At 32.1% G+C, this 72,089-nt stretch overlaps 1 protein-coding gene across 1 annotated transcript; it reads left to right on the forward strand.

The window, feature by feature from the left end:
* Nucleotides 1-39,452: 39,452 nt before the first annotated feature.
* Nucleotides 39,453-54,605, forward strand: LOC111617942 (toll-like receptor Tollo). The gene is made up of 2 exons (XM_023359336.1): nucleotides 39,453-39,762; nucleotides 50,294-54,605. The coding sequence occupies exon 2, from the start codon at nucleotides 50,337-50,339 to the stop codon at nucleotides 53,832-53,834; it is 3,498 nt and encodes a 1,165-aa protein (XP_023215104.1). The 5' UTR covers nucleotides 39,453-39,762; nucleotides 50,294-50,336; the 3' UTR covers nucleotides 53,835-54,605.
* The last annotated feature ends 17,484 nt before the right edge of the window (nucleotides 54,606-72,089 follow it).

The raw sequence follows: 72,089 nt of genomic DNA on the forward strand, positions 1-72,089 counted from the left end.
TAAGCTTTTACAACTCTATTAATTAAAGATTCATTTAAAATAACAGCAGTTAAATATTTTAAATTACGAAAATTTATTAATAAATTCTAAAAGTTATAGTAGTTTTTTATTCTAAAAATTGGGATGAAAATCATCAAAAATCTAAATTTTTTAGTACTTGGACTTTAGTTTCGAAAGGTTAAATTCTAGACAAATTAGGGCCTCAAAACTTAGGAAACTCGTTAAATTATTAAAATAAAAAAGTGTTTTGCAGTCCTATTTTTAAGCAGTATAAATCTATATATTTTGTTTGCAAATATAACAATTTTAGCTCAAAATTAGAGTCTGTAAAATTAAATTTTTTATAGATTAACTGCAAGGATTCTCATTCCTAATCTATAAAATTAGAATGACAAAAATCTATAATAATATGTAAATTTCTGGAGTTCTTGCTTCTTGTACATCATTACAAAATATTAGCTTCTACATTTGTTTGAAAACCAATGAAAATAGTTGTTTTAACGTTATTTCGAGCATTAATTGTACAGTACAATAAGAATGTAAGAGTTAATAAATATCACGTCCGAAAGATAGGGCTTGAAATTCTATATAAGTTAACTTCTAAATAACTTTAAAGATTTATTCTAGGCCATTACATGTTAAAAAACTAAAACAAAACATATATTTCACTAGGTCACGTATGCAATATTTTAAAATAAATGATATGATATTCTTCAAAATTTTCAAATTATTATTCATTTTATAGCTGACAAAAGCTCATTATTTATCTGTCTGCCTGTGCCTGGGCTTGTATTCAAACTCTGCTAAAACTTATACCGTAACACTTTCAGTTCAGCACAAAGCAATTCGTTGTCTATTAGATTCAATCCGAGCCTTCCTGTAGAAGAATCCCAAAAAGTATCACTTAGTCACTAGTGGGCCAAGATGATGGATGATAGAGATCCACGTCGACAGGATAAATCCAGTAAAAACATCGATAACGTGATCGATTTTCTTCATTAAAAAAAGGTCTTTCGGTGAGTTTAGAAGCCCGCATGCAACTACTTTGCTTTTATCATGAGGTCACCCATAACAAAAGAAAGTATTATCCGACTGTCGCGATTGTCTGTGCTCTTAATGAAGGATTTTCTTTAGCTTTTACGATCTTTTCCTCTTATTTTTCAAACCGCATTAAAGCCGAAAACAGACACGATTATTAATTTCGCATCATTATTTTTATTACTAAAGCAAAACGAAACAATTGTTATTTTTAACAATAATTTATATCGCGTGATGAGCGTTCAATCTGATGTGTCTTGCTTACGTCAGACTATTTTCGCTTTCAATAAGTCTATTTTCCCCTCACCCTCTCGCCAATAGATTTATATCTTTATAATTTTAAACACGTAACTTACTTTTCATTTTAATAATATTTTATTTTTGATTCCATATGCTTCTCGCTTATTTATAATTCTTTTTATTATTTTCTAGATTTCTCTCAAGGTTTTTTCATATTTTAATTGATAATTGAATCCATTTCAATATGTTACACAATAAATTAATGTACTTTAATTTTCCTATAATATTTTAAACACATTGTCCTTCATTTAGGCCTACATTATCAAAGAGTGAAGAGACCTTTCCATTTTTTATAAACACATAAAGTTCCGTAAGGGGTGTTTTTGTTAAATGGGATATATTGCGCTANTTTTCTACTTTTTTTTTAAACATTTTTCGAGTAAAAATTTCATTTTGTTGTTGTAAAAATGTAAACTTTGTTAATTTCGAAATATATTTTTATCTCGTTAATTAAAAATTTATCTCTTCTTGAAAATGTTTTATCACATTTTTCGTTTAACTTTTTCTTTCCGGATATAAACGTATGTTTACTATAAAACTCGCTTTTAATTTATTTTTATCGCAGTTTTCTAAAGATAATTTTAAGCTATTTTTCTAATTTATATACTGAATTATATTTTTACGCTTAAAAAATAAGCATTAAACACTATGCTGGAATTATATAAATTTTTAGATATTTTGCATATTTCGTCTGTCGTTAACGCTTTATTTTTTCAAGAAACATTTAATTTCTATCTGTAAGTAATGCACCTAGTGAAGTTTATTCTCGTATTATTTTTTTGGTTTAAAATAATGTTACAGATGCTAAATGGATACGCGACGCGTCGTCGCGTCGCGCGTTTATCTGAAATATAGGCTACTATTGATTTTTTTAGTTTTCTTTCCTTCTTTTTTGAATTGAAACAAGCAAAATGTGTATTTAAATTACGAAATTTAAATAAGTTTTTAGTGATTTTTTAAAAAATGGCACTACGTATAAGTTACAAACAGAATTTAATCATTTAAAAACTATGCGCTCACTCAGACGCGACGTCGCATGCGAATCGCTTTAATGAGCTTCGGATGCGGCCCATGAAAGCCTAATTTTCTGCATAATATCTCAATTATAAATGCGAAAGACTTTATTATTATTCTAAAACAAGAATTTAATGAAAAAAACGATGAAAATTAGCATTAAAAACATTAAAATACTATTCATATTTAAATACTTATGCAGTAAACTCTAAATAATTTACATTGTTAAGTTCCTTTTATGATATAAAAATTAATTATAATTAAAACTTAGAAATTAATCTGTTACGTAACAAAATTTCAACTTGGTAGTTTAATTTTAAGGCATTGCATGTCACTCTTCCCAACTGTTTTGTTACAGTCGAACATGATATATTGAGTTGGACTTTAGAAGGCTTGTACATCATTTATCTTCGAATTTTTACTTCTATTTTTTATGTAGCTCATCTATATGGAATTTATTTAAATATTTTCCCCTACTCCTATGTCTTGCATTACAATAATCAATCGTACAAAGTACAAAACTTTGTTCTTTGAATGTTCTTTATCGCGTTAGTCAAGCTGAATTTATAAGGTTACTAATACGTTTTTTGGACTTTTAGGCCTTCTAAATAAATATTTTCGTGTAAGACCATGTGTAGAAGACATGAAGTCACGCCTCTTTAACACTCGTTACGCTAAAATAATGTTTGTTCGCTTGTAAATTATTAATATAAGCTTACTTAATGTTAGTTCTTTAGTGATTTTATCCCGTTATGAATTCGAAATATTGTTAAATTATAGGTAGTAATTTAACAATAAATTGACAGAGATAGAATATTAAAAATTACATTTTATATGTCCTCTCCAATTAGGACAAATTTGATGCTAGAGGAAGCTTACTTAATTCTTTTGTAAAGGATTTAGAATTCAGATCAATAGACTCTTCTGAAATGTATAAAAATATTCTTCGATATATAACAATATTTTCCAAATAGAGATAAAAATTTGCTTGAATTTTGTACTAATATAAAATGTAAATGTAAGAAATTCCTTTTTATATGTGGAGAAAGTTGCTTTCATTTATGAATCCTTGGATGAAGAAAAGCCCCATTTTCTTCTACAGAAAGTACACAATATAAAAAAAAATTAAGAATAAATAATTTTAATAACTTAAGATTAAGCTAAAGCATTAAAAAGCTTTTATAATGATAGAAAATTACGTATAAGACATAAAATTATACGTAAGAAAGATAAAGAGACTCGAGGATAATGACGTTAATAAGTCAATTTGGGCCAACACAATAAGAATTTGTTGGTTTTTGAAATATTAACGGTGTAATTTTAACCGAATTGTGGTAGAGACTCGACATTCGGATCAATCACGTGATTAATAATAACGAACGATCACATGCACGGATACTATTTTACGATGATGGATCATGTGATCAATTGTAGCATAATAGAGACATCTATAATGGATTATTTCCTTTGTACTTAACAATAAATCAAGTGCAAATTACAGAATAAATGGATCAGCTTCTATTATAGATCATGTGTTTAGTTACAGAATAGTGATTCATTATGTGTATACAACTTTTCCAAAATAAAAAAATAAGAAAAAACAGAATTAATTTACTATCAAACTGGTTTTCGGATAATTTATTACATTTCATAATTTATTATTATCCGGTAAAAATCATTAATTTCGGCAGGTGTAGAGCTCATGAAGCACAAGTTTGTTTGCTAATGCGGTCCGTCCCCTAGATAATTCGCATGTCATGGATGATACTTCGAGTGGGATCACGTGACTGGCTTGGAAGAGGATAGTCCGAAGTACATTTTTTATTTTCCCAACGAGCGAACTTAACATAGATTTTAATCATTACTCGAAGGTCTTTTCTACATCCAATTAGATTTTTCCCCTATCACTTACCATAGGGGTCCTTTAACAAACGGTCGATCCCGTTTGAATTTCTATAAAGCCCTTTGTTTGCAAAACCTCATATTGCTCCCTCCTATAATGCCATCTCATTAGGGGTATAAGTTTATATCCTTGGGCAGAATAACTAATTGCATGGCGCTCAGAAGTATCTTACGTATGAGATCACTGGCGAAGATAATATTCTATAGTGAATGCAAATTATCAATTTTATTCGTAATTATTTAAAAGCTTATTTAATTTAATTGCCGAATGGATTACGTTTAAAACGAAGGTGATTAAGATGTAAACATTTTAATTCAATTAAATGTAAATAAAACTGCTAAATAGTTGCTGCTCCAACAATTCGTTTGAATAAGGCTTTGTAGTTTAATTAACGATTGTTTATCAGTTACAACTAAATATAACCTATCCTTGCTAATTACGGCTTACGAGCTATTTGCTAGTAAGGTGTAATTAACAACTTCATAAGCTGTTATTAAAGAAAGTTTTTAAATTTACTTTCTACGCTCTTTAACAATTACAGATTGATAAAGCAGTTCCTTCCATATTATTAATCTGAAGCGGCTGTGATATAATTTTTAGCAAAGAACTGCATAAAAAAAGCTTATTAAACTCTATTTTCATCACAGCTTTTTGAAGTAAAATTGAATTCAATTACAATTAAACCTCGATACAGCGCTCTCGTAACGTTATCGGGTGATTTCCACTCGAACTTACGCTTGTGTGTGGACATCGTTATTATATATAATTCTCATTATTTGAGTGGCTACTTCAGTTTAGTGCCACACTCGATTTAACGCTAGTTTCAAAGGCACTAAATCGAAGTTTAATTAGCTGAGAAAAAGCAGTCACGAAACTCGAGCTACTTATGCTATAATACATACTTTTGTAGCAATGAAGTGATTCAGTTACGATTTAATTACTGTTGATGCTAAGATATTTGTATGCAATTTTATTTCCTCGGTGCAATAAAATGATAAGTAACAAAACCATAGAGAAATTTAGATGTGGTTAGATTCATTTCCAGTTATAAGTTAGAGGAAATATTGCACAGTTGTCATTTGTGTGACATATGCTTGATAGTGTCAGATATAATTAACTTCTTGGAAACGTTTCGATGGCATTTACGACTTTGTCCCTTCAGTAGAGTCATAGATAATTCCAACTTTCAGTTGAAAATTTTCCAAAATCTGCAGGCCACTCACCCAACCACTTAATCGTGATGAATCAGTGAAGCTGTCTCTTCTTTTATCATCCTTCATCATATCTAGTTACGTGAATCTGTGCTTTCACGGCCGGACTCAAAGCTTACAATCGCATCTCGGGGGTGATAAATTGTGACAAAAACCATCTGCTCTAAGGGTTAAGTCAGTCATTACACCATATTGTCAGCTTTACTTTAATTCTCCGACGTCGTAAATCTAAAACCAAAAGTGAAGATTATTCTTACGTTAAGGGAAAAATCCTGCTTCAGCTTATCTAACTTAAGTAACTGAAAGATGGCAATCTTGTATTGTTTGGGGTGCCCTTTTTTTATTACGATTTCTAGTCATGGTATAATCTATGCCATGGAGAACGAGTGAATAAACTTATTTTCGTGCTCACCTGTTCTTATACAGGTTTTGTCTGGATCACGTGATAGCATCTAAAAAGTAAATAATGGTAAAATGTGGTCTACACGTCTCTAGAATATGCATACAAAATTAAGAAACACTCGGTTTCTAAGAAAGATAAAAACTAGAATGACAAGGATGGACTCTTTATAACGATTTACTTTTAAGATTTAAGTTTGATCTAAGAGAAAACTCGTTGACAACATCATTTAAAATCTGATTAAGTTCATAAATGCGATTAAAAAAATTGCTGTTTGCACTATTAAAAAAAGCTTGAAAATAAAGTTTTCGTGACTTTCCAGTACGTAAACAGGTGCAAAGTCTAGGAAGAATCAATTAAAGAGCAGTAGATTCGGTTTTAAAGGGAGAGCGAAACACGGAGAACAAGTCAGAAACAACGTTCAGTCGAGAAACACGCCAAACATCAGCAAACCTCACGAGAAAACAAACCCCAAACTTTATTAAAATCAAGCTTGGAACATAAAGTGGATAAAACAACTCTTGATAAGAGCAGGGAAATAAAAATTCCTTCCATAAACTCGGTTGAAGATGATGGATTAGATTCTCGGCTCCAAAGGGAGAATCTTCTACTTGTCAATGGCCACCTTGGGACCATCTGCTTTAAGATGATAAAAGTAAAGGAATACAACAGTTTCCTTAGCTATCAATACGAATTTATCGACAGTTTGTGATTTATACGTCTACCTCAGGGACTAGTGATCTTCTTTCTGCACCCTATACTAACCTATACTTATTTCTCAATTTTTTTACAGCAAAATCGATTTTTTTAAAGAAACTATATATCGATATTTTTATATTTACATAATTCTACCAATAAAAAATGGGAAAATCGTAAAAATCTTATTAGTGCAGAAGAGGTAGAGTCCTCCATTTGTAGATAGTTTGAACAAGAAGAAGGGGGAAAAAAATGAAACTAGGGCACTTTTATATATCTAAAGTGAAATTTGCATATTCAATTTTGTTATAATCGCAACTTTTAAGTTGAAATATAACTTAGTTTCGGTCCAATCCTTTCATATTACACGTGGCTTGATGGATTCTTTTAGATGTATAAAATGCAGTATGATGTTTTTTATGTTCTTACTTTTACTAAATCTTTTTTTGATAAATTAAAAAAGTATTTTGTTTCTTTTATTATTGCTTTCCTTTAAACTATAAAAACATTTAGCGATAGAACTAGAACAGAGCTAGAAATCTGCTGGCCTTCAGGCCACACGCAACCTTTTGTAGCTTCTAGTGTAGTCTGATAAAAATATAAATTAGGCCTATAATTCTATTTTGCTGTCATGAATTTTAAGTTTTAAAAGCATATTTTCTTTCCTTTATTATTATATATATAGTACATATATATAAGTATATATATAGGCCTACTTGTGTACAATACTTATGCAACANCTTTTCTACATCCAATTAGATTTTTCCCCTATCACTTACTTCATTTAGGCCTACATTATCAAAGAGTGAAGAGACCTTTCCATTTTTTATAAACACATAAAGTTCCGTAAGGGGTGTTTTTGTTAAATGGGATATATTGCGGTACTTAGTGGTCATCTTGAAATGCAGTTTATGCCTTTACACGGTGCATAGATGCGCTAGCTCGTGTTGCACTTGTGGAGTAACAAAGCTTTCCAGCTTCTAACATATGGACGGCTTTATAACAGTTGAAGCATTGCTCCTGGTTGGAAATAAGTTTAAATCCACAGTATAACGAACTTCCTTCACAGCTTTAATAAGCAAATTACGCTCTACGTATTTCTATAATACAAACGCTTTAGTGTTTCCGCTGTAACCGGGCGTAGAGGTTGAACGACCCTAAAAATAGTCGAACTTTGCAAAAGATATAGAAAAGCAAATAGTTGAACGACCTTTTATAAGACAAGAACCAATATTTAAAAATAAAATCTAGTTTTCCCAGGATCTTTATATACTTCTTAACATACAATGTATAGTTTTTCAAAGTTGCACGAAGTAGCCACGAGGTTCGATTTCCCAAATCGATAAAACTTGTTTCTTATATATATATATTATATAATGATATAATGTATATAAATTTTTTTAATATCAATATTTATAGATTTTTATATTGGCGCAGAGTTAGATTGATTTTCCTCTCTCCGTTTACAAGAGACCATAATCAATTTTCGGTTTGTTGGATGTTTACGATTGATTTAATCGTGTTTTTTTTTTATTCTTCTTGTTCATTTTTTTTTAATCTTTGGTAAATAGTTTTAAGTGGGTTGGGGAGGAAAGTGCGTTTATATAGGTGTAATAATTGAAGAGTATGTTAACGTGTTGCTATCTCGAGTTTGTAGCGTGTAATCGTATGTTTGCTTATGTTAGCGAATGATCGATGGCTATTGTTCATTCTTGTTGTGTAATGAAGTGGTATAGTCAACCGATGGCGTTGATGCATAATGAGTTAACAGAATAAGGTCGATAATGCACGCTGTATAATAATGTCACATAGTTGTAATAGTTTGATAACCATTAAAAAAAACCACATTTCATAATAATAGATGAATTGCATCACTTTAAATCTACGTTGTATCTCTGCTACTGCTCCTGATAATGCTCCATATTAATGAGAAATAAGTAAAATTAAGAAAGGATAACTTCACGTTATCGTTAAAATTATAGGATAGGGAAGAGGAAGATAAGTTGAACCAGGGATAGTGAATAAACAAACAACAGAGATGCATGGAAAATTTAAAGATAGGCTGGAAATAATGATCGTATTTATGAAGTTGCCAGGATAAATTCATAATGCCCAGTTGTAGGTCAGGTTAATTAAACTATATAAAACACAATAGGATTGATGTGAATGGTATATAATAGATTAGAGTTCAAATTTAGAGTGATTCAGTCAATCTAGTGAATAAGTTAACGCGAAGATAATCAACAAGTATAATTGAGTGAATGACGTAACAGTAAATAAACGTAGCTAGTTGCACAATGATAAATTTTAATTAACTTTCCTATCCTATTAAATTTATAGCAATTTTGATGATATTAGTATAAAATTATATTAAAAATTTCATGTTTTTGCTGATTTAATATATGTAAAAAAAAAGGTTCATTTTCTTTTATTCTATACTTTTCGGTCTTTAAGTCAATTTTTTAAAACAAATACTGATATCAAATAAGGATAATAGGCTTCATTACGTAACAATAAATTAATCTAAGGCATCTTTTGAGTATAATGATATAAAAAAAGTTGTAAAAATCTAGTATTTCCCATAATGCTCATTATGGGAATATTAAATGTTTAATAAAATAATAAATACATTATTTTATTCAAATTCACAAATAAATATATTTTTAAATTACGCTCAAATAAACCATTTAAAATAGTTTCGAACATCGATAATGCGTTTAAAATACTTAAAAAATAAAGAATTTGGATGCAACAGACAGAGAAGAAAGATAAAAATGCTAATAACTTTCGTATCCAGAATTGAACCGTTCCAAAAATCGACAGGTCATGCAAATATAAAAAAGATTTTTTGGCACCAAACATCGTTTCTGTTCGCTGATTTTTAGTTACGGAATATACATTTTCAGGTCACGGTCGGTCAGACATACAAACAGATCTCGAAACACGTTTCTGAGGTTCCAAACACCTCAAAAAACGTGTATATCAATCACGACAAACATATATGAATATATAATATTGTATATATGGCGTTATATACACATACAATCAAGTTTGTCCAGAGGGGTGTTAGGGATTTTTTCCGTGAATTCGGGGGAAAATCCCTATCTCTATAAAATTAATGTTACTTTTACTTATAGAAAATAAAATCTTTTATAAGATAATGTTCTAGATATTTCATTTGTTCAGAAAAAGGGAGAAAATGGTCCACTAAGAGCAAATAGGGCCCGCTCTATCCTGGGTCCTATCTACAAGCTCTCAATCTGATGCCTCGTATACTGTATATATACTGCTCACTGTGTCTTATAAAGATATATTACAGTCCAGAACAGGATTAAGGAAATTTCAAGCTCTAGACCAGGGGTGTCCAACCCGCGGCCCGCGGGCCGCATGCGGCCCAAGACAAGTTCCAATGCGGCCCAATAAACGTGTAAACAAAACCGACAGATTTTTTTTATTTAANCTCGATAAATTAATAAAAATTACTTCATTATTTGTTTCAAAATCAATATTCGTTGAAAAGCATACGCTACATACAAAGATATATAATACAGCTCCAGATGTTCTGTAAATAATTTAAAATATTTAATTATTATTAAGCATTTCCGATAACCTATACTAATTATAACAATTTTCATTTGTTATTATTTAAGTTAATTAAAAACATATTTTAAAAATAAGAATTGAAATTTCTTAAAGAGTCAATCATTGTTGCTGCAGCTTTAAGATTTCTACAATTGTTTTTCCTGTATATCGAATTTTGTTGTTGTAGCAGTATTATTAAACCTTACATAGAAGCCTGACAAATTTCCGTGTCAACTTTCGACAGATGATAAATATATATACTGTATATTTTTTTTTAAAAAATGCCATATTGTTACCTGTGTAGTATATGTGACGTGAACGAGGAGGAGTTGTTTTTCAATTTGTCGGATGATTATGAGTTATTTAAGGGGGTGCCTATAGAAAATTGATCTTCTGTACTGGGTGGCTTTGTCAGATGGAAAGAAAAGCTGCAAACGGGGAGAGAACCTCTCCCACAGGGGGCATCAATCAGCTGGAACAACATCCCGGAGAGATACATTATGAGGCAGAAAAAGCTCTGGCAACAAGTTGTTGTTGACAAAGGAGCGCAACACACCTTCTGCCCTTCTTCCTATTCACAATGTTTACTGATCCGTTAAAACAGTCTTCCTTTACTTTTTGTTGCAACGACGGTTTTTGACAAAATGAATGAAATCCTACCTGAAAAGGGAGTTTATGTTGATGCGTGACGATCGATGAGAGGAGAAATAAACTAAAAAGAAAAAAAAAATCCCATTTAAAATAATTGATGTTGCACTCTTAATAGAAAGCAAAGCGGATTTTATTTCCTTATTTCCAATGTTATAAAATAGAGTTTTGCTTTACTTAATAAGATTGATAAGTTAAACAGGATCCTTTTAGTTTGTTTCATGTTTGCGATCGTTAGACAGACAGACGGGTTTTGTAATGATATTAATTCTTTTTTTCTGTTTTAGTCGTATAATTAGTGGTCTCTTAAACGTATTTTTAATTCTAATGTTTAGGGGAATTGATGCAGTTAAAAGGAAATGAATCGAGCACGATAGAAAGTAATTATAGTTTTCTGTTAGCAGAAACAGTAAAAATAACTATAGCTATATTTGCTGGGATAGAAATGATGTAATATAATTATAGTTGAAGGAAATGATTAATAAAAATAAAATTAAGAGACTGTTTCCCAATTAAATCTCTTTAGTTAAAAAATTAAAATGAGCAGTGAATAACTGTAATGTATCGGTTACTTTTTAGTTTAAACATAACATAGTCTTTAGATTTACCGCAAACAGTAGCGTAACCAAAGAGAGATCCAAGGGCCCGGGATCCTTACCGGGCCCTCTGTAAATAAATAAATTTAAAAAATCCATAATGGTACAGGGGTAAATGTATGTTTGCACGTTCTAGTTTGAGCTCCCTAATATCAGTTCTAGTTACACTATTGACCATAAATGAAATTATATCTGTTTAATACACAGGTAATAAGAATTAGGCAGAATATAAATGAATATTCATAGATTAATTTCAGTGTATAAATTAGAATACAAACGATACCTTTGCTGAATTACAGGCAATCCAGGATCTGAATGGCAGAGCCGAGGTTTAAGCTGATTAACAATATTCACAATAGGTCTACACTATATTATAAATATAAACTCAATTTTCCCTACAGATTTTTTCCCTGAAAAAATAAATTTTTGGATCGAAAAATAAGAAAATATAAAGCTAAATTCAAATTCAAAATACAAAATGGTATTCTAAAATAATTTGTTTTATCATACAAATTAATTTTTTGTTATTCAGTTGCTACAGAAAATTATGTTATTTTTATGTCTAGATTTCAATTTTTCAAAAATTATGTCAATCGATCGAACTACGGCTCGAATTTATTGTAATTTAATTCAAAATACAAGCTCTAAGAATCACTATTTGATTTAAACTCCAATTATAAAATAGTTGGAACATGATACATGTCGATTATTACTATTGAAATTGCATTTTAGCCTAAATTCTATTATCGAAAAGATGATCTATTAATTATCACACACGATGCAGAAAATATGCTCTTAAAATGTATAGTTTTATTTATAAAAATGTACAGATGAACTCTTATGCAAATAACAATATTCATATAAATTATTAGGTTTATCTACCAATAAAAGTATACGCATATACATATATGACGTTTTTAATTATAATTATTCATCTATTTGATTATCCATATGTGATGTATTACCGTGTATGATTTTGCTCAGAATTTGCCGAATGATACATGGAGATTACCTTTATATAGTTATAATATATATGAGATAATAATGTTAAAGAAATATAATAAAATATACGATTAAAGTAAAGAAGAATATGCTGCAATAACCGTAGCAAAACCGCATTCCACCCTCCTATAATTCGGTGCATCGATCAAGGGGTGCTGTGTGTGTCGCCATCTGTTAAGATTGATACGCGGCTCTGCTTGACAAGTGAAGCCTTCATGAAAACATCTAAGACTTTCACTTTCTTCAACCTTAGATCTTTCATCTGACAAATACTTTCTTGTTCCCGAATAAACAACAATAAGCTCGTTAAATGTTTATTAATCAAACTTTACCATCTCCATTTGCAAATATTTGAAGAGTTCTTATCCATCTTCATTACATTTCTTTAAGCTCACAATGGTAATCTGTTGTATGTCTTTAAATCTCAAGACTTCTCTACAGAATAAGGACACTTTTTTCTGTTAAATAAAGCTGATTTGTGACATATAACGTTCAAATTTTACTCAGAAATGTGTTATTTCCCCCTTTCTCTTTTTTACAAATATACGTTTTAATGTCAGCTTCTCTACGATAACTTTATATATATTTGATTTCCCTCCCCTTACAAATAGATATATAGAGAAAGAATTTATAGATCCATATATCTATATACAGTTTTTTTCTCTCGGGGAGCAAATATAGCCTATATATTGCTTTTTTCTTCCATCAGAAAAATAACGAATGGATAAATTCAATATATATATTCTCCCTTCTTATGTAGAACAATATATATAAATTATACATCAATATGTTGTAAAAAGTTTATATAAATATATTCCAAACTCTATTTTAATGTAGAATATGAGGCATATTTCTATATAAAATATTAATATTATAACTCTTATATAAGATGATATTATTATTGTATAAAAACGATAGAAGAAAAATTCAATTAAAGTTCTAATTGAATTTTCCCCCCCTCAATTTAAAGTCCAAATTTAATTGAATTTTTCTTTTAATCGTTTTGTAAGTTAAGTCTGTAGTAATAGTGTAATTTTATCATTAAATTAAAGCTGTTACTTAGCAGATTCAGCGAAAAAAATGAGCCTCATTATTATTATACTTTCATCTTTATAGAAACAAAAAAAAAATTCCCATGTAATCTTCTAGATTCGAGATAATAAAGTGAATTTTTATTTTTAGAAACCGGTAAAAAAATAAATAGAGAAAAAGTAAGAAGTTATAAGGCCCCACTGTAATAACATTTTCGAAGTAGCTTACGGGCGAACTTACGAACACTCCCAAGATATATTAAAATACGTCGAGTCCGTTAGACCCGTGTGATTAGTAAAAGTGTCAAAGGCCCTAAACCAACAATTTCCTCCCAGAAGTTCGGAAGCCAATTAAGACCAATTTACTTATATTTTTTCGATGGTTGAAGCCTTCTGCACACAAGTCTCCAAAAGATCCGGATATATGGCCGAGTCTTCTATTATTTAATTTCCTGTGCAGCTATTCTTTTGAAATATTCGCGAATTAACTACGATATCGCGTGTTGCAACCTCCCAGTTTTACTCGGCACAAAAGTGTAAGCAGGAAACTCACATAAGTTGACTCATTGGAAAGGTAGAAGCCGAAGCCAGTATAAAAATTTTAAAAATCGATTCCTTCCTTTCCCCCAGTCGTCCTCCTCTCCTCCTCCTCCTCCTCCTCTTTAACCTCCTCTTTTCTTTCTTTTCTAGCAAAAATAGGAAATTTCGTTAGAGTAAAAGTGGTTGTTTGTCATCCAAAAAGTTGGACAAAACCGAAAAGTAAAATGATTGATGAGCTTCGTCAGAATTTCCTGAGTCCGAGATTGTCGACTTCCGAGTCTGGACCCAAGAGAGGGTCACACCCTGTAGCGATTATGAGGCTTCAACGAGACAGGTGCTTCGATCTGACCAATTTTTGCTTTTATTCTAATCTTTTATTAATTCTAGATTTCGTTTCATTCAATTTGACTCGTTTCAATCCTTTCTTCGCTTTTTGCTTCCATCCTCTTTCTCTTTATGATGTTAATTTTCATTTTATAAAAAGTCACGATTTATGTTCTCTTAATTCTCTTTTTTTATATTATTATTATTAAGCCTATAGACTACGAGATGGATTTTTATTTCATCTATATAATCCGTAGATCCTGATGTATATAGTGAGCGCTTTCGCCTTCATACATGCAATATAAACTTGTTGACGTGATGGAAACTCTGCTATGTCCACGTACGGAGACGTTATAAATTTCTTAAAATATACATTTTAAGTCTTAATTTCCAATTAATATTTAGTATAGATGAATAATATTCTAAAAATTGTTAGATTATTATGAGATTTTTTATAATTTTATATTAATTAACTATAGATTTTTATACAATAGATCTAAAGTTCATTCGCTAATTTAAAGTGTAAATTTAATGGATATTACATTATTTCCTCATAGATAATCTATATATATATATATATTATTGTATATAAATATTATATGCTGCACAACATTATTGATTCATTGTATAATAGTATAATATAATATTAATGGGTACTTGTTAATATAAGTCTATATTAACTTTACATCCAGGGCTGAATTTAGATTTGTTGTCCTAAGCTAGATGACCTTAGAGGACAAAGGCCTCTTCTGTGTTACAAAAGGCCTTCACCTTCTAATTTTCTCTAATGTCTTCATTCAATAAAGTCCTTAGAGGAACCACAAAATTCACCGAGTCTCCAAAATACAGTAGTCTGTTTGTATCGAACCGCACTACAATATAAACGCAAATACCCAATGCAGCATCTAGAATGCTATAGGCTATTGAATATTACAGATAAAAATTAAATTTTTATAGTTGTAGTATGAACTATTTCATTAATAAAACATATCTATGAAGATTTAGAGATTATTTTTTAATATAAAAACCCCTGAATATAATAATTAATTTGAAAAGTAGATGTGTATCTTCTTAATTATAAAAGTAAATACACTACAATAGAATCTCGCATATACAATTTTAATTTCATCTTTATTCATTACAAGTTTAACTCATTTCAACATTGTTTATGTAATTAAAAGAATTTTAATAACCGTAGAATTTAATCTTATTTTATAAATTGTTTTATTATAACACGGAAATAAATTTAGAGACTGTATCTATGAAAATTTATATCGTATCGAAGCTCATATATAAACAATATAAGGTGTTTTTGAGGAAAGTATGTTCGAAATATTCCGGATTTATCCGTAGAATATCAATAAATCCGCACCACATCTATGAAAATCTATGGATTTATATATGATTCTTCTGAAGAGGTTTTAGATACTAAAGACTAGAAAAAACTTAAGATTTTATTAAATAAAGACACCTTCGAAGTCTTAAATATAGGACAAAATAATTATCATACTTCACTAACTAAAAAAAAAAGCGAATAACTCAACCTATCATTTTAATTAATTAATCCTAAAGAATTTTTTTCAGCACCGGTTCTACTTACACAACAATTACATCAGATAATGGCAAATCGTGACAAATTAAGACTTCTAATAGCATTTAACAATTAGTAAAAGTGGAAAAGGAACTCCAAAATATTTTAATGATTTAAGAATAAAGCGATTCGAATGAAAATATATTTGACATTTACCTCCACGTCTTTTAAAATCACGTCATTCAACCGATGGATCGCGGGCACAAGGATTGCAACTCGAATCCTCCAGTAATGTTACGCTCTCCCAATGCACTAAAGGGTTCGATAATAGAGAGAAAAAAAGTCGAGAAACACTTTTAGGATGATAGAGAGTCACGTTTACGAATGACACACCAGTGCAGCTTTTTTTTTTTCTTTTCATTTAGTATGGAAGTGACGAGAGAGAGAACAGGTAGGAGTTATTGCTAGCAAATCCATCCATCATTCGTCATTAATCAATTTTATTTTAATGAGTGCCACTTCAGTAAATTGCTTTACCGTACTCTATATAACATCTGACGGTTTTTTCCTTACTTTTTTTAACAGCTTCGTATTTATCTATTTCGTATATCTCTTCCAACATTACATTTATTATTTATTTTTTTCTACATATTTGTTTAGTATCATTTTTTTGTGTGATATGATAGGCGTAGTGTGACTTCTGTCGTTCTTTGACCTTATTTCTTTGGCTGGATATCGTTCCACTTCCTTATTCTTTTGTTTTCCTTTTTCCTCGTGGTTTACTTTAACATTGTTTTACTTTTAGATTATTTTTCGCGCAAACTCTCCATTTTATACAAACACTTTATTGTTTTTTTCTTTTAGATTCTGCTGTCTTCCTTTTTACATTTTCATTTTTTTTTCTCTCCATCAATTTACGATATTTCTTTCACATTCTGCTTCTTTCATTTCTAACAATTTTTTAATTCTTAACAGCATTTCTTTGTTTTGTCTTTATTGAAATTTAAATGTGAGAAGTTTTCAAAGGTTTTTCTTCATTTGTACAGTACGTGGCATATTTTTAACTTTATTTTTATATTATTTTCTTTTTTTTCTTTATAATTTTTTATTTATTATACAAATAGTTAAAGACTATTTTCACATTATAATTTCCCTTAATAATTATTACGCTATTCTAGCATATTTTTTCACTTTATATTTTTCTTTTTCCCTTTCTTTTTGTTACTGTATGACTGTACTGTTCCATTTTCCAGTTATTCTCTCTCGTGTTCCATTTTTCCAGCTTTTCTTCGCATTATTTTTGTTTTCCTCCATCATCAGGACCGTCGAGAAGAGAGAACTAGGGGTTTTTCCCCGAATTCGGAGAAAACTTAGTGGTTCCTACCTCTATAAATTAACGTTATTTTTACTAATAAAAAGACATTCTACGCATTTCATTTGCTCAAATAGTAAAAGAGGCCCATTAATGGGTAAAAGGGGCCTGCTCTATCCCTGACCTACTACAAATCTTGTTCATCCTATTATGTATTTTTTCTCATATTACCATTCTTCACATATATTGTGAATCAAATAATTTATAAATTTTTCTTAAGTAATAGCTTATTGTTTGATTTAAAACGTTCCATACAAAATTTAATGAGAGTAGAGACGATGAGAAGTGTTGTTTTCATGAGAAATTCAATATTTAGATGACTTTGAAATGTTTTTTAACGTTATGTTGGCATCGATATTCTTCTACTCGAATGTTTATAGCCATTCAATATTAATGAAAAACGATTTAATGCGAATTAATGCACCAAAAAAACATTATTTTTCTCATGAACGATTTAAAATCGGAAATGAAAGTTATTACTTTTTAAAAATAGTAAAGAAAGTTTACGTTATTGATAGACATTACTACAAAAATCGTATAGAGAGAACATTATATATTTTAAATTATTATTTTATACATTTTACTTTTATCCTTTTCATCATATTCTAACTGCATTTTGATAATTATATCTCTACGTTTTCTACTTCATAATTTACTATCGTTTCTTCATCAAATACTTCCATATACACACACACATATATATTTTCTTTCATTAAACTTCTCATTTTTTATAATATTTTTTCATTTTTTTCTCCTTTTTTTATTCATTCTTTCACTCGTTTTTTATATATTTTTTATTTCATATTTTTTAGACCATTTTTTATATTTCCACATCACTTTCGCTCTCAATTTTTTCCGTCTCTTTATATCACATTCTTTACTTTTTTATTGCTCTAACCCCTTTTTACAGAACTAGCAATTCCATCAATTCAATTTAATTAACTGTATCCATTAAAAATTGCCCACTTTTAAAATTCCTAGCATCTTCTACATATTGTTTTCCAATTTTTTTCTCTCGATGATCCCTTTTATCATAGTGAAAGATCAAAAATATGTTCTCGATCCCTGGAGGGGATCCGACCCAATAGTTAGGAGACACAAATCATTAATTAAGAGAGAGAGAGAGCAGGAAACGAAAAATAAGTGTAGTGTACAAGGGGAGAGAAAATCTTCTGAAATTTCATAAATGCAGATGGGACCAAATCTGTAACAAAACATCCATTAACCGACCATCCCCTTTCTCTTTCGTATTCTTTCATTTATCTACCTTTAAGCAAAGCGGGGAAGTAATTAGTAAAAGCAGAGCCAATACAGTAATGAACGTTAATGATGTAACGACCTTTATTCGGCTTAATAGGCTTGTAATGACTTAAGCAACTGCACTTCTACTTGCACACAACTTTTTACACGATAATTATCTGAAAATAAAGGGCCACCTACTAAGAAACTATAGAAGTTTTATATATATATATATATAAATACGATTTTCCGTTTCCCTGCCGTTCTTTTATACGAATCTAAAATGGGGAAGTAAGGGTAACTAAGCGGAAACAAACCCCCTTAAGCTTGTTACTCTGATAAAATTTCTCGATAAATTAATAAAAATTACTTCATTATTTGTTTCAAAATCAATATTCGTTGAAAAGCATACGCTACATACAAAGATATATAATACAGCTCCAGATGTTCTGTAAATAATTTAAAATATTTAATTATTATTAAGCATTTCCGATAACCTATACTAATTATAACAATTTTCATTTGTTATTATTTAAGTTAATTAAAAACATATTTTAAAAATAAGAATTGAAATTTCTTAAAGAGTCAATCATTGTTGCTGCAGCTTTAAGATTTCTACAATTGTTTTTCCTGTATATCGAATTTTGTTGTTGTAGCAGTATTATTAAACCTTACATAGAAGCCTGACAAATTTCCGTGTCAACTTTCGACAGATGATAAATATATATACTGTATATTTTTTTTTAAAAAATGCCATATTGTTACCTGTGTAGTATATGTGACGTGAACGAGGAGGAGTTGTTTTTCAATTTGTCGGATGATTATGAGTTATTTAAGGGGGTGCCTATAGAAAATTGATCTTCTGTACTGGGTGGCTTTGTCAGATGGAAAGAAAAGCTGCAAACGGGGAGAGAACCTCTCCCACAGGGGGCATCAATCAGCTGGAACAACATCCCGGAGAGATACATTATGAGGCAGAAAAAGCTCTGGCAACAAGTTGTTGTTGACAAAGGAGCGCAACACACCTTCTGCCCTTCTTCCTATTCACAATGTTTACTGATCCGTTAAAACAGTCTTCCTTTACTTTTTGTTGCAACGACGGTTTTTGACAAAATGAATGAAATCCTACCTGAAAAGGGAGTTTATGTTGATGCGTGACGATCGATGAGAGGAGAAATAAACTAAAAAGAAAAAAAAAATCCCATTTAAAATAATTGATGTTGCACTCTTAATAGAAAGCAAAGCGGATTTTATTTCCTTATTTCCAATGTTATAAAATAGAGTTTTGCTTTACTTAATAAGATTGATAAGTTAAACAGGATCCTTTTAGTTTGTTTCATGTTTGCGATCGTTAGACAGACAGACGGGTTTTGTAATGATATTAATTCTTTTTTTCTGTTTTAGTCGTATAATTAGTGGTCTCTTAAACGTATTTTTAATTCTAATGTTTAGGGGAATTGATGCAGTTAAAAGGAAATGAATCGAGCACGATAGAAAGTAATTATAGTTTTCTGTTAGCAGAAACAGTAAAAATAACTATAGCTATATTTGCTGGGATAGAAATGATGTAATATAATTATAGTTGAAGGAAATGATTAATAAAAATAAAATTAAGAGACTGTTTCCCAATTAAATCTCTTTAGTTAAAAAATTAAAATGAGCAGTGAATAACTGTAATGTATCGGTTACTTTTTAGTTTAAACATAACATAGTCTTTAGATTTACCGCAAACAGTAGCGTAACCAAAGAGAGATCCAAGGGCCCGGGATCCTTACCGGGCCCTCTGTAAATAAATAAATTTAAAAAATCCATAATGGTACAGGGGTAAATGTATGTTTGCACGTTCTAGTTTGAGCTCCCTAATATCAGTTCTAGTTACACTATTGACCATAAATGAAATTATATCTGTTTAATACACAGGTAATAAGAATTAGGCAGAATATAAATGAATATTCATAGATTAATTTCAGTGTATAAATTAGAATACAAACGATACCTTTGCTGAATTACAGGCAATCCAGGATCTGAATGGCAGAGCCGAGGTTTAAGCTGATTAACAATATTCACAATAGGTCTACACTATATTATAAATATAAACTCAATTTTCCCTACAGATTTTTTCCCTGAAAAAATAAATTTTTGGATCGAAAAATAAGAAAATATAAAGCTAAATTCAAATTCAAAATACAAAATGGTATTCTAAAATAATTTGTTTTATCATACAAATTAATTTTTTGTTATTCAGTTGCTACAGAAAATTATGTTATTTTTATGTCTAGATTTCAATTTTTCAAAAATTATGTCAATCGATCGAACTACGGCTCGAATTTATTGTAATTTAATTCAAAATACAAGCTCTAAGAATCACTATTTGATTTAAACTCCAATTATAAAATAGTTGGAACATGATACATGTCGATTATTACTATTGAAATTGCATTTTAGCCTAAATTCTATTATCGAAAAGATGATCTATTAATTATCACACACGATGCAGAAAATATGCTCTTAAAATGTATAGTTTTATTTATAAAAATGTACAGATGAACTCTTATGCAAATAACAATATTCATATAAATTATTAGGTTTATCTACCAATAAAAGTATACGCATATACATATATGACGTTTTTAATTATAATTATTCATCTATTTGATTATCCATCATGACCTTGATCGCTAACTCTGATGGATAATTAAGATCCCACTATAATTTGTTAAAATAATCAATCAATTTGAATCATTTATTCTCTTTAGCTGTATGCCATAGCTGTCACATAAATAAGCATAGTCTATATGTGCGGGGAACTGTCTAACCAGACTAAGATTTGAACTTAAAGTTTACTTATTTCTAGATAATATACAAGATATTTTAACTAAAAATCTCTTAGATGAGTTTTTAAGATTGTTTCCAGTGAATTGGACACGGAATTTAGCATAGATAATGCTCTATACTTTTGCAACAGTCGTATTAATTAAGTATATTAAGTAATTGGATCACTTTTATAACTTTCTAATGAAGTGTATCGATTTTATTTTAAATGGACTTTGAATCCATTAATTTCAGCAGTAGAGAACAGTAGAAAACTATGCCTTTGGGCTTTACCAGTCATCAAACCCGAGTAAGGGAGTACACGGATGAGACTACATCGAGAATGCAGAAAATTAGACACGCTGACATTATCAAAGCGCACTAACTAAAAGAACTAACCGAAACGGGAGAAGCTGCGAATAAAAGGAATTTGAGAATATAAAAGATACAATTAATTAACCACAAGAGACAATGTGACCTTTGTTTAGCAACAACGAACAGACGAAGGGAATTTACGGGGAAGATATCCGGATAACCAAGAGGAGTAGTGACAGAGAGATGGATAAACAGCAAACTGCTCCATCATTCATCTCATCAAGTGAATTACTTTTCTTCTTCATCAGCATTTTCTCCCATGTTGCAAATTGTTTGCAAACCGACGAGCGTGTCAAAAATGTTTCGACGTTTTCATTCACACCGCATTAAATTTTAAGAGTTAAATTCTCCGAAATATACTTTCCGCTCAAATCTAGTTAACATGGCGTAATAAAATTTGTCTACCAAAAAATTTATTCGGACGAATGAGAAAATTGATGGAAAGAACAATTTCGATTCGTCTAGACTTTGCTATCGAGTTAAAGAAAGCTCAAATCGATCCCTATTAAAAAATCACGAATTTGTGTTTGCCCCCCTCTAATTTTCTTTTGTATTCATTTATACACAAAAGAAATTTAATTTGTTTCCGATTTTGATAATTTTTAATAACAAAAGAATGAGATTTAATTGCTATAATCATTGGTTGTTAACTGAGATTTCGCGGTCGGGAGTCACGAAAGTCATGAAGATGATCACAGTCGAAGACGAAAATATCGATCAGTTTCGATTAGAGGCGAGATAAAAGACAAACATAATCTAGTCTACTAATCTATTGATCCAGTAAGCCTACTAATATACTATAAGTTAAATTATAGTCTAATAGTAGGCCTGTAACAGAATGAATATTGAGAGACTTAATATGATCTTACTATTTAAATAGTTTGCAGTTCTGGTAGATTATACAAATTCTTATAAGAATAATTGGTTTATGTTATAGTTCTAATTGTCTTTAATAATTTACAATTGTAGGCTACAAAGTATAAAACTGTAGTAGGTCTATAACAATTGTATAGTTTTATACTCGGTAGTCTAGTATGGTAAAATATGTAAAAATACACGGGTAGACTAAATTTTCTCTATTAACCAATGTCATTTCATAAATTAAAATAGAGCAGTATCCATTTAAAAACGTTAGATTGTGCTTAAGTTAAATAGAAGAAAAACAGAGTTGTTGATCATAGCTACTTTAAGGTTTATAAATTTATGAAATTTATGGATAGATTTACACTTCATACAAAAATATTAATTAAAACTTCTATACATTTACATATATATATATACAGAAGATATAGCCTACGTATATAAGACAATAGATTTTAAATACAGCTTTGCTCTAAATTAGGTTATCTTAATAGTAGGGCCGTCGAAAGCTTGGTATAAGCCTGGGGATAGAGTGGGTCCCTTTTGCCTCTTATTATTATTATTTTTTTATAACAAATGAAATACGTAAAATATTTTTTTATTAATAAATAGCAATTTTAAAGATTTTATTTGTTATTATTATTTTTTTGTTAGTAATTCGCTTGGAAAACGAATTACTCACAAATTACTCAGCTCCCCTGCTTAATAGACAAGATATGATTTGTCGATGGTGTTAAAGCTTGTATTTAGCTTTAGCAGTGCAGACTTCGATATTGATTTAGCATGTATCAATAAAAGGATTTTCTACTACACTTGTTTACTAATTTGTATCGTAAATACTCATCTTAAAATAGTGATCCAATTATATTACGATAAACAGAGAGATAAGAAGAGATAATTGGTTATTATATTGACTGTTAAAATGATTTAATGGAAACCATTTAAGAAATTTATGTAAAATGCAAAAGTTCTTCATTTGTCAATATTTCGATAAAAACCGAGTAATTATTGGAAGGAGAAACTTGTAATTTTGTTGTATCTGGTTAATGATTAAATAAAAAACAATTTAAAGAAAAAATATTATAATTATATTTTATTATTGAGATTAAAATGGTTAATAAGTAAGTTATATATATAATTTATGAAGAAAATACTATTAAAAATGAAAGCGAAATTTAGAAGTAATTAATGTAACAGATTATTATTACACCTCCGAGAGCAAGCTGTTACAATATAACAAATTATTCTAACAAAATGATTAATGACTTACTTATTCCTTAAGTATTTATTCCGAAATATGTGCCGTAGATAATTTGTATATTTTAATGTATTTATATATTAAATAACCGATCTATTAACATACTGTTGACGATAATATATACATGAATTCTATTTAAATCATACATTTTTAATATTTAATAAGTAAAATACATATACGGAAAAAGAAATTATGTTTTGATCTCAGTTTACTATAGACCCAGGTGTGAACCAAACACATTTTGTATTTAGTATGTGATGCATATTTCGAAAGGTTTCATACATACATATGGTACTCCCATTTCCCAGACGGGTTGGACAGCAGGCAAGCGGGATCACACACATATACTCATTCATTTATCAAATTCTTCCAGACAATCCTGTCTCTGCATACCTTTTTCGCTTATGTTACCTTTATCACTTTCCTAGCACACTTTCTCACATCTCTCATGCTCGTAATCTTTTGCTCTTTCAAATGCTCATCCACTTGCTCCAACCAGGATTCCCTTGGTCTCCCTTGTTTTGCTTCTACTCTTCAGTAATTCCTTCTCATTCGTTCTCTCAAATTGTCCAAACTACCGTAAAGCAGACTTTCTTACCTTTTGTATGACATTCTCTTTCACAACACATTCTCCCATGATATCCTCATTCCTCACGCAGTCCCTTTACGTCACTCCACAGTCCTCTCAAATATCTCATTTCACAAGCAGTGATGCGACTCCTGTGCCTCTTCTGACATACCTACGTCTCATTATCATACATCAGAACAGGAACTAGATATTTTAGATTCAGATATTAGATATTTCATTTGTTTATCTTTACAGTGGTCTCTTAACACCTGGAAAAAGTTTTGTTTTTCCACATTGTTTTTATTAACTCGTTTACGTTTATCGCATTATTCCAATTTCTGACTGATTCTTTATGAGTGTGTAGACTTCTTCCGAGAAAAGAAGCCAGTCATTAAAGTTTAAAGTAATTTCTAACAACATGTTTAAAAGCTATTACAATGAGAGATCTTGGGGAATAAATGATCTTTTTAATCCTTCAAGCCCAAAAAAGAGAAATGGGTCATAACAGCTCAGGAAGTAGATGAAAGCACACGTCTATATATCTTAGTTTCAGGTCTGCACTGTAAATTATATTCTTACATTCTTGTATAACATATCTTCGGCAAACTCTTTCTTTTGTATCGTTAAATATACATTTATTATTATACCAAGTAATCTGTGTGCTCTTTTGTTGTGAAGGTGACCCAAAACGTTCCAATATTTCCAATAGGAACCACAATACTTCTGTACATTGTCATTCTAGACTTTCTCGACATAAATTTGTTCCTTACAAATTTACTTAGAACACCTAAAAGCGGAGGCGGATTTTCCATTAGGACCACTAGACCCGGGGCTAGGGTCGCAAAAGTTTGAGAGCACAAAATTCAAAATAATAATAACATAAAATAATGAAAAAATAATATTATGTAGAAACAATTCATAAAGGAATCAATGCAAATTGAAAGCTTAATTAAAGACAAAATAGACATATTAGTTGAATGGTATTAATATACTCGTATGAATATATTTTGCAGGAACAGATGGTACTAATGACAGGTTTTCAGTAGCAGTATCCTTTGCCCTTTCGATTCTCAAATTGTAAAAATCTGTAAAAATTATTATAGAATTAAAATTATAAAATAGAATTAATCATGTGTAAAGTGGCACTATTAGTTTCGGGGCGCCTGCTTATTCGGAAGCCATATTTATAAATGCGCCGCTGCCTACTTACTGTGCTCCAGCATTTGCTCTTCTTCCTATCTTGCCATCCATTCTGACATTCCTCTGAAACATGTTTTCCAGATACACAAACTGATTCACTTTTTTCAACCCTCTTCATTCAGCTAAATTGCTCTCCCTCATATGCTCAAATACAATCACCCTTTGTCTTACTGACATTCACATACAACTTAAATTCTTCACATGCTTCAGCCATCTTCGACACAAGGATCTGCAATTCTTCACTCCCTTTTAACAGTGCTGCATCGTCGGCAAACCACAATCGACACACTCTCTCATTTTCAATTCTCACCCTATTCTCAGATACGCTAGCTCTTTTCATGCATACTTTCCTGTACACATTAAACACCCATGACATCATACATTCCTGCCTTACACCCTCCTCAATACTAATCCATTCACACATTTTGACATCTATCTATACACATGCATGTATTGCTTTCAATAGCTTCATACACATACACACACCATAATGTTTTAAAGCTTGTCACAGATTCTTTTTACTCATTTGATAATAGCAGTACGAATGCAACAAACAGTTTTTTTCGCATATCCAAACACTTCTCCATAAGTATTATTAAAGTAAAAACCTAGTTCACACAGCCGTTTCCTTTTATAAATCCAAACTGCCATACTTTCTCGTCTGTATTTCTCTGCATCCTTTCAACCAGGACTGTTGCAAATACTCTCTCTGCAACACTCAACGAACTTAGATCACGAAAATTTTTGCACTCATTCTTATCTTCCTTTTAGATAGACACCACTATAGCCTTATTCCAGTCTTTTGGAATTTTGCCATTCTTTCAACATAATTTACGTAAATGAATCATCCAATCGTCCCTCTACATTCCAGCCTCAGCCATTATTCTATCCATATCTGCAAATTTGTCATTTTTCAGTGTTTTAATAGCCTCAATAGGCGAGAATATGCGCACCATCCTCAACCACATCATCTTTCACCCGCTCCCTCATTCACCTGTGTCCTGTCTGCTCTTTGTTGACAAGCACTCAAAGTATTCATGCCATCTGCCACACCCTCATGTTTATCCCACAATATACCTATGATAGAAGGTATATCTTTTTCAGCACGCATATTCCACACTTTTTTAAGAACAGTTTTCTATTCTCACAAATATTCTTTGCAACCGTTAAGTTCATTCTTTATCCCCCTTCTTACTCTTTCTCGTGTTTCTTGGATTTATATTCATCCACCTTTTTTTACTGCCATTCAATATACCCAGCTTCCTTCTTGGCAGCCACAGCTTGTGCCACTTCACTCCATCATGCACTTCCTTTCTCTTCGAACAACTCTGTAAACTTTACATATCTATTTTGCAGTTTCCACAGCACACATTTCAAAATGCTTCCATACATTTTTCTCATTATCTATCTGCTCAATATCTTCTTAACTTTTATCCTGTATTCATCATCCTTGCTGATCAGGTATCCTTTTTTACATGCTCTTTTTTTTCCTGCTTCTCCATCCATTCATCACTCGCACCCTCGGGATCACTAAGTAATGATCTGAGCCACATTCAGCTCCTCTCATCACTCTTGTGTCCTCCATGCTCTTTATTCGCTCATCAAATATTACAAAATCTATCAAGATATGGATTCAAGTTTTCAAATATAGAATCGAACGATATAAACAGAATTGATTTTAATATTTTGTTGTAAATTATCATCAAATGATAACAGAAAATTGGTGAGTTAAAATAAGCATAATTATTTTATCATATGTACTGTACAGTACAATAACAACGTGGTTATAGTAGTAATTCAAACACAAATAATTATCGTATTTATTTTCAGTGGTTATATTTAAAAGACAATTACACCACAGGTCATGAATTAACAAATGGTGCACATACTTCAACAATTAAAATATTTTTAAAAACATGAAAAGAGATATCAATGGTAAATAAAGGATATCAATGCGATATCGTTTGATTGTCCTTTACATATAATCACGTTGTTATTTTATTGTACTGCACATAGGAAGAAATAAGCTACTGGATGAAAAGCTTTACCATAAAGATGTTGAAAATTGTTTTCTAACAGTTACCATTCTGATGGAAAAATTATAGGCCTAAATAAAAATCCCCAAAGCTAACTTTTCTTTCTTCCTTACCTAAAATGTTTTTCGTGTAAGACTGATTTAATATGTTAAGTACTGATTTTCACAATATTACGATCTCTTTATTTAGATATATAAAGAATAATGTTTGTCTGTCCGTTTGTCTGTTCCCTACATACTTCTAAACCGGAAGTGTTAGGTTTTTATCTTCTTTATACGTTTCTTAACCTGAAAACCCAAACGTAAAAGTGATTATGACTTCAAATGATTGAATAATATTCGAATAGATCAAGAAACTAATTCGATCGTCCAGCTTAAATCCATTGTAGTCTGTCCAGTTTGAGTTGCAATTTATGACTGAACTAGGTTACTGATCCATTAGGTAAATTAATTATCTAAGTAGCTATGATCTAGGTTTATATACTGATCTAACACATTAAATATTAAACTAAAAAATGATCTAAACTCAATCTAAATAATTTATTATTAATGTAGTTTATGATCTATAGATTAAACGCAAACTAGCGATAAAAAAGAAACACGGGTTATGTTGACTAACCGTTAACAGAATCAGTTTAAGATAGGAGCAAGCATAAAGTATTAAAAAAAGTGATGAACTAACGAACAAAGATGCAAGAAAAGTGATAATAAAGCATATATATCTTCATTGAAAGAGGTGAAGATAAGCCAAAGCACCTATTAATGAAGTAAAGGATAAGGAGTTATAAGATGCAACTAATTGTAAGATAGTGCTATAATATAGAAAATAAAGTGGAAAAATCTGATAAATAGATCAAATAGTTCATTAATACTCGGAAGAAATTCGGAGGACGAAAGATTAAAACCATATATTTTCTACACTTTACCAAAAAGTAAGTCGAGTCGTGCCGCTAATGGAAAGAAGCATCTTAATTCGATTTTGAAACTCCACTAATGTGCCCAAGTTAAATTTGTTTAACTTCATCAACTGATTGTATCTGTAATTAAGATTAAATAGGGCGATATAGTTGCCGGTTAACCGCTTTTCCGGTAGTTTCGTCAACTCGATAATTATCATTTATCATTAGCATCAACCTCAGCTATTTGCTAGAATGAAGCAGTAAAGAGGGGTGACTCTTCTCTTTGATAGGATACGAAACTTTTTCAGCACTTTTATTTATTCTTTAAAGTATCGAAGGGTTTGTTTATTTTTCAGTTTGATGTTTATTGAGGAATTAAAGTAGTTTTCTTATATAGACGTTTTCCCGTTTTGGTTTATTAGCCTCTTTTTTCTTCTTTTTTACTCCGCATCTTAGGAGCGATGCTGATAAAACAATCTTATCTAGAATATAACAATAAAGATAATAATAACCTATCGGCACGAAACTCTCTGCAGTTTTTAACTACATTTTTATCGCTATTTCAGTGTGTAAGTGCCACATGTATTTTTATGTCCTTTAAAAAAGGCAAACTGTGCTTCTTTTCTCGATTATACTCCAAATATTTGTCTTCCCCATAAATGCTTGAGTTTTAAACTTAAATTAGGAAATTTCCATCTAAAAAATTAAACCCAAAGGTTATGAAGGGTCCTCGGTTATATTAAAAATTATATCTCCTTAAATGGACTGATATTTTTTCCTTTCAAATTTTAATTTTAGTGGCTCTGAAAGGCTTTATTTCTCAATTAAAATTAATATTATGATTCGAAATGACTATTTTTACCTTTACCGAATGATTGTTTTTATTATAAAAACTGCATGAAGGTAAATTTTACATTAAAAATAGTACGATAATAATAATAATAATCCTCGTTTCTAGAGGCAAAAAAGTATAAAAATTTCTAATTTTACTCAAAATTATACCCTTTTTTACTTTGTGAACGGATGATTTTTTCCTTTAAAAGTTTAATTGAAAGCTCTCAAGACTTAATTTTTTTATTATATCCGAAAATAATACTATTTAACCCTTAAAAAAAGGTATTTTTTCTTTTAAAAATGCGTTCTTAACAGATTATAAAAACGCCTTTTCTTAATTATACACGAAAGTTAATTTTTCTAAAATTATATTTTTTTCTTTTAAACAAGAAAAAACTTATTTTACAAGAAAATAATAATTTATTCTCTATTAAAGCCCTATTATTGTTCTATTAAACAAATATATCTCAGCTTAGAAAAAAAAACAGTTTTTTTCTGTTTACTATTTTCTATTTAATCCTTGATATATGTAAATTTTGGTTTATAAAATACTGTAAATATCATAATAGATTTTACAGAGATTGAAAAGGCTTCACCTTCTTCACACAAAAAAGAAGTTTTAAGACGTGATAAGAGTTATCACAAGTTTCATTTCTCTGCTCATTTAATGCTGTAAAAGCGCTCCAAATAGGTTATAAATATGGGAAAAGGAGTGAAAGTGGCCGGCTTTATCCTTCATCTGATGTGTGTTTACCTTTGCACGTATATTTTATCAGGATGACGAGCCATCAGTCCGACTCCACCCTTACTATCGTGCATTGTGATGCCGCTTCCATAACAACACTGTCAGTCTCCACCCTGTTCGTTATCGGTCATCTATCGGTTGTAAATATAGAGAAGTGCAGTATATGGACTTTACACTCGCACTTCGCAAGTTCTGGGTCAAGTTCACTGCTCCTGCTTTGTGATCATTATCGCCTGACTTTGCTTTGTTCACCTTTTCTCTCCTTTGATTCGATGAAACAGCCCTTTTCGCAATTTATTTTTTTTAAGGGATTGATACACGAGACTAGTTTGTGGATAGTTTTAGTAAATTTCTTTTTCACAAGAAGGGCATCTTTAAATTGGGATTCCTTAGTCTCGCCTTAGACCTAGGGTTAAATCTTTTAACCCAAGGTCTAACTAGGTGGGACTAAGGAATCTGTCGTGTTAAACTGTAAAATATCTTAAGAATTTCTTTAATGCCTGAAGTGGAACTTAGTTAATCTTTAAACGAGACTAAATTAAGAATTCAATTAATTAGAACAAGTTAAGATTGCCGAGTTAAAATATTAAAGCATTAACTAAATTCATGCTTTAATATCTAGTAAATTTAAAGCATTAATTGATTTCTAATAACTGAATGTAACTTAAAGTTAACTATTTTTTAAAAATCTTCTTAAATTAATTTTTTTGATTAATTACCTCGAAGCATCTCATTGAAGAATTAAAATTTCACAATACTTTTCTACTCTGAAATGATTAATATATATTCAACTAAGATCATAAATAAATTAGTAAATAATTCTGTCTTCAGAATATTGCTATTGTCTCCATTCGTCACGAAGAAAATTTAGTTTATTCAGAGAAAAAAATAAATGAAAAATAAAGAAGCAAAACTGTTTGCTTCGTCGATAGACTGTGAAGGTCAGACGACTTAGGTTGGAGGGGGGTAGTCTCTTTTATTATTAAAATATTTGACGGCAAATTAGTTAAGTCAGCAGTTTAGTTTATGTAGAGAGGAAGAGAGATAAAGCACAGCTCGTAACTAACTATGCTTTGTCTCTGAAAAGAGCTTATATGAAGAGTACTCCCCTCGTCAGCAAGTTTATTAGTTAGGTAGCATTTTTCCTGGTATGAGCACTCTATCTGATGTAACAACCAGTCATACTACCTATTTCAAATCAGTTAAAAGGGAGTTTGTTCTAAGTTTTATTTTAGTTAATGCAAAGATCCTAATGTGTTTCCTTATGTAATGCATAGCTAAGAGAGCATAGATCACTTAAGAACATAGATTATTGCATAGATAATGAAGTCATTCATGGAAAAAAAATGATTTCACGATGATTAGAGAGTTTGGAAAGGTCATTTTTCTGCTCAAGTTTGGTTTCTCGTTGCTTTTATGCTGTCATCGCTTGGTGATTAATAAAACAAAAATAAATAGAAATCGATCTTTTGACCCTATAAATATATTCAAAAAATATAATCATTTCCTTAAATATAATGTTTTATATTAAAAAAAACAACAACAAAACAACTAAAAATAACTTTCGTACGAAGGCCAAGTTGAAGATTGTTCTATTTTTATAAGCAATCCTAACAAAGACCTTGAGAATAAACTTTTTTTTTTTTTTATTGAGAGAGAGAGAGAGAAAGAAAGAGAGGGATGACATTTATTATATGAAGATAATGATCGTAGATAATGTATCAGATTGTTCTATTTTATCATTAATTATTGTCACGGTCGACCTTATCGGAAACCTGGAAGAGTAGAATAAACTGTAAGAGGCTCAAATTACAACATTTTACGGTCTTCTTTCGTTCTTAGGGGCTTCGAACTATTAAAATTACTTCTTTCGAAATGGGAAAATAAACGGATGACGTCGATAATAACGTCCCTTGCATCTACCTATTTATAATTATATTATTCTTTTTTAGTAGAACATAAATCACAAGAGAGCGAGAACTTCTCTTCCTTCTCGACATCTACAAATTGCCTATTCGACAACCTTCGCCTCCTCATTCTCGGGTCAACACCTTTACTTAAATCTCTGCTGAGGCAAGAAGTTCACTGTAGTGACGTGTGCTATCACGCTTCACTAGGTAATTTGTTAGCGTATTAGGGTCCACTTTCTTCAAATTCTTCATCTGAATAAATATAAAACTTAAAACAAGGCTCGAATTGTTGTAAGAAGAAACTTCTCCATTATAACTAAACTAACAAACAAAGGCATATACATGATATAATAGAAAAAGAGGTATATTAAAGTCAATTTGAATACTTACATTAGTTTAATTATGATAAAGAACTCTCCTTTTTTTGGGCAGTAACCTCTCTCGGGCTTGTTTCACGTTTACTATTTCTTGGATAGGGGCCAACATGTCATTTAAAAACCTCTCCCAAACCGATTTTAATTTCTCTTTTAATATTTGTTTCTAAATATTGAAGTTCCGAAAATGGTGAAATTATGTCAAAACAAATTTATCTTAAGATTAAACGTCATAGAAAGTATTGTTTGATTTATTAAGGCGAGGTACCAAAACACTATAAGATACACGATTCAGAAGTAGAAGAGGTATATTGAAGTCTTCTTGAAACAAGAAAAACAAAAGGCAATTAAGAAAACTATAAAAGAACTTACCTTTCCAAGACTTTCAAATTGATTTAAGTATTAATTTTCATACATTAAAAGCAAAAAAAGAGTGTATTTATCTAACAAAGTATCCATTTCGAACATGAAATTCTTCAATTTTCACTAAGGATTTTATCTTTATAAGTGAATAAGAAGTTTTATGGGTGAATTAATAACATAGAAGTGTAATACAGAGAGTAATAGTTTACTGTATTCAGTAAATTGAAAGTAGACAAAATGAATTCCATACATTTCCCTAGATTAGAAAGGAGGAGTTTCATGATTTAGATGGCCTAAAATTGATTTTAACTACAATTTTCATAGTATTATATAACTATAATATACCCTAAGGTGTAGTTAACTAAAACCATTATTTCAAAGGCAGGAATTCTTCATCGGTACGATTTTAGAACAGCTGCAACCCGATAATTTAAACTGAATCCTAATTATTATCTGTTTAATATTTAAAAGAGTCAATCCTTTGTCGACCTCTTAATGTAAACAACGCTAATGACATGTTTATAATAAAAACAAAACACAAACTTTGGACCGGTAAGAGATGATTTATTCAGATATCGCATTCCTCCACGCATACAGAACTAAATCATGCAAAAATCGAGTTCGAGCTAAAACAAATAGGAAAATAAAATTACAGGTTAAAGTGTCTTGAAGAATAAGAGGTTCTTCAAAGGATGATAACTTTTAACGAGTGGATGATGAGCACGTGACTACTTATTTTGATAGAAGAGCCATGTGCTGCATAAACATCCTGCATTCAATCATCGCTCGACTATCAACGAGGTCAGTCTAAACACCCGACAGACCGATCTCTTTTCTTAGTCAAAGCCGATAGATTTGGTTAAGGGCATCACGTGATTTTCGGTTCCCTTCCCCGGTAAACTGGGTACTGCTCTTCTTCAGTTGTCAAGAAGTACCACGTGATATTTTGCTACTCGTTTTACTCATAATCTCTTACGGGAATTTCTCGTATCCTCTTCTAGTACACCTGTGAGATGCTTTATAAAAATTGAAAACGCCTAAAGGCCTTCTTTGTTCTGGCCACACAACTAGAGATGATGCACGATGCTGGCATTTGTCTACTCTTCCACATAAATTGTTTTTCTTCTCCAGTTTTTTCGAATCTTCTACGATGTTTTTTATTTTGTCCTTCGTACACGGCCATGCAGAAAATCACCGGTTTCTACTACGCCCACCTGTTTTCAATTTTCGCACCTGTCTGATGTCCCTGTAGCCAATCAAACTGGCATCTTCTAAACCCAATTACTCTGTTCGAAGCACGGATGCGAGTCCAAGATTCTTTCTTAAGTAAATTATAGGTCGCAAGTAAAAGCTGGATTATCTGTATGGCATCATTGATAAATTCTTTATATTCGATTCGTCAAATCTTGTCTACTAAGTAGACACGTATTGTGACGTTTCTTGGCTAGTGTCGAATTCGAATGTTTTGTACCCATTGAAGAAGAAAAGAATCTTTGCTATAATACTGTTTTAATTAAAAATTTTAACTATTTTAGTTTGAAATTTAGTAAGCTTCAATAAAAGAGAGCATTCAGCGGAATGAGTGTAACTGAAGGTGGCTATACAAGATTCTATCAGTCTTGATGGGGATTAAACGGGTTAAATGAACAGATTCTCTTCTACTATTTTTGTTTTTATACTATTTTATACTACTATTTTAAAAAATAACTCATCAGAACATAAAGGTAAAAAGAATTAAGAATGCTTACACCGTTCTCACGCTGATAACACGAAAAGTAGATTCAATAAATGCACATTTAATATTTCTTTTTAATATTAAACATTTTCAATAAAACATTTAATATTTCTTTTTAATGATTTTAAAATCGAATTAAAATAGCGGAGTGCATGTAATTTGAAAAGAATTTATGAAAATGATTCTATCGTTTACACTGTAAACTATTTTCTCATAAAATCTGATATTTGTCTTTGAAAAATCTGTCATTTTTAGTCTCCCGAAATTTAGTATGAAGCATCAAACAACTAACATAAGGCGGCCACACGACAGAAAACTATCGGATTTCTATTAAAACTAAAAAAGACACGCATGACCGCCCAAAAACAAGGAAAAATATATCCTGGGGCAAACAATAACCACCCAGAAGGCCTCAGGCATTCGTGGCACCAGGTGAGTTACAATATTACAAACAATGTGCCCACTTCCCCCGACAAAGCCCGCACGTCCTCATTCAAAAATCCTATCCTCGGGGCAAGATGCAAAGTCCGCCCTCTCGAATTACTGACGTCACAGAGACGAGCTTTCTCTCCCCCCCCAAAAAAAACGGAATTTCGGGGGGGCCCGTATGGAGCTACGCTACCGAGAAATGGCAGAAACGAGCACCTAGGGCCACCTTGTAGTTCTCAGAAAAGAGTTAATGTCTTAATTTCGGTCTTCTGCGGCTTTGTTTGTCATTTCCTCAACCGTTGAGAGTAGTAATTACTGTGACACGTTTCCGTCATTGTTACCCGCTGAGGTGACGTCACCATTAATGTTGATGTCTCTATTAATGTTTCTCTCTTCACTCGAAAGAAAAATGACCATTGTGGTTCGGCAATGGAGTTATTTTTAAGAGAAACTTGTGCATTAAATGCTTTTCTCCCATAGATAATTTCGTTACAGTTTCCGTTATCAGCGGGGATCTTTCCTGTTTTATACAATAATAAAAAAAAGCGTAAGCAGTTTAGCACCTGTTTTTCCAATAAAAATGACTTCCATACTCCGATTATTTATTGCTCACCTACTGTTTGACGAAATCATGGCATGCAGCTTATAGTTTTCTCTATATCCTACATTATAAAAGACGATTTCATAACCCTATATCCACAACAACTTTGACTTTACCTTATACAACTCATCTCTTCATCGAAAGTAGCAACAAATAATCATCTAGAGTGTATTTTATCTAACCCAACTACGGAAAAATGTTCATAAATACATAATTTTTCTATACATATAACAGACTCCTTCTCCTTCCATAGCCTCCTATATATACGTTTATTTATGTGTAAGGACGTACTTTAAGAAGATATTCGTCGTATAGTTTTACATTAATCAGTAAACTTTACTAGTTGAAACTGTAAAATTTGTATAATTTCCATTGCTTTATCTTAAAAAAGTTACGAAATCTACTATTAAACACGCGTTTAAGCTTCTTTCGTTCATCTCAATGTTATTCATTTTGATAACATTTTGATGTATCACGTATCCTTTAAATCCTTAGAATAGGAGGTAATCTACAACTCTATCATACCTGTGAGAGCTATGAAATTACTTAACGCTTTGAAGCAAGGAATAGATAAACAAGAAAAATCACAGCATGCTTTTAAGGAGATTTTTATTGTTCAATCAGAAAGATGGATGCTTCATAACTCTTTATCATATAGTTTTTACGTAGGGAAACACTTCTTTTTATCTCATGATGTTCAGAAAGAGTTGAAATAAACAAAATTATTTATTTTACATTCAATGAGATATTGAGAAAGTAATAGATGTCTAACTGCATGATATAAGTGGAAGAAGCAGACAAAAATACATGTTAAAGTTATCATTTGTTACTGTTTAACAATACTTGATGAAAAGAAGAATTATGAGATGATCTCATAGCTGTCGAGGATGCACATTAAGGTAATGAGATCATCTCATGCAATTTGGGAAATGAAGTAACTAGCATAAACATTCATGAGATATACAAAGCTTTAAAACTCTAATGACTTACTCATGTGAGTGTATTGGAGGTAATTCAGATAAACTTCATAAAAAGTCTTTTAATGCGTGTTAGAATACAAATACCTGAAAAAAATAAACAAAAAATACTGAAGGACGAATTTTAAGGACTAAGAGCTCAAGGACGTTACTTGACATCCGACAAAAGCTATTAAATTTAACGACGCTAAACCAATCGTGGTGGAGAAGAATTGTGTATCCTGTTCGAAAGCCACATCTATGATAACGTTGATCATGCTGAGAGAACCGATCTCGAAATCATAAAGTTATCAAACACATGACAAATTCATTAACACAGGACGGCGAAGAAACGAGTAATGCTGTTTTACATCAAGTGGCATTGAGAAAAGAAATTGCAGAGAAACCGCGCAGAGAAGGAGGAAAAAGTAATAGTATGGTAACTTCCATAAAATGCTACAACAGCAACAATAACAATAAACTCGAGTAACGCCGGGTAATAAATTATGAAAACGTGTATACAGACAGCCCTTGGGCATGTATATGTTACCCTTGGTCAAATTACTCTCGAATCAAATCTTTGTCAATGTTATTAATGGTGTATTTCTTAGCATGTAACCCAATCATTTATACATGTAAAACGGCAAGGGGGCCCTTACATTTGATATTCGTTTATCTATAAATGCTAAAATATGCGGATTTACAAGAGTATTTTCAGAAGAAAGCCGGTCGAGTGGCTCGACTCAGCATGACCAGGTGCCCGTTTTACGATCCCCCAATGACCTGTCGTCGACAAGATGACAAAAGGGCAGTTTCTTGTTTGAAAGGGTTGTAATTAGGTTTTCGACAATATAACAGTAGCTTCTTTTGAATTGCGAGGAAGGGAAGGTTGTCCATCCTAGTAGACAATCTACAAGCAGATATAACAGAGTCGTGCCTCTTGCTACATTAACCTCATCCCTTTTTCTCAAAAAGAAGGAATTTTGCATCCTTTTTCCTTTCGTTTCTCGAAAAAAAAGGATTCAAAAGCCTTAGTGGACACTAAATTTATGGCCGATAAATCTGTACAGATTTATGAGTTTGTTTACGGTTTATGGGTCTTTCGAAATTCTAAATCTAAACCAGGTGTGGGTGGTATGGCTTCGAATACTCGAACTTTTTTCGAAGCAGGATATACGTTACTCCGCTTCTAATAGGCTTTTTCACATTTTAGATCAAGTATAATTAAAATAGTTCCGTGAGTAATCGAGTAAAAACCGCAGTATTGTTTGGAATTTAATGTTGCAACCAGTTACTGAGAATCGTATCATGTGAATAGAAAGGTGTGATTTAACTAATTTAGGGTTTTACACGAAGATCGTGAGCCTTTTTTTTTATACTACTTTGAGAGTTTTCCTGTTACGTGTGAAATGTTCTTATAATGCCAATTTATCGATGGAAAACTAGCAAACAGGAAGGCCAATAATCACGTAGTCAGTTTATGGGAAAGTAAGTCTAATGCATTTAGAAAATTGAATTTTTTCGATCACGTGATTTGCTCAAAATGGCATATACTCCGAGCATATATCAGAAATTATGATACAGTAAATGCAACGAGCATATCTCGATTTAGCCTCAGTGAAAGATTATAAAACAAACACGATCACGTGGCCGATCTACAAAGAAAGAACTAGCTTAGAAATTAAGAATGTTTCATTATTAGAAAAGAGGGAAGGATAACAATTAAATTGTGATTCTCGCACACATATTTGGCCAATAAAATTTAAGAATTTCATTTACGTGATTGATCATTCTTTATGAAGTAATATATGAGAATAAACAGTGCCGGCCCGAGGCAAGTTTTAGGATGGAGCGAGATCCTATTATGGCGCCCCCTTGGTCAGTAGCGTAGCGAACATAACTGGCGCTCGGGGCACGACACTTTATTGGCGCCCCCTCCAGAACACATATAGTTTGTCTTGGAGACCATTTGGGCGCCCCTCTGCGAGTGGCGCCCGGTGCTTGATGCACCCCCTCACTACGCCACTGCCCTTGGTTGTCCCCAAATTTATACCCTTTAATTTTCTTTACCACTGAGGCGCCCCCTAGGACTTAGCGCCTGGAGCGGCTGCTCTTTTCGCCCTATGGTAGGGCCGGCTCTGAGAATAAAGTTTATATAAGTTATATATATGTAAAACACTATAACTCAAAGCCCGATTTAACACACACACACATACACACACACACAAAGATTAATTATAACCCGATTAGTAAATTGTAATATATGGCATAATATCAACCGTTAAATATATTTATTTTTCAATCACGTTACTACAATACATTTTCATATATTTGCTCATTTTATTTTGATTTGAAAGCGCGTGATTAACGGGTATTAAGCATGCACTAAATCACGTGACTAAACTTTACAAACAGCTAACAAAGGTTTGGCGTGAATCACTGCGGGTAATTACACGTTTTAAATTAACGAACATTTTTACGAAAATTCCATAAAAGAAGAAGAAAAATTAGAGAGAGAGAGAGAGAGAGAGAGAGAGAGAGAGAAAGAGAAAAAAAAAGTGAACAGCGAGTCAATTTAAAATCATAAAAGTGTGATTTAGGAAAGTCATCAGTCACCCCGAACTGCTACAAACATTATCAACGCTAATCGCTTACACGCTCCAAATCAGAACGGTGTCAAAACCGGAAAAGTTTAAACCTGGAAAAATTAAAATAATAATAATAATAAAAAAAGAAGAGCAAAAGTTGTAGTTTGTTTATAAACACACTTCTCATCGATCGATCACGTGAGAGTTTCATTAATCAGCGATAACGACCTCCCTCATCACCATCTGCGGATATCACGCGCATCATTAAACCACCTTATGCTCCCCTTCTGCTTTCGTTCATACGCCGAAAAGAAGCAAACCTTTGCCGTGTCACGTGACTTTTTACAGGGGGAGAAAGATAACAGTAATTAACCTTGTAAATTAACGCGAAACTCCTATCAGAATTAACGGAACAGAATACAATTCCATCTTTTCTTCTCGGTAATCCTAGCGCGTGGAGTTTTATTTAATTTAATACTCGTAGTAGCATGGAATTGTATAAGATATAAAAGTGCTTAAACCGACCGAAGACGGAAATAGGACGGTAAGAAGGCCTTACCCCTGCAATTCGACTTTCCGTCGCACTCTAAGCGAACCAATGAGAAATGCGATAAGATAACCTTCCCCAGTTTCGCTTTGGCAACGCCAGATGGCGGTAGCGTCGATATAAAAGAGCAAGCAATGTTGCCACTCTTTCAGTCTGTAGAACGTTTTTATGGTGTGTGGTTGTATCTCAGAGATTAACAATGAGTCATTGACATGCGGCCTTATCGCTGTTAAAAGCGTGGATAAAGTGAGTATTTTTTTACCCCTGACTTTTTCGCATCTCTAACATAGCATGAGCTTTTTTCAAAAAGAGACTTTCACGCTCTTCAACTCTTTTGTAACCTTGATCGATCACACTAAAGTCTTAACTCGTTCGGCGTGGTTGCGTTGTATATCGTGTCACTAAAATAAGCTTCAAGAGCGGAGTTCCTGTTAAGTTTTGCTATTTACAACATTCGCACATAGATATAGTCGTTCTTTTAACTCGAAACTTAACTTTTCTACCGTTAAATTGTACAGATTTTAGAGAAATTTACTTAAATTACACGTTCCGAAAATAATCTTTCGAGTCATTATTACTCACAGATCTGTAAATTTAAATATTTTGTTCCGTTCTTTTCGTTTAAATTATGAAATTTATTAACTTATTTTAGCATTTTTTAAAATTATTTTTCGAAAATTGGCTGAATCAATTACATTCAATTACTCAAAGATGAAAATTTTAATTTGTGAAACGTTTGGTAGAAGTTACTTTTAGACTTTTATTTATACAGGTGTGCATTTATAAAGTATTAAAAGTATCTTCTACCAAGAATTTTATACATTGAATAATATAGATTCAAAAGTATATATTTTTATGAAGATCTCTAGATTAAAATTTAATAAAAATATAACTTTTGTATTAAAATATTCAAAAATGCTAGTATAAATGTGGATTAAAAATGCTCTAATCTACACATTCATAGCTTACATACTGTAATTTCACTAAGTACAGTACATTATATATATTGTGATTTAAAATGATCTCGATTTAATTATTGATGAAAGATTCTCATTTTCTACCTTCGGATCTAAAATGTTATCGTGTTAAATTTATGGATACATGCAGATTTAACACGATAATCTATTACAGATTGAATCAACAATAGCTTAGAGTAAAATAGGAAGGTTTTAATCCTATACCGGCTTTACTTCCTCCAAATACTATATCACATGAGTTGATGGGATACTACAAAGAAAACTGTTAATTTACGCGAGACCTTGTATTTTTTATGAGTTTTCGAAACACACTAGATTCAGGTGGATCTCTTAACTGCTGATTTATAGAGCCTCGAGGCTATTATACTGTAGCGAAATGGTCAGAAGTGTAGTAGGAAAAACAGTAGTTGCTTTCCGAACCTGTTAAAAGTCAAGAAGGTGCGAATCGTGACTTTTTCGGGGTGGGCCACCCGTCTTGCCTCTAGGCCGAAGAGTAAAAAGATATGTTAACTTGTACTATGCAAAGTGCGACCACCCTCAAGTAGGAGATTAAAAAAAAGTTCGTCTAAGGTGTAACAATGTTGAGAGCCGCGCGAGGAAACTGCTTTATACTATTATTAACATTTGTCCTAAATTCGAATTTAAAAACTATACAAACAAAAAACAGGTAATTTGCTTTACTACATTATTTACTCCTGTGAATTTTCTTCCTGTTTTTTAGGGGAACGATTGTTCTAGTGCTAACTACTGAAATAGCGCGCGGCCGATTTATGTATCGGAGTTCGGTGCCCTCTTAAACAATATCCACCCCGCTAGGAAGGTTTATAACGCTCGGGGTGAGGCTCCACCTCCGCCCGGAGCCTAAATTACTCCTAACTCAAAAACTGACCCTTTCGAATTAAGCGTAAAGACCGTTTAGATTTAAACTTAACATTCCATATGGGAAAAGGCCTTTGATACCGATGTCGCATCGGGCCTCAATGGTTTTCTTGGAAGTGGATAGCACTTGAAAGGGGTCTAAAATTAGCTACGGCAATCTAAATAGAACCTTATTTTTAAAGGTTTTAAGTAGGAATGTATTCGAAGGTGGACTTTCACATGGATCCAATTTAAAAACAATGGAAAAGCGATTCGTAGAAAAGGATTTAATGGTTTAAACCGAAAATACAAAACGAATTTATTAGATGGTCAACGTTAAACTAATCGTGACGAAGGTGCAAAGAGCATGTGCACTTTCCCACAACGACCATAAAGCAGATTAAAGCGAACCGCTGCTAAAAGCTTTCCTTTTGACACAATTACAACAGTAATTGATAGGAAGAACCACTAACGTCGTTCTTTATCGCCCCACCCGACAATTTAGATGAGAAAATGGAATTTAAATAACGAAAAGGACTAAAATTTGCAGAGTATATACCACACGTCGCATCTCTCGTCAAAGCGCCACGCCAATAAAAGAAGTTTTCTGAACCAATAATTGTTGGAAAATCTGATAGCAGCTACTTATTATCGCCCTTTATAGAAAGAAAAAGTGTTAAAAGTATTATTATTATTATTATTATATTTTTCCTCTCGTTCCACAATATTTTAAGAGAAAAAAAGACTTTTATGATAAGTCGCATCAAATCAGATCGTTATCGGAAATCTTTTGCCTCTGTTTTATTAAAAATCGAGCAGATAACTATTATTTTTTAATTATTGTTTTAAATAAGGAAACCCGTATTATAAATTCCGTTCAAAAGTTCAATTTATAAGCATTAACGCGTTCAACGCGCCAGCGCGTCGCATCTCATCGCAATGCTTCAGCGCCGCGTTAGGATTAAGTATCGCATTTTTTTTGTTTGCAGATTCGATCATCATTGATAATAACATCCTCTCCGTCGATGAGTGCATGATATCTACAGCATCCATCGAGATGATGGATGCTCCTCTCTTCCCAATCCGATTGCCGATTTATCATCAAGTATTATAAAACGCGCCCGGTGCTGTGCAACATTAATATTTTTTAAAAATAAAAATGATAAAAAAATAGAAAGATTCTTTACTTCCAAGTCGAGTTCTCTCCTTTTTAACGTTTAATCGAAAAGCTGAATATTGACGTACAGCCATAGCAAGCATGTATCGATATCTTGAAGTTGCAGCACATGTCAGAAACTTAAACGTAGTTTTGTTGAAATTTATGAAGTTCTACTCAATCCAACGTTATCTTATTCTTCTATATCCTGTTATGTTATCGTAGCAACAAAATAAACCTGCTTTTACTGCCTCTTCTAGATTTGCAGCACCGAACGGCAGTTGTCGAGTGATAATTTTTATACATTTACAAGCCAAATTTTTACATAATCGAGAGAGAAATACACGTTAAAAAAACTTCAAATAACTGAGAAAAAAAATACATAAATATAATATTAATCCGTTAAATTTGAGATAGAAAAGAGCGTGTTGCTGTGAAAAATTAACTAAGTTAAATATTTAATAACTCTTGAAATAGAAATAAAAATGTTGAAGAAAGTTTTTAATTATGCAGAACTTTTACAAAAGTGCTCTTTGTTCTGTTTGTGTACTTTTTAGTGTACGAGTCTAACGTTTATTAAAGATAAAATTAAACAAAGATCTTGTAAAACAAAGCGCTGTCTATCAAAGAACCCAATGATGACGCATGCCACGTATTACTACTTTCACCTCAATCATTTTTTTTTTTTTTTTTTGAATGATTGGGCCATAGGGAGTAGCAGTTGAATGACAATAATGTACGGGTAGAAAATTATATTTTTAATAAAACAGATGAGAGACGGTTCGCTATAAAGTAACAAAAAATTACCTTAACTAACAATGACGCTCAATTAAGAATTTATATAAAAAAATTGAGATTCTCATAAACTGTATGTCTGTAAATTGTCAAGGAAAAGCTATAAAAGAATAATAAAAATCGTCGAGAAAATTGTTTATAACGTATAACTCCCCAGGATATCGAGAAAATGAACTATTTCGAAAAATACAATACTCTTGGTTGTGGAGAAAAGTGAAGTATTTGAAACGTACAACTCACTGGATTGTCGAGGAAAATGAAGTATTCGAAACCAAAAACTTGCCAAAGACTAGACAAAATGAACTGCTTTGAAGAAGAGGGGGAAAAAAGGCGATAAAGTGAAATATTTTGTAAAAAAACTTGCCTAGAAAGTGGGAAAAAATGAAATATTTTTTGAAATATATATTTCGCTATTGTTAATGAAACGAGAATTTATTTTTTTGAAAACGCCAATTCTCTAGTCTGTCGAGAAAACGGATTACTTCGCAGATACAATGCGCTAGAATGTCAAGAAAATGAAATAGTTCTACGAAATATATAATCTATTTCACTATATTTAATGGAACGAATATATTTTTGAAGAAATTCGTAACGTTATCCATCAAGATTGCTGTTAATTGTAAGCTTAAAAGCATACGGAAGAAGAAAAATTTCGAAAATATTCTCTTTAAATAGTGGAGAAAATGAAAATAAAAAGGAAGACGAGAACTGCTGATTGAGCGGAAATGTTATTTTAAGAAAGTAACCGATAAAGAAGAGTATATTAGCAAATAATTACGGTTACATTCTGTTACATCAGCATCATTTAACCCACTAATTTTCCAATAGATATGCGGTTTCTTTGGGTCATGCTTCAAAGATAACAAATTAGAGACTCGATCAATAAAAGCGGCACTTCCCGGAATCATGCTCCACCTCAACTATTTACTGTACATATTTTTTCTACCTGACATTCGCTAACCTAGGCCTCGTTATATCAGGAATTTTTACATGTATTGTGATGGACACCGTAACCAATTGGATTGTATAGGAGGGCCAACACTATTCTATCTACTTTTTTCCTGGCGTTAGAACCAGTTTCCGGAGAGGATCCACTAAGGTAGAGGCTACTCCTAGGTCGGGTCCGTTCTTTTACATAATACGAATTGAAAATATAATTAGAAAATTTATTAAATAAGCGCTTTCTTTATGTAATTCCTTACTTCCTCGCCTATCTGGCGATCTCAAAATTACTCCCTTTCTGTCTTGATTTACGTTTCGAAATTACAGATTTATGTATTTCGGAAAAAATATGTTTTATTTTGCATAATTTATCAGCTTAAATTTATGACTATTTTTAAATTTAATGAAATTTTTAATCGGTTTTTTTAATTTGTCCTCTCCTGTTTAGTGTGTTGAAATCGCTATTTTTTTACGTACTTAACCCTATAGATTTTTAATACTTTACGCAATTTTGATAGAAAAGTATCTATATTTTAGTGTAAATCTATTAAACTATGTATATTATCGAATGTTATTTGAATTTTATCGTTACTTTTATCCTATCGTTACTTTTATCTAACCAGAAAAAAATGGCTAGCCACCTAGCATATTTGGCGTTTTAGAAGTTTGCTTGATGTTGGGGGAAAGAAATATATATATATAGGGGAGATCGGGGCAACTTCGGCAAGCGGGGCAAGTTTGTCAAACGCTTTTTTTAAAAAACAAATTAANTGCAAAGCTTATTTTTCAGTTTACAGCAGTATTTATTACACAAAATTTAAGTAAAGCTTAACATGCCGATCTTGCCCCGATCTCCCCTATATATAAACTATATATTTTAACAGATTAATTTTACACATGTTGACATTTTGTTCGAAATTTGTTTTTAATTCTTTATATCTTTGCCTGATTGAAGAATTTGAAACTACTTTCCTTTCCCCTTAATTGGTGACTCCTATATTGTTTTTCACTTTATTGTGGAAAAAAAGGCTTATTTATTTAGGGAAAAAATATATTTTTACGCTTTAACGAATTCAGTTTGTTAATAAACCCTGCATAGATTTTACACAACTTACTTTTTTTATTCGTTTGTCTACTTATAGTTAATTACTAACCAGCTTTGTGAACGAGAAATACTTTGCACGCTTTAACGAGTCAATTTATACAAATTACAGAATTATGCCCTGATTTTTATATAATTTTTCCTAACTTCTATAATTGCTTACGATCATTTTACATCTTTACTTAGCAGTTTAATTAAAATAGCTTAATTCTTCGAAGTTGCACGTACAATTGAAAAAAGTGCTTTTTGATACATAAAACCTTACAGAGATTACGGAATTTTGCACAGATTTTACATTTCTAAATCTGGAAATAAGATAAAAACACATCTGTCGATCTAACCAATCAAATCATGCGACTGATTTGCTTCGTACAAGTGACTATCTCTCAACGACCATCGAAGCAGAGGCTGATTCATGCATTAAACACAATTTTCCATTTTTGAAAGTTATGAATCGCTTAGCTAAGCAGAAACCATTCTTCTCTCTGAAATGAATGAAAAAGCTTCTCATTTCCGTAACTAATTACGTTGGAATTACCTTGGGATTGTGACGCGTCACGCGGTAATGAGCCTCTCTATACAACGCGCCAGGGATGAAGTAGATATCTGCAACGTTACGACTCCTCCCGTTCTAAGTTCTTGTCTCCGAAAAACTTCAACGTGGAGTAGAGCTTCCATATAAAAGAAAACACCTGTTGATCCTCCCGGTTTCTGTGGAAAAATGGAAATTTTGTGGTCAGGAACCGAGTCGTTTTCAATCCCATTCTCAGACCTTTGCTGCAATTCAGTATAATTAAGATTACAGGGGACCGCAGTGAAGTGCTTGAGTGTGAAATACCCACACTTAAACTGCACTTTAATTGCTTTTCTGTTCGATTTTATGTTTCCGAAATGACACTCTTTTCGCCTCTGCTGCCTGTTACTGCGGTTTATGGTGGAGTGTTTTTCTTTTATTAGAGGCCATGCCTGTTTTACTCAATACCTTTTTCGCCTTTCTTTTTTATTGTCTCAATGTAGAAACGATGAAAAATAAAAGCATGGTCAATTTTTTTTATTTGAGAATTAAAAAATTTAGAGATTTTTGAAGACATAAAAAGTTCTGGATTAACAATATTTCAGTAAAGATTTACAAGAAACTTTCTTTGAAATTGGAGGAAATTATTGAATATTTTGGAATTTAAAATTAGGATTTTTGTAAGTTAAATGTTTTAAATTTAAGAATTTAATATATACTTTTTTAAGATTTTAAAATAAGAGCTGACTGAACATTTTAAGTGTGAAGTTTTTAGCTACGTAAAGAAAAACTTTCATATTTTTCTATATTTAGTAGTAAAAATAAGATAAAAATTAATTTTTTTTTAAAATATTATAGTAAAATTGTTGAATATATTTACTAAAAAGAAAGCGAAATTTTTTTAGGTTGATGCTAAAAGAATATTAAATGTGGAATTTTCTGTAGATTTAGAAGGATAAACATTTTAATAAAGCAAAATTTTCATTTTAAGAATTTAAATTAGCAAATATAATTTAATAATGAGGAAAATAAACTAAAATCATTGTTGTTTATTTTTCGAGACTAACTCAAAATAGATGAAATGAGCAGAAATTTTGGAAAATTTTAGAACAAAATTAAAAATTAGCAGATTTTTTCCTAGCCTTGAAAGAAAAAAAAACGATGCGTTTTTCAAGGAATTTATAAAACTCCCCATTCTTCGAAAAATTCCCTATTTTTGACAGAATAATTCAAAAGTAGGGAATTTGCCCACAGAAGTCACGAAAGTAAAGAAATTTTATAAAGAGATTTGAGAATAAACGCCCCAAGCAACAAATTCTGTAGGAGTTAGGGAACTTTTCTTAAGAGAAATATTCCCTAATTTCTTTAAAATTCTTTCTGATAGTCGAGAAAAAAGTCAAAAATAGATTTTTTGAATAATAGAGAAAAAATAATTCAAAAAAAATATCGAACGAAAAAGAAAGCCTTAAAAACCAGTAATTTTCCTTAAATATTTTGTAATTTACAAAATTTCTGAAGTATAAAAGAGTAGAAATTTAAAAATGCAAATGTTTTCACTATTATTCAGCGATTTAGAAATGGAAGAATATTGAAAAGTCGAAAGCAAAGAGATTATAAAAGTGATTTGCTGATTGTTTGTAAAGCGAATTTGAAATTAGAAAATTCTTAAAATAAATCTGTAAAGCGGAGAAATTTTTAAATCAAAGACAAAAACAATTTGAATATTCAAGAGAATACCGAAAATGATTCAGAATTATAATTAAAGGAAGTGAATTAAATCAAAAAGGAACATTCCCAGGTGGGTCCATTTTTATATTTCCGTTTTCGATATTTAATTTTATTCTTATCACATCCCGACAAAGCCTTTGAAACGTTAAATAAATTCCACTGACGTAAACAACTTTTCATTTTTCCTTTCATCTTAATAACTGTACAAAATAATTTAAATACGTAACCAATTAGAAAATATGTTTATAAACGATTTTACAGCATCTATAAACTATTTTGATTCCTTGCAACCTGATTAATTTACCGATTTCTACACTTTTACATCTATCAAACTTGACATCTGCAGACTAAACTGTAAGTAGTGTATTCGGTAAAATCAATAAACAAACTACGATATTTATGATCCTTAACTATATATTCATTACGGGACAAGTTGAAATATCGATTAAGCTTAGACGAACAGACAAGCTGACGTTCCTTCTTTTTAACGCTCCTATTTACGTTGTTGTGTGTAGACGATCGTTATACATGGAAAGTCTAACGCTTTGTTATTGAGTTTATACTAATTCCTGTCTAAGAAATGAAATTTAAATGCTGTAAAATTTAATTTTTAATTTAAATCAAGCTTTTAATCTGGAAAATCTTAAATTGATTTCACATAATTAGATAAATGCATCAGATTTTGGTACGGTTGAAGTTGATATATTTAACTTTGGATTCGCCATAGTTTAATAAATAAAACTTTAGTTAAACTAAACTTTCATATTTTAAATGAAGAATACAGTTTTATAGCTGTTTTTCCATAAAAATTTCCATTTTAGTTTGAAGCGATGCCGAAGATTGCATCGTATTTTGGGCAGTTTAAATTCAAACAGCAGTTTGGATTTACATTTTCAAATGTCGAATGGTGCCAGTTCAGCGATGTAACAGTAATACAAATTTTAGATTAAACTTTGAACTTATTCCTGTTAAAGGATAAAGAGTTAACTTAGCTTAACTTTCGAATTATTTAAACACAGCTACAGATTGAGATATGGTCAAGTTTACATTTTGAAAAGTCCGATCAAGCAAGTAATGATTTTTAAAATATTTTTTATTTGTGTTATATCAAGATTTACCAAAAGTCGCTTTAAAGAATTTTAGTGTCAACATACCAGGTGTGAAATATTTTGCTTTGGTGGCTATGTAAATAACGAACATTTTACATATCTTACTTTTTTAGACTGCGGTTATGCTTGGGCATAGGCTACTTGAAATGTCTGTCTAACATAACATCTTTATGCACACAATAGTATTAAGACCTATAAAAATGTTATCCAATTTTCATATTTTATATAATTTTTTAACTAGGAAACTTAGTTTTAATCACGGGCGTCGACAATAATGGACATACATATCCCCTTAATATTTTTGTATCGGTAAACTGTCCCTCCCCAATATGTATTTTTATTTTATATCATACTATAAAAATTAAGGATAGAAACAAGTACAATGTATACAACAGGTACTGTACCCTTTATTTTTGTACCCACTTGAGAAATTTTTCTTAGTCATTGTCATTGGCCCGTCCCTCCGTTATATATAAGGGGGTCGGTTCTGTGATTTTAGTTAAATTGATTGAAAACATTGGATATTTTGAGATTGGTATAAGTAAGTATTCGTTTATATATATCGTTAAGATAATTTAATAAAACTAAAATTGAATTAAAAATAAATGCTTGATTATTAAATAAAAACATAAATTTAATTTTAAGCTATGTATTCGAGTTTGTTATTAACAATTTTATAGAACTCTGTCAGAACAAAGCTGAATATTCATAAGGTTTTTGAAGTTCTTCAAATAATTTAATACTACCAATAATAATATAGTTATTGAATTTATTTAGTGTATAAAAATTACTATAAGATTGTTTGATTATTTTATCGTAAATTTAAATTTAAAACTTTACTTTATATCGAAACAAACCAAAAGAGATTTCCTCAAAGGTTCCAATTTGGGAAGGATAACAGTGAAGCAATTGGAGTGGTTGTGTGTGTTTGTTTAACAAGATACCAAAAACTTTCAAGGCCTTATTGACGTTAAATGCAGTTATTTCGAGTCGTAAATAGAAAAGAAATTCGAGATTTACAATTTTTAAGTATCGTAGGGATTCGGATTATGATCTTTATGGTCGCTTGTTAATAAAAGTAATGACACTCCTACTGTTTACTACGTATACACTTTATAAAGGGTCCGATTTGCGCGTTTTTTTACACGCGTTGCAGGTCTATGGATTGCCAAAAATTGCCTTAAAACATAAAAAGTAACCCGAAACCCGTTTTGCCTCCTGTCGCCGCTTCCTCAGATGGTACTTCGCGTGAGTAACATTAAACTTAAAGTTTACTTGGCGGCATTTTTGAGTTAGTAAAATATTTTTGGTATATATTTCTCCATCTATAATTTCGTCTCTAACGTGTATTTTTATGCAGAAAATTGAATAATTTACTTAGATTATTGTATATAATAATGGCTGTTTTCTGAAGCATTATAGACCCAGCTGATCGAATCTTAATTTCTCTTCAACGGCGGAAGATGTGCACCAAGCAAAAAATTCATTTTATCTGTTGAAAAGCGTGAAATTTTGATATATGAACTTTAAAAAACTTAGTTATTAGAACTTTCTATCCACTCGATGATTTCTAAAATAAGTGATTTTTCTTTACAGAAGGATAAACATGAAGTTCTAAAGGGTGAAATAAGGAAAAAAGATGGATAAAGCGCAAAAGAAGAGAAGTAGGTGGAAGTCTCTATTTCATCTTTTGGTGTTCTTAGCGATTTTTGTGAATGTGCGAGGGGAAGAGTGCGAATTTAAACTAATCCGCCCAGAAAGCCAAGAAGCGGAGGTGATATGTCATATCCCCACTTTGACGTCACTCAGGACGAACTTCACTCTCCAGATCGAATTTGTGACGTCACTGACTGTTGTCTGTAGCCGCGACCAACCGAGTCAACTAGAAAACAGTACTTTAGGTCAGTTAAGTTGGTTAAAAACACTGAAACTGGTTCACTGCGGAGTAGCCAATGTCACTGCGGAAGCATTCCATGCTCTGAGTGAACTACGCGAATTAACTTTATTAACAAACAACGAAACACAACTAGACATCGAAATCTTGGAGCATAAACAGTTGGAGATATTGAATCTAGCCCATAACAACATAAATACCTTGTCCTTAACCGCTTTTTGCGGCCTTCCAAGCCTCAAAGTGCTAAATTTGACATACAACTTCCTCGAGGAGTTCATCCTGGAAGGATGCCTGAAAGAACTATTAAAGCTAGACTTATCTTTTAACAATTTAGTGAGATTACAGCCTCTACTTCTTCCCAATCTTCGCCTTTTAAATTTACAACACAACAGATTGGAGTTCCTAAGTCAAGATGCCATCACATCGTTGAAAAAGCTACAGAGGGTATACTTTAACAATAACGAATTAAGCAGCATCCCAGAAGATTTTTTCGGTGGGAGCACAGATATTAAAGAGATTCACTTGCAGAATAATTCATTAGAAGCTCTTCTTAATTGTTTCGGAGGCCTTCAACAATTGTTGGTACTGAACGTCAGCTTCAATTTACTTCGAAATGAGCATCTTAGTTCCGATACCTTCTCGGATTTGATACGTTTAGTAGTGCTAGACCTAAGCTATAATCGTTTGCAGAGGATAAATATCAGCATCTTCCAATCCCAATACAGTTTGCAAAAACTCTTATTGGATCACAACCAGATAGAATGGATTTCTGATAACACGTTTTCGGCACTGTACAACCTCCACACTTTAATGCTAGGCGGAAACAGGCTTAAGGTCCTAGAAAGTTTTACGTTAAACGGATTGTATGTTCTGGCAATTCTCAACTTACAGGATAACTTTTTAGAAGTTATACAACAAGATTCATTCCGCAACTGTAGTAGCATACAGGAGTTATTCTTGTCTGGAAACAAGTTCCAAAGCATTCCAAGTGCCATATCATCTTTGCAGTTCCTCAGACGCCTAGATCTATCAGATAACGTTATTAACGAGATAAATAATTCTTCTTTACAAAATCTTAAACACTTGCATACTTTGCAGCTCAATCGCAACGATATTGGTAACCTGACTAGAGGCATTTTTAAGGATACTCCCTTCTTGAAACGCATAGAATTGAGCGAGAATCGTATACAAAATTTGGCTCATGGAATATTTGACGAAGCTATTGACGTGGAGGTGATAGAACTGAACGACAATCTTCTAACAGATATTAATGGCTTATTCATGAATTTACACAACCTCGAGCTGCTTAACGTATCCAGAAATAAGATAACGTGGTTCGACTATGCTCTTGTTCCGCATCATTTGAAGAGCCTAGATTTACATGATAATGAGCTGGATATTTTAGGTAACTACTTCGAACTTGAATCCGATATGACTACGGAAATTTTGGATGTTTCATATAATTTATTAAAAGAAATAAGAGCTTCGTCATTCCCTCACAGTGTTCAGATGCTCAACCTCAACCACAACCAAATTACCAACATCAACCCGTTTACTTTTATGCTCAAGACGAATTTAACACGTATCGATCTAACTTATAATCTGATTCGCAATCTGGATATGAATTCTTTACGCCTACAGACTGTTGATATACCACCTCAAATTTTTATCGCTGGTAATCCTTTCTATTGCGACTGTACTATGGAATGGCTCCAGAGAATCAATAATTTGGACACTAGTCGACAGTACCCGAAAATTGTGGATCTGGACAGTGTTATGTGTGAATTTCCATTTACTAGACATCATAAAAGTTTACCACTCTCCAAAGCCAACACTTCAAACTTCCTGTGCAACTATAAGAGCCATTGCTTCGCTTTGTGTCACTGCTGCGAGTTCGATGCCTGCGATTGTGAGATGGTGTGCCCTGAAAACTGTACATGTTACGCAGATCAGACTTGGAATACTAATGCTGTCGATTGTAGTGGCGGCAACTATACTTCTATCCCTCTACGCATCCCCATGGACGTGACTGCGCTCTATCTGGATGGGAACGATATTTCCCAGTTAACTAGCCATACTTTCATCGGGAGGAAGAATATGCGCGTGATATATCTCAACAATAGCCAGATTCTTACTATAAATAACCGTACCTTCAACGGTTTGACATCTCTCAGAACTCTTTATTTAAATCATAATCGGTTGAGCATTCTTCACGGATTTGAATTCGAAACGTTATATCACTTGCGTGAATTGTATTTAGATCACAACGAAATCGTTACTGTGACTAACGTTACGTTTATACCATTAAAATCACTGGAAGTGCTCCATCTGCATCACAATCGTATTGCAGAGTATCAGGTGTGGATGCTGAGCCTTAATAGACATTTGAGTGATGTCAGATTGGGAAATAATCCTTGGAGTTGTGGATGTAGGTATGTTGAAGACTTTTATGATTGGTTACAATCAACAAAACAGGTGCAGGATGTAGAAAGTGTGCGTTGTTCGTCTAATCAGACTCACGGGCTCCTCATTCGCAGCTTCAACTCTTCGACTCTGTGCAACAATCGTAGCTCCATTACTTATTTCCAGGCTGTTTTTATAGAAGATTACATACCTGTAATGATCACTGCACCGTCTGTGCTGCTCCTAGTCGTATTTGTGTTAGTAATCGCGTGCATTTATAGAAAGGATGTTAAAGTGTGGTTGTTTACTAAATATGGCATCCGTCTTTTCCATCGCAACAATTACACTCCCGAGAACGAGAAGCTGTTCGATGCTTTCGTTTCTTATTGTAAAAAAGACGAAGCCTTCATTGCGCAGATTCTAGCCCCCGAACTTGAATGTGGGAACCCTCCTTACAGACTGTGCCTTCGTTATAGAGATTTGCCCTCTGCTGGCTACGTTGCAGAAGCCATTTCGGAAGCCATCGAGTGCAGTCATAGGACCATTGTGGTGCTGTCAGAGCAGTTTTTGAAGAGTGAATGGTGCCGTTTCGAATTGAAGACGGCGCATAGAGAATCACAACGCAACCCCAAACATAGACTGGTGGTAGCATTACTCGATAGGGTTTCCTTCAAAGAGATGGATCCGGATGCCAAAATGTGCTTCCACTCCTCTCCAGTTATACGCTGGGGAGATAAGAGGTTCTGGGAAAAGTTACGCTACTCCCTACCGGACGGGAAAGTGACGGAACCGAAAAATCACCAGTTTTCTCCACCTTCTAACTCCGTCAAACTGGTTTAGTGTTGTATATTAATCTTTTTATTTAAAGAACCCGATGGACTGAGTACCAATCACTACGCGTGCGAAACTCGAGTCCAGTGCCTTTCACTTGGATTGTACATCCGTCGAGGGCCGATTTTACTAAATAACAGAGTCGTTTATCCTAAAAAAAACTCGAAGTGACTAAAATGCATCCTTATTCAAGTGCATTCCAACAGGGCCCAAAGTCCTTCATTCACTAGGATGCGAATTCAATGGTTACGAAATAACTTATACCCACCGTTACGTTTACAGAAGGCCCTTACTGTGGTATTATACAAATCTGCCGCTGGAAATCTCCTGTGATCTGGTATAGAGCATCGGTGCTAAAGCTTCACAGCATGATAGAGGAGGACTGTGATAGTGAAGAGCAGTCAGTGACTTTTCGACAAGTCTTTTCTTTTTTTTTCTCTGCCCATTTCTATGTAAGCTTTACAGAATCAAAAAAATAAGAGGAAGAACTTTATTTATCTTGTGTAAATAATTTTTGTTAATAAAACTTCATCATTTGATATTACGATTGTTGGAATAATTAATGATGGCTGCAGAATATGAAAGAAAAATAACTGGAAAGAGAAAGAGGATCATTAATCACGACCACACCCTCGCAAGTACTTAACTCGATGAACATGAGCTACCGTTTTCATGAGAAGAGGTCGAATTAAAGGTTCCAATTCTGACAAAAATCCTAGCCCTAGCACATTACAGATTAATGACTCAGTCCGTGATATGTAAAATGTTCAAATCTCTATGAAACAGACGTAAATATTAGATATTTTTAACATAATTTCTTACTATAAAAATAGTATTAAATCCAGAAAAGATCATTACTTTAAATTATTATGAAATTTTCTGATTAGGCTGGAAATGTCAAATATTCGACGTTTGACAGAATATAATTTCCTATTTTGGCTTAAAAAACCTAATTAATAATAGATCTATCTAACTTATACTTTTAAATTGTTATAACAATTTAAGATCCAGTCTAATTTTTTAAAATTAGCTTAAAAAACTACATCTAAAATAATGAAACTCTAGAAACAGCTGATAACAGCTTTTTAAATAAGTGGATTCTATGTAAACTATATTTAAATAGAGTTAATTAGAGAAAAATCATTAAAAGCTGCAATTTTAAACATTATAATTCAGAGATCTAAGTCTAAGATATATATATTTTTTTATTAAATCAATCTTATTTAGACTTAAATATTCACTATGTTATTAGAAAAACCTCCAACATGATTATATATTTGACATGTTTATGATAATTAAAGCACGCTATCTACATTCCCACGCTCTCATTTCACATATCATCAATTTGAACAAGTTTAATATTGGAAACTGGTACCAATCGGTGTTTAAGGACCTACCAATGAGAAATGCGTTCCGAGTTCAAGGTCTGTGGCATCTCCGAGTGAGTAGGAAAAACTTGTTGAAGGCAAATTACTACTCCTGGATACCACAATCGCTCTATTATTGTACGATTTGCATTCCGAGATTTGTATCTGATCTAGAGACCACCAACATCACTTGCCACCTTTCATTTTCGTCTAGCTGCTGCTATCTTTATCGCTACTCATCTCTTGACTGATTGCACCATTACCTAGTGCATGCACAAATTAGGCGAAAGGTAAATTAGGGTTTCGATAGGAGATCTTGTTCCCACTTAATTCGATACTTTGTGAATTCTTCACACCTCGAGATGCGTGCTAACGATGTTTCTTAGTTGTTGAATTTCCTCCAACGTTTAAATAACTGTAAAAATAAGCTGTAAAATTACTTATTCTCTGAGGAAAACTTCATAAAGAAATGTTTTTGGATTAATTTTTATGTTAAATATAGAAAGAACTGCTCATATTCGGAGGAATTCTGTGCCTAATTCAGTAGAATATGGATAATATTTGACCCACTAAAAATCAAAACGGATGAGTATATTAGTTTTTAATTAATTAATTAATCTAGAGAACAACGTAATCGAAAATAAAAGTTCGTTTATTAATATTAATACTTCTTAACGTGACATATCCTTGTCTATTCTTCTTATAAACTGTTTACAGAATCGATTTTTGAAGAAATACAATTGTTAAAATCGATTTTCGACACAATTTTGATGTCATATCCGAGAAAATTACGAATATAAATTTAAATCAATTTATGCTAGGACCGAGGACCGAGTATTTGAGTTACTCGGAGCATGAGGACCGAGTATTTGAGTTACTCGGTCCTCATGCGACCCTCTATGACTTTTCTATGGCCCGCATATTATAAAAATCCTTAAACATAGTTACATTATAAGTAATAAGACTATAATCTATAAATTTAAAGGCCTGGAAATGCGTGCAATTGTAATTAATCGTGTTGCAACGTCGAATATTTTCTTTAATATTGAAAAAAACTATTCGAAAAGTTATAACCTCAATTAAATAATACGTACTGTACTTATAAATTTANAAATATGAATCATTTTAATAATTATATTTATATAACATACAAAAGATGCTACTGGCTTATAATCGTTGTATCATTTTCAAACATCCTGTTACCAGAACTTTGCCTCTTAACATGCTATCAGAGTAATAAAAATAATGTGGCTTAAGAAAAAGGGCAGCTTTAAGCGTACTTTAGAGATAATTGTGACACGATAACGTAAAATTTATCTCCCATGGGTGAAAAAAAGGGACTCTAACTAATGTTGAATTAAAGGAGAGGGCGAGAAGCTTTAATGAGATTGAAAACAGCCAGGAAAAGAAGAGAAAAAAGAAACTAAGAAAATAACAATTACAAATCTAGTCAAGTAGACAAGACATTAATTATTACCGTTGTAGCAATTGACAGCATTATCCCGAGGACGAATGCAAACCAGTTATGACCAGTCGCACCGGTGGTCCTCTTTTGTACCTTTGTTCCCATAGTAATATTATAATAAGAATTAAGTATGAGCGAACAGGACTCTTTCCGATAATTTTACAGCGAGTAGAAATCTCTAGAAAACGTCCAGAGATGTAAAATTAGCCTTACGCTATTCGGTTACAGATTCCCACACTACTATAATAACAATATTCAATTTGAAACCCGCAGAGAAAAATAGGCAGCTGGGAAGGGGGTAAAGTATATATACGTTTTAATAGCCAAGCAAGACCGAAATGAAGACATGTCTGTGACAGAAATCTCCTCCCTCCGCTTGACAATCAAGATCACGTGATGCTGTCAAGGTACTGATTACGGTGGGTCCAGGCCTGCTATTATACAACTGATGAGGTCCCGATAGCAGATGGCCAGTTGTCCTTCCAGGCAGACTGCACGCTATCTCATGCGAATCCTTCATATTTTATAAAAATTGAACTCGACCGAATCGACCAAAAAAATATTGCTCTAATAGTTTAGACTTATATTACAAGGTTTTCTGACCCGCTAAACTATTAACTATATTTAAATCTATTGAACTTATTTTATCTCGTATTTTTATCTTTCTAATAATATCTTTGTGTTGCTATCTTAGTAATGAGTCCATTATAATAATAATGTTATTGTTTGAGGTATAAACAATAGGAATTAATTAATTCGTACGCGACAATTTTATTTTTATGCAGAAAATTGTTGCCGTGATGACAATTTTATGGGAGATTTGGAGAAGTTTCGAAGTTGTAAATCCTATTTTTAGAGCTTATAATTTAAATTAATTATCTAACAATTTTAAATCGATAAAGTCTTCGATGCTTTATTGTTTTTCGCGATGTAATGTCCTAAAATCAATAAAAACATTGTAAAAACATGCAGTTTGAAGCGTATATATGAAAAATTTACGTTTTGTATGGAATAATATTATATTTACAGTATTAATATTCATATAAAACATTAAACTCAAGATTCGTTGAACGATAAATTTTATTAAAAGCCTTCTAAATTTAATAATATGAGTCACATCGAGAACAGAAACACGCTTAGAACGTTTAAAGACATAATTCAACATGCTGCTCTTTAATGAGATTTTTTTTTCTTTTCAAACAACCCCTCTAGGGCTCATTTACCGGGCCTTTTTCGTATATTAGAAGCAAAGAATCATCACGGAGGGGGCCTTAATTATCAATTTTCCTTATCATACAAGGAATAACTCATTAGTTCAATACTGTTATTCACTCCTTATCAGTCCCCATACCCTCCATCCTAACTAATAGTTAACTTTCCTCCCCTGGTAATTACTTTCTTCTCCCCATCTCCTATCATTTCTACTCTGAGAATCATACAGATTGTCTAATTTCAAACTACATATTTAGAACTTAAATCATATATAATCTTACACAATTAAAAGCGATATAAATCTATATTTTTATAAGTTATATAGAATTAAATCACTCGTCTAAATATCGAAAATTCGAAAGAATTTAAAGTAATAAAGAAAAGATTCTTCCTGAGGATAGGTAAAAGGATACAAGGGAGAAGGAAAAAAAGGAGTTCTTGACATGATTTATGGGTTTATACGAGAAGAGATAGAAGTCAATTTATAATCTGTAAGAATTGTAAAAGCAAAGTAAAATTACACAGGAATTGTAAAATTGAGATAAGAAGTGAAGTGTAGAGAGTTTTTATATCGTCATTTAAATTTTTTTCTCCTTCTTCTCACTCTTTTCTGTTGCAAAAGGACTTTATACCTTCTTCGTCCATTTATCTTCATTTATCTTTGTGTTGCGACTATTCTGCTACAAACAGAAAAGCCAAATTTCTTTTTTTAAACTTTCCTATATTTCAATTAAGCCCGTATGAAATTCGGTATTAACTTGAAGATGATTTTTTTTTTCTTTACAAGAATCGATTTCATATTGTCTTTATTGTTGAAATTTATACGAAATGTTTGACTTTTATTGATATTTATGTGAAGTTTATCCGAATATAGGAACGTTGTCTGTTTATTGAAAAATATATAAAATGTGACTGATATAAAAATAAGTTTTGCATCAATTTTTTATTTAAAAAATGATATGTTTTTAAGTAAAAATTTATAAAAAAGTATCGATTTACTTGTATAAATAACCTGTATTTTTTATGATTTTTATATGCAAAAATTGATATTTTTACGTACAAATTTATACAAAAATGATAATTATCTATACTAACTTTATTAAAACTGAAAATATTGAGGTTATACATACATAATTTTATGATATTGTAATCGTTAAAGATGACTAGTTAAATTGGATGGAGGCCCAACTTCCTTTGCAGATACTCGTAGACGATAGAATATTTATAAGGGATTATCGAGCAAAGTAGTGCATCTAAACTACTGTTATAGCTACTAAAAATAATGGTTATATAATTGTGGATTCACTGCAATAACAAGAGAAAGCCCTTGAGAGAGAGAGAACTGTCGATACTGCAGCATTCTTATCGACTTTATTTTCGCAAAGAATGGTAAAAATAGGCCAAAGCTTGACTCGGAAATTCACTTATTTCAAAGCTAATGTAAAATTATAACCTTCTAGTCGAGTCACAACCGTTAACGATGTTATACCCTTGATTTTACCTCCAACTTTTCGTGTGTAAATTGTACAAAGAAAATGTGTAAACATTTAGGTCATGGACATAACTCGTAATGGCAACTTTTCATTGAACTGTCACTTCCTAGATACGCTCTGATGACTAAATTTATTTATTAATATGTTAATAGGATGTTTAACCTTTGAGGAGGCCCCGGAAATTTCAGTATAGTGGCCCCCGTCGGGATAAATCATTATTGGAGTCGTTGCTCCTAGACTTGTGGCTCTCCTTTAATTTGATGTTCTCGCGATGACTTAATCGAGTCATTTTTTATAGAAGGATACTTTTCCGCTACTAAGGCCCCAAAAATGCATTAAATAACCCAATTTAGAGATTACGGTAATAAATCGTCCCGCATACATTTTAGAAAAACGGTGATTTGATCTTTAATGAGCCTCTACTAATAGATTTTGACTGCGACTCGATCATGCTTTAGTTTTTAATCTTTTTGCACTATTATAGGGCTTCTAGGATAATATAACACGGCCTTATGACTTCTTTCATCCCTCATATTCGATCGCCAGACTTTTAAAAATAATCAAATAGAATTTATATGGAACATATGGTCCTTGTAAGCTTCGTATGTAATTGAGTGAAGGATAGTTGTTTAGGTAAAAAATTGACATATTATATCAGAAGTTTACGCGAAAATGTATTCAATTTATAAAAATAAACAGTAAAAAAGTAAAAATTACTATTTAGATATAGAAAATGAGAGAAATAATGAGCAAAGTTTACTTAAAATCATCACGTGTCACGCGAAAAAAAGCATTTTCTAATAATTCAACGAAAGAAACTTTAATAAGAAAATGGAATATTTTTAAAAATTAACGTGTCAAGGTTATATCATAATTTTAAGGAAAATGCTGTTTTAATAATGAAAAAACTATTTTTTAATTATAAAAACATTAAATTTTTGTTGTCTTCCTTCGGAACAGTCAACAAGCGCTTACAAGTTCTAGTTTTTTGGAGAAGAGCCAAAATACTTGAATGTCTCGTCTCCCGCTGGACAATGTTGGAAGTGGGCCATGGTCGAGTTCTAAAGCAAAATTTCAGTTCTGTTCAAGAACCGAAGTCGGCTCGAGTATAAAATTAAGAGAAATCTCCAAGGTGTTGCTTATGCAAACAAAGTAGAAGTGTGTTAGAGCCAAGTGAAACGTTTTCTCTTAAGAAAAACCGAAATTGTAGAGTACAGATATGTTACAAAATAATAAAACGTAGAATATATACTGTATGTATAAAAAGCGTACAGAAACATAAACAATGTGGCTTTGTTTCATTCCCTGCTTGCATAGTAAAGCAATAGCGTGACGGAGCTGTGATTTATTTGAAAGGTGGCATCAATCTAGCGGGATCCATTCCCTGCTTTGATAAGTTTAAACAGGTTGAAACACAATTCAAACTGATTTAAATTGTTAGCGGGTGGTAAGAGTGGGTGTTATGTGATTCAGAACTCTCAAATAGACACGGAGAGTTACCAAAATAGAGAAAGAGTAGAATTTTATTATGTACTGGATATAAAAAGAATCGAAGAAGCTTGTAAAATAACCATGACAAAGGATTGGGCAAATCTTATAATTTTCCGGAACAAACGGGTAGATAAATCCAAACAGGATCTACTAGAAGACAGAAAAAAATTGTTTAAACAAGTTTACGAAAGTGAGAAACACATTCAACAAAACACGAGTGTAAAACAAAGATGATAAAGAGTAAATCAAACATTAAACTCGAGATGTCGGCTCTTCAAGGGATCTAAATTAAACACAAACTAAATTTTAACAGGGTCATAGGACTATTAAAAAAAAAAGCGATTCAAAACGTGCCAAACATAATTTAAAGACTGTAAAAGTCCAGACGAATCTAATCAGGACTCGACATTACTCCTTTAATTAGAGGGCAAAGCGTCTCAATCAATGAAAACATCAGGTAAAGTGCGGTAGACATTGGGTGTGGCTTCTGTTTAGCCAAGAAGTCATGCAAGCCAGGAATTAACGAAGTATGCCCCGGCGGGGTCAACTATTACTCATTGGTTAATTAAAGGAGAGCAAAGGACTCGAACTACTAGGGCCTGTCGCGGGTTTCCAAGTGTTCCTTTTTATAACCTTTAAGGTAGATTTTTATGGCCTGTGCGATAAAGCGAAGAAGAAAGGGGACCGGTCGGTCATTTGAAGAAGTAAAGACACTCCTGGTGATCCTAACACGATCATTATCCAGATGTCATGTCAATAAAACTACTTATACATGGATAGTTCCCTTTTTTTTATACGTGAGAGCCGAATATCCTGTCGCAGGGCTCCTCCTCCGAAATATAAACTGATGTCGCAGATAAAGCGTAGTTAATCATTTTGCTATACTTCGACTGATGGTTGTAATTCTTTCCCCCTCTTTACTCCGCCTAAGTGCGTGCGGGCCCCGGAAGGCCTCCCTTAACGAGAAGTCTTGTGGGGCTTCTATAAATCATTATTCTAACCCGTCCGGAATTCAAAACGTAGTACGATTAGGAGAAAATCCAAAATTTACGATTCTTCTTCATTTATCCAGTTTTTAGATGTACATTTTCTTTTCCAAACTTAAGGCCACGCGAGAGTTTACCTTTTTTAACGTATAATACATTGAAGCCCTTTCAACGATAAAAACGCTATTTTAAATGTAAGATTTTAAGGTGTATGATTAAGGGAAAATCCAAAATTATGACTTTGCTTCATTTAGTAGTTTTAGATAGGCTTTTGTAAACTGTGGATTAGGACCTCCTTCAACGTATACAGTTTTAAAACGATTAAACTCTACACATATTAACAAAAAACTTCGGAAAATATTAAGATTTATTGAAGAAAATCCAAATTTATGATTTTGTTAGAGAATTTTAAATGTCATGAACTTAAAACACTGCCTTAGGACATGAAACCAGAGCGAGAAACCACTTACTAAAATAAGGAATCTAAATTTTAAGGCTGTTATCAAGTAAAATATCGAATATCTACTGTTTTTCTTCGTTGCTTTTCTCGATTTATCGATTTTGAAAGATTTTTATATAAAATTTTTGAACTATTTTAACAATTTTTAGCGTGAGTGAAATGTCTTTTANAACTTCAAATAACTGAGAAAAAAAATACATAAATATAATATTAATCCGTTAAATTTGAGATAGAAAAGAGCGTGTTGCTGTGAAAAATTAACTAAGTTAAATATTTAATAACTCTTGAAATAGAAATAAAAATGTTGAAGAAAGTTTTTAATTATGCAGAACTTTTACAAAAGTGCTCTTTGTTCTGTTTGTGTACTTTTTAGTGTACGAGTCTAACGTTTATTAAAGATAAAATTAAACAAAGATCTTGTAAAACAAAGCGCTGTCTATCAAAGAACCCAATGATGACGCATGCCACGTATTACTACTTTCACCTCAATCATTTTTTTTTTTTTTTTTTGAATGATTGGGCCATAGGGAGTAGCAGTTGAATGACAATAATGTACGGGTAGAAAATTATATTTTTAATAAAACAGATGAGAGACGGTTCGCTATAAAGTAACAAAAAATTACCTTAACTAACAATGACGCTCAATTAAGAATTTATATAAAAAAATTGAGATTCTCATAAACTGTATGTCTGTAAATTGTCAAGGAAAAGCTATAAAAGAATAATAAAAATCGTCGAGAAAATTGTTTATAACGTATAACTCCCCAGGATATCGAGAAAATGAACTATTTCGAAAAATACAATACTCTTGGTTGTGGAGAAAAGTGAAGTATTTGAAACGTACAACTCACTGGATTGTCGAGGAAAATGAAGTATTCGAAACCAAAAACTTGCCAAAGACTAGACAAAATGAACTGCTTTGAAGAAGAGGGGGAAAAAAGGCGATAAAGTGAAATATTTTGTAAAAAAACTTGCCTAGAAAGTGGGAAAAAATGAAATATTTTTTGAAATATATATTTCGCTATTGTTAATGAAACGAGAATTTATTTTTTTGAAAACGCCAATTCTCTAGTCTGTCGAGAAAACGGATTACTTCGCAGATACAATGCGCTAGAATGTCAAGAAAATGAAATAGTTCTACGAAATATATAATCTATTTCACTATATTTAATGGAACGAATATATTTTTGAAGAAATTCGTAACGTTATCCATCAAGATTGCTGTTAATTGTAAGCTTAAAAGCATACGGAAGAAGAAAAATTTCGAAAATATTCTCTTTAAATAGTGGAGAAAATGAAAATAAAAAGGAAGACGAGAACTGCTGATTGAGCGGAAATGTTATTTTAAGAAAGTAACCGATAAAGAAGAGTATATTAGCAAATAATTACGGTTACATTCTGTTACATCAGCATCATTTAACCCACTAATTTTCCAATAGATATGCGGTTTCTTTGGGTCATGCTTCAAAGATAACAAATTAGAGACTCGATCAATAAAAGCGGCACTTCCCGGAATCATGCTCCACCTCAACTATTTACTGTACATATTTTTTCTACCTGATATTCGCTAACCTAGGCCTCGTTATATCAGGAATTTTTACATGTATTGTGATGGACACCGTAACCAATTGGATTGTATAGGAGGGCCAACACTATTCTATCTACTTTTTTCCTGGCGTTAGAACCAGTTTCCGGAGAGGATCCACTAAGGTAGAGGCTACTCCTAGGTCGGGTCCGTTCTTTTACATAATACGAATTGAAAATATAATTAGAAAATTTATTAAATAAGCGCTTTCTTTATGTAATTCCTTACTTCCTCGCCTATCTGGCGATCTCAAAATTACTCCCTTTCTGTCTTGATTTACGTTTCGAAATTACAGATTTATGTATTTCGGAAAAAATATGTTTTATTTTGCATAATTTATCAGCTTAAATTTATGACTATTTTTAAATTTAATGAAATTTTTAATCGGTTTTTTTAATTTGTCCTCTCCTGTTTAGTGTGTTGAAATCGCTATTTTTTTACGTACTTAACCCTATAGATTTTTAATACTTTACGCAATTTTGATAGAAAAGTATCTATATTTTAGTGTAAATCTATTAAACTATGTATATTATCGAATGTTATTTGAATTTTATCGTTACTTTTATCCTATCGTTACTTTTATCTAACCAGAAAAAAATGGCTAGCCACCTAGCATATTTGGCGTTTTAGAAGTTTGCTTGATGTTGGGGGAAAGAAATATATATATATAGGGGAGATCGGGGCAACTTCGGCAAGCGGGGCAAGTTTGTCAAACGCTTTTTTTAAAAAACAAATTAAAAGGAGACTTTGGTTATAATCAAGTGGCATTGAGAAAAGAAATTGCAGAGAAACCGCGCAGAGAAGGAGGAAAAAGTAATAGTATGGTAACTTCCATAAAATGCTACAACAGCAACAATAACAATAAACTCGAGTAACGCCGGGTAATAAATTATGAAAACGTGTATACAGACAGCCCTTGGGCATGTATATGTTACCCTTGGTCAAATTACTCTCGAATCAAATCTTTGTCAATGTTATTAATGGTGTATTTCTTAGCATGTAACCCAATCATTTATACATGTAAAACGGCAAGGGGGCCCTTACATTTGATATTCGTTTATCTATAAATGCTAAAATATGCGGATTTACAAGAGTATTTTCAGAAGAAAGCCGGTCGAGTGGCTCGACTCAGCATGACCAGGTGCCAGTTTTACGATCCCCCAATGACCTGTCGTCGACAAGATGACAAAAGGGCAGTTTCTTGTTTGAAAGGGTTGTAATTAGGTTTTCGACAATATAACAGTAGCTTCTTTTGAATTGCGAGGAAGGGAAGGTTGTCCATCCTAGTAGACAATCTACAAGCAGATATAACAGAGTCGTGCCTCTTGCTACATTAACCTCATCCCTTTTTCTCAAAAAGAAGGAATTTTGCATCCTTTTTCCTTTCGTTTCTCGAAAAAAAAGGATTCAAAAGCCTTAGTGGACACTAAATTTATGGCCGATAAATCTGTACAGATTTATGAGTTTGTTTACGGTTTATGGGTCTTTCGAAATTCTAAATCTAAACCAGGTGTGGGTGGTATGGCTTCGAATACTCGAACTTTTTTCGAAGCAGGATATACGTTACTCCGCTTCTAATAGGCTTTTTCACATTTTAGATCAAGTATAATTAAAATAGTTCCGTGAGTAATCGAGTAAAAACCGCAGTATTGTTTGGAATTTAATGTTGCAACCAGTTACTGAGAATCGTATCATGTGAATAGAAAGGTGTGATTTAACTAATTTAGGGTTTTACACGAAGATCGTGAGCCTTTTTTTTTATACTACTTTGAGAGTTTTCCTGTTACGTGTGAAATGTTCTTATAATGCCAATTTATCGATGGAAAACTAGCAAACAGGAAGGCCAATAATCACGTAGTCAGTTTATGGGAAAGTAAGTCTAATGCATTTAGAAAATTGAATTTTTTCGATCACGTGATTTGCTCAAAATGGCATATACTCCGAGCATATATCAGAAATTATGATACAGTAAATGCAACGAGCATATCTCGATTTAGCCTCAGTGAAAGATTATAAAACAAACACGATCACGTGGCCGATCTACAAAGAAAGAACTAGCTTAGAAATTAAGAATGTTTCATTATTAGAAAAGAGGGAAGGATAACAATTAAATTGTGATTCTCGCACACATATTTGGCCAATAAAATTTAAGAATTTCATTTACGTGATTGATCATTCTTTATGAAGTAATATATGAGAATAAACAGTGCCGGCCCGAGGCAAGTTTTAGGATGGAGCGAGATCCTATTATGGCGCCCCCTTGGTCAGTAGCGTAGCGAACATAACTGGCGCTCGGGGCACGACACTTTATTGGCGCCCCCTCCAGAACACATATAGTTTGTCTTGGAGACCATTTGGGCGCCCCTCTGCGAGTGGCGCCCGGTGCTTGATGCACCCCCTCACTACGCCACTGCCCTTGGTTGTCCCCAAATTTATACCCTTTAATTTTCTTTACCACTGAGGCGCCCCCTAGGACTTAGCGCCTGGAGCGGCTGCTCTTTTCGCCCTATGGTAGGGCCGGCTCTGNCATTCCGAGATTTGTATCTGATCTAGAGACCACCAACATCACTTGCCACCTTTCATTTTCGTCTAGCTGCTGCTATCTTTATCGCTACTCATCTCTTGACTGATTGCACCATTACCTAGTGCATGCACAAATTAGGCGAAAGGTAAATTAGGGTTTCGATAGGAGATCTTGTTCCCACTTAATTCGATACTTTGTGAATTCTTCACACCTCGAGATGCGTGCTAACGATGTTTCTTAGTTGTTGAATTTCCTCCAACGTTTAAATAACTGTAAAAATAAGCTGTAAAATTACTTATTCTCTGAGGAAAACTTCATAAAGAAATGTTTTTGGATTAATTTTTATGTTAAATATAGAAAGAACTGCTCATATTCGGAGGAATTTTGTGCCTAATTCAGTAGAATATGGATAATATTTGACCCACTAAAAATCAAAACGGATGAGTATATTAGTTTTTAATTAATTAATTAATCAAGATTTATCTCATCCTGACGAAAAAATAAATTAAAATTAGAAGGTTTTTTTTGGCTAAATATTATCTTAAAGAAAGGCTAATTTATATTAATTATATTTATATAACATACAAAAGATGCTACTGGCTTATAATCGTTGTATCATTTTCAAACATCCTGTTACCAGAACTTTGCCTCTTAACATGCTATCAGAGTAATAAAAATAATGTGGCTTAAGAAAAAGGGCAGCTTTAAGCGTACTTTAGAGATAATTGTGACACGATAACGTAAAATTTATCTCCCATGGGTGAAAAAAAGGGACTCTAACTAATGTTGAATTAAAGGAGAGGGCGAGAAGCTTTAATGAGATTGAAAACAGCCAGGAAAAGAAGAGAAAAAAGAAACTAAGAAAATAACAATTACAAATCTAGTCAAGTAGACAAGACATTAATTATTACCGTTGTAGCAATTGACAGCATTATCCCGAGGACGAATGCAAACCAGTTATGACCAGTCGCACCGGTGGTCCTCTTTTGTACCTTTGTTCCCATAGTAATATTATAATAAGAATTAAGTATGAGCGAACAGGACTCTTTCCGATAATTTTACAGCGAGTAGAAATCTCTAGAAAACGTCCAGAGATGTAAAATTAGCCTTACGCTATTCGGTTACAGATTCCCACACTACTATAATAACAATATTCAATTTGAAACCCGCAGAGAAAAATAGGCAGCTGGGAAGGGGGTAAAGTATATATACGTTTTAATAGCCAAGCAAGACCGAAATGAAGACATGTCTGTGACAGAAATCTCCTCCCTCCGCTTGACAATCAAGATCACGTGATGCTGTCAAGGTACTGATTACGGTGGGTCCAGGCCTGCTATTATACAACTGATGAGGTCCCGATAGCAGATGGCCAGTTGTCCTTCCAGGCAGACTGCACGCTATCTCATGCGAATCCTTCATATTTTATAAAAATTGAACTCGACCGAATCGACCAAAAAAATATTGCTCTAATAGTTTAGACTTATATTACAAGGTTTTCTGACCCGCTAAACTATTAACTATATTTAAATCTATTGAACTTATTTTATCTCGTATTTTTATCTTTCTAATAATATCTTTGTGTTGCTATCTTAGTAATGAGTCCATTATAATAATAATGTTATTGTTTGAGGTATAAACAATAGGAATTAATTAATTCGTACGCGACAATTTTATTTTTATGCAGAAAATTGTTGCCGTGATGACAATTTTATGGGAGATTTGGAGAAGTTTCGAAGTTGTAAATCCTATTTTTAGAGCTTATAATTTAAATTAATTATCTAACAATTTTAAATCGATAAAGTCTTCGATGCTTTATTGTTTTTCGCGATGTAATGTCCTAAAATCAATAAAAACATTGTAAAAACATGCAGTTTGAAGCGTATATATGAAAAATTTACGTTTTGTATGGAATAATATTATATTTACAGTATTAATATTCATATAAAACATTAAACTCAAGATTCGTTGAACGATAAATTTTATTAAAAGCCTTCTAAATTTAATAATATGAGTCACATCGAGAACAGAAACACGCTTAGAACGTTTAAAGACATAATTCAACATGCTGCTCTTTAATGAGATTTTTTTTTCTTTTCAAACAACCCCTCTAGGGCTCATTTACCGGGCCTTTTTCGTATATTAGAAGCAAAGAATCATCACGGAGGGGGCCTTAATTATCAATTTTCCTTATCATACAAGGAATAACTCATTAGTTCAATACTGTTATTCACTCCTTATCAGTCCCCATACCCTCCATCCTAACTAATAGTTAACTTTCCTCCCCTGGTAATTACTTTCTTCTCCCCATCTCCTATCATTTCTACTCTGAGAATCATACAGATTGTCTAATTTCAAACTACATATTTAGAACTTAAATCATATATAATCTTACACAATTAAAAGCGATATAAATCTATATTTTTATAAGTTATATAGAATTAAATCACTCGTCTAAATATCGAAAATTCGAAAGAATTTAAAGTAATAAAGAAAAGATTCTTCCTGAGGATAGGTAAAAGGATACAAGGGAGAAGGAAAAAAAGGAGTTCTTGACATGATTTATGGGTTTATACGAGAAGAGATAGAAGTCAATTTATAATCTGTAAGAATTGTAAAAGCAAAGTAAAATTACACAGGAATTGTAAAATTGAGATAAGAAGTGAAGTGTAGAGAGTTTTTATATCGTCATTTAAATTTTTTTCTCCTTCTTCTCACTCTTTTCTGTTGCAAAAGGACTTTATACCTTCTTCGTCCATTTATCTTCATTTATCTTTGTGTTGCGACTATTCTGCTACAAACAGAAAAGCCAAATTTCTTTTTTTAAACTTTCCTATATTTCAATTAAGCCCGTATGAAATTCGGTATTAACTTGAAGATGATTTTTTTTTTCTTTACAAGAATCGATTTCATATTGTCTTTATTGTTGAAATTTATACGAAATGTTTGACTTTTATTGATATTTATGTGAAGTTTATCCGAATATAGGAACGTTGTCTGTTTATTGAAAAATATATAAAATGTGACTGATATAAAAATAAGTTTTGCATCAATTTTTTATTTAAAAAATGATATGTTTTTAAGTAAAAATTTATAAAAAAGTATCGATTTACTTGTATAAATAACCTGTATTTTTTATGATTTTTATATGCAAAAATTGATATTTTTACGTACAAATTTATACAAAAATGATAATTATCTATACTAACTTTATTAAAACTGAAAATATTGAGGTTATACATACATAATTTTATGATATTGTAATCGTTAAAGATGACTAGTTAAATTGGATGGAGGCCCAACTTCCTTTGCAGATACTCGTAGACGATAGAATATTTATAAGGGATTATCGAGCAAAGTAGTGCATCTAAACTACTGTTATAGCTACTAAAAATAATGGTTATATAATTGTGGATTCACTGCAATAACAAGAGAAAGCCCTTGAGAGAGAGAGAACTGTCGATACTGCAGCATTCTTATCGACTTTATTTTCGCAAAGAATGGTAAAAATAGGCCAAAGCTTGACTCGGAAATTCACTTATTTCAAAGCTAATGTAAAATTATAACCTTCTAGTCGAGTCACAACCGTTAACGATGTTATACCCTTGATTTTACCTCCAACTTTTCGTGTGTAAATTGTACAAAGAAAATGTGTAAACATTTAGGTCATGGACATAACTCGTAATGGCAACTTTTCATTGAACTGTCACTTCCTAGATACGCTCTGATGACTAAATTTATTTATTAATATGTTAATAGGATGTTTAACCTTTGAGGAGGCCCCGGAAATTTCAGTATAGTGGCCCCCGTCGGGATAAATCATTATTGGAGTCGTTGCTCCTAGACTTGTGGCTCTCCTTTAATTTGATGTTCTCGCGATGACTTAATCGAGTCATTTTTTATAGAAGGATACTTTTCCGCTACTAAGGCCCCAAAAATGCATTAAATAACCCAATTTAGAGATTACGGTAATAAATCGTCCCGCATACATTTTAGAAAAACGGTGATTTGATCTTTAATGAGCCTCTACTAATAGATTTTGACTGCGACTCGATCATGCTTTAGTTTTTAATCTTTTTGCACTATTATAGGGCTTCTAGGATAATATAACACGGCCTTATGACTTCTTTCATCCCTCATATTCGATCGCCAGACTTTTAAAAATAATCAAATAGAATTTATATGGAACATATGGTCCTTGTAAGCTTCGTATGTAATTGAGTGAAGGATAGTTGTTTAGGTAAAAAATTGACATATTATATCAGAAGTTTACGCGAAAATGTATTCAATTTATAAAAATAAACAGTAAAAAAGTAAAAATTACTATTTAGATATAGAAAATGAGAGAAATAATGAGCAAAATTTACTTAAAATCATCACGTGTCACGCGAAAAAAAGCATTTTCTGATAATTCAACGAAAGAAACTTTAATAAGAAAATGGAATATTTTTAAAAATTAACGTGTCAAGGTTATATCATAATTTTAAGGAAAATGCTGTTTTAATAATGAAAAAACTATTTTTTAATTATAAAAACATTAAATTTTTGTTGTCTTCCTTCGGAACAGTCAACAAGCGCTTACAAGTTCTAGTTTTTTGGAGAAGAGCCAAAATACTTGAATGTCTCGTCTCCCGCTGGACAATGTTGGAAGTGGGCCATGGTCGAGTTCTAAAGCAAAATTTCAGTTCTGTTCAAGAACCGAAGTCGGCTCGAGTATAAAATTAAGAGAAATCTCCAAGGTGTTGCTTATGCAAACAAAGTAGAAGTGTGTTAGAGCCAAGTGAAACGTTTTCTCTTAAGAAAAACCGAAATTGTAGAGTACAGATATGTTACAAAATAATAAAACGTAGAATATATACTGTATGTATAAAAAGCGTACAGAAACATAAACAATGTGGCTTTGTTTCATTCCCTGCTTGCATAGTAAAGCAATAGCGTGACGGAGCTGTGATTTATTTGAAAGGTGGCATCAATCTAGCGGGATCCATTCCCTGCTTTGATAAGTTTAAACAGGTTGAAACACAATTCAAACTGATTTAAATTGTTAGCGGGTGGTAAGAGTGGGTGTTATGTGATTCAGAACTCTCAAATAGACACGGAGAGTTACCAAAATAGAGAAAGAGTAGAATTTTATTATGTACTGGATATAAAAAGAATCGAAGAAGCTTGTAAAATAACCATGACAAAGGATTGGGCAAATCTTATAATTTTCCGGAACAAACGGGTAGATAAATCCAAACAGGATCTACTAGAAGACAGAAAAAAATTGTTTAAACAAGTTTACGAAAGTGAGAAACACATTCAACAAAACACGAGTGTAAAACAAAGATGATAAAGAGTAAATCAAACATTAAACTCGAGATGTCGGCTCTTCAAGGGATCTAAATTAAACACAAACTAAATTTTAACAGGGTCATAGGACTATTAAAAAAAAAAGCGATTCAAAACGTGCCAAACATAATTTAAAGACTGTAAAAGTCCAGACGAATCTAATCAGGACTCGACATTACTCCTTTAATTAGAGGGCAAAGCGTCTCAATCAATGAAAACATCAGGTAAAGTGCGGTAGACATTGGGTGTGGCTTCTGTTTAGCCAAGAAGTCATGCAAGCCAGGAATTAACGAAGTATGCCCCGGCGGGGTCAACTATTACTCATTGGTTAATTAAAGGAGAGCAAAGGACTC

Source organism: Centruroides sculpturatus, unplaced genomic scaffold (assembly GCF_000671375.1).
Source record: "Centruroides sculpturatus isolate CEXI.00-Female unplaced genomic scaffold, Cexi_2.0 scaffold57, whole genome shotgun sequence".
Taxonomy (NCBI): Eukaryota; Metazoa; Arthropoda; class Arachnida; order Scorpiones; family Buthidae; genus Centruroides; species Centruroides sculpturatus.

Excerpts from the sequence above, each read along its gene's own strand:
- LOC111617942 (XM_023359336.1), top strand. The coding sequence starts at position 50,337 with ATGGATAAAGCGCAAAAGAAGAGAAGTAGGTGGAAGTCTCTATTTCAT.